The sequence below is a fragment of the Haliotis asinina genome, chromosome 16, assembly GCF_037392515.1.
Source record: "Haliotis asinina isolate JCU_RB_2024 chromosome 16, JCU_Hal_asi_v2, whole genome shotgun sequence".
Taxonomy (NCBI): domain Eukaryota; kingdom Metazoa; phylum Mollusca; class Gastropoda; order Lepetellida; family Haliotidae; genus Haliotis; species Haliotis asinina.
Window position 1 is genome coordinate 26,329,994 of NC_090295.1, and position 72,089 is coordinate 26,402,082.

A 72,089-nucleotide genomic window follows, 5' to 3' on the forward strand; every position below is an offset into this window, starting at 1 on the left:
CATCCTCGTGCTTTAACTATAATAGTTCAGGGCGAAAGTGTGCTTTATTACACTATACATGGTGGTAGAACTGTATTTCTTAAATCGAACAAAGAGAAAGGCACAAAGATTCACAAGATAGGTTTCTCCCACAATGCAACTGGGTCAAACCTAAAGTAATGGGTCACAAAAACATCATCAACTCACCAGTCTTGGTTTTCAGTGAGAAACTGTTCTACTTGAATCTTTATGCAACTAGCGGCGTTGAATATGGGTTGAAAGTTGTCGAAGGGGCAGACAGATGGATGCAGGCCGAGGAAGGGAAGGATTATTATTTTCCTTTGATACCAAATAAAGCATCCTGTTTTGTGAAATGCACTGAACATTCAACTCAGTTTAGAGCCATGATTAGAGGTTTTTGCAAAAATACAAATGGGAGAGTCTATATATTTGATCCTAAACAATTTTGTTTCGTATGTAGAATATTATACATAATTATGTATTGTACCCATCATAGATCAGTACCATAGGTGCACTTCATGGGATATCATTAAATACTTCGCACTTAAAGCTACCCCAGTTGTTGTTTATTACATTCATGTCAATGTTCTGTTATGAATTTGGTGCTTAGGAGTGTTTCATAGAATATTTGCTGCCTTTTTCACTGAATTTAGTCTTGAGGGTGTGTCGGTTTAATGCGCAGAGTTGTAAAATCTGAAATATTTACCTTTAATAATAATTGTTTGTTTGATTCCTTCAAAGGTCAGGAAAATAGTTCTGTGTTTACAGAGATCTAAAAAGTCAACAAATAACAGAAATGTCCCTTCTGCTTGTCAACACGTCAGACAAACAAACAAAACTCCCTTGTTATATCAATATATATACAATTTAGGTTTATTATCAACCATTAAAACTTGATTGATTATGCCTATAATCGGAACATTTTAGTCAGAGAAGCGTGGTTAGGTATGTACATCAAAAGTACCGCTTGGTGACGTCATAAATACCCACGAGACTTAACTTACGAGATACAATGTAGCATGAAACTTACCGCGATCCACGAATCAAGGTTATCCTTATTTAGGTTACGGTTCTGTGTATATAGATGAACTTGTTTTTTTACTTAAAAATATACATTTGCAAAATTCAAATCGGGTGATGGGCACTTGCACTTCGTGAAAGGAACTCGTATTCGGTTATACGGTTGTATATTAAAATGTCAAATACATATGCAAGCAAGTACCCTGAAAAATAACCAAGCAAGTTTATGGAAAACATGACATACAGGTGGAGTCAGTTTCAGTCAGAAACGGGCCGATGAATTGCAAATTTTATCATTGTACAAAATTGGCACTTAAATATAAATAGTACACATGTTTATCATATACTGATACCCAACACCTTTCTTTTATTTGAACATTTTCCGAACTCCACCAAAAAGGTTGTATAAGAAACTATCATCACTGAAAACGCACAGGTTGTTATCTGTCGCGGCGGGGCGAAACCGTAGAAACGCAACAGCCAGTCATGGCGGGGGATATCTCAAAATCTATTCCGGGAGACCTGTCGTTTCCTCGTCTGTCGCAGTGTCATAGTCACGACTTAAACGGATTACAAGTGATGCCACAGTTGCCTGTCGTAAGCCATACCAAGACAATTCAATGACGTTAGCTACCTTGTTAACACAGTTTTGCCAAGTTTCAGTCGCGATCATGATAAGGGATTCCTTAAACAAAACCTCTACGTCACGTAACCTAAAAGTTGCGATTGATCTGGCAACATCTCCTTTGACAATACGCCATGTCATTTCAATGGGGTAAGGTCACAGTGACAGGGTGGAACTCGCAGAATATTTTATGTAACTGTAAACTTTGTAGAAAGGTTCACCTTTGCTGGGTTTTATGATCTCATATAGCTGAGGCTTCGTTGCCTTTGAAGGCCGTGCGATCTTAAATTTGTCGAGCCATGATATCATATCACCTTTTCGACTGTTCGATATGGAGGCTTTAATGTCGGATCCTGCACGCTGTGATATGGTCCACTGTCCATTACGACAAAACACCGTCTCTGGTAGAGCTGGTACCAACATGTTTATAACCCAATCGAGGAAAACCGCATCATTCATCTCGGAATGGTAGTCTCTGTCATCTGTGAACTTTGCCCTGAATACCAATTCTCAGCCTGGGAGAATGCCAGAGTAACAGAGAGTGTTGATATAATTGATATCAGTAGACACGCGAGCGAGATTCTATTTATCATCCAAAATCATTCTTCATTAGTTTTCAATGAAAAATGTAAATCTCTAAACACAACACAGCCACTAGATATGCAGTGCAGCGATGCCATAGCATTGTGATGTCATCAAGTTCTTGACGTCAGGGCATAGCATTGTCAGGGCAATGTGCAGAATCTACTGTGCACACAATATCTCCTATGGAACACAGTTTGGGATGATAATTAGCTATTAGTTAGATCATTTCAAACCGAGATCTGTGCTCGTGTACACCACAGTTTTGCCGGATTTGATTGACAGGTGGGAGACGCGAGAGCTTTGCTGAACTGAAGGATTTCACTGTTGTCAACATAAACAACTTCAGTTTCAGCTTGTAAATTCATCTGAAATCATTAAAACGGTAGAAGTTACATTTCCTTGTTGCAAACCTGGACTAACACAAATTGGATACAATGTTGAACTATGTTGAGTTCAGTCCCCTTGCCGCGGGGCGGGGCTTTTAGGAGCCAATGGCAGGCGAAATCTGCCTTCGAAACTGCTGTCTTCCAGCACATACACCGCGGGCAAGATCAAAGGAACCGACACTCAGGCATGGTACAATAATACATACCTAGCATTGCTTTATTACTCACGATTTATTATGGATGTTACAATACAGTATCAGCTTTAACATTCACTGCTAGTCGTGTAATGTTTTAGAGTTCAGTTTAATAGACTATGAATTTATGGCACACCTGAGACTGAAATGGCACATCTAAATAATAATTTTTCATAACAATGCCCATATACTTTTATTCAAAGACATATCTGAATAAATCATGAAAATGTACACTTCAAGATCATGCCATGATTGTGACTTAAATTGTGACCAAATAAATGTTTGTGTGTGTGTGTGTGTGCGTGTGTGTGAGCGTGCGTACGTGCGTGCTTGTGTGTGTGTTTGTCATACCAATGTGCACATTAGCTAGACCTAGACTGATACAATAAACACAGCTGAAGTTGCGCTGGGAACGAGCCAAGTCACTGTGTGCGTTGGAGCATGATGGGGCACACGTTAATTAGTACAAATGGTAAAGAAAGCAAGGGAGTGACCTATCCCTGTTGTAGATTATCCCTGATCTCAATATCTCCTCTTCCACAGTATATTGTAATACGTATCGCAATACGAAATTTGGGGCATTCTACACAGCCCAAATAATAATAGTTGTCCAGCCTTGGCCCGCCCCGCGCCGAGTTTTAGGCCACTTCACCGACCTATCCTGCTATCTCTCAAAATTCATGGTGTACGCAGCACTCATGGTCCGTTTTCACTCCATTTTGTACACTGGTTTTGATTGCCACTGCGGGCGCTAATGGACCAAGTAAAGACGTTTTGATCTAAAGTTTTTGTCCGTTTTGGCTCATGTCTGGTTTGACATCGTCGAATCGCGGGTCTGTGTTAACATGGCTTCTTCACACACAAGGTCGGAGGACGAACTCGGACATAAATGGGACCGCTGTCTTTCAGATACAGGCATTAAGATAGGTATGGAAACACTCGGGCGTCTCGGTGCCACAGCGTCACCATATATCGTCCCTGCCTATTCACAGTAGTATGACTCTTCCCAAAATATAACAAAATTTTCCCTTAGTCGGTTTGGGAAGAGTTCCCACCGTTCCCCTATATTCTTTCGTCCGTAGAATAACAGGTAACACTTAGTGGTTCCACCGACCAAGTTATTGGCAATATTGCTACGTATCAACACCTGTGCCATAGAGTAACGTGTTTTCGGGGTAGTAACGTTAAAGGTAGTCATGTAAATTATCGCGTATCAGAAAATGATCGAAACTGCAATTTCGTAATTAAACACCATATCAACTTTCATTAATTTATTGTCAGAATGTTCTGTTGTACGCTGGTTTCCAGTGCAGCGACCATTTTGTGTCTGTCCGCCAGCACGAGCGGGAGAAGTACCATGTTTTCGGGTTACTCGTCATGGTGCGGGATCACTACCAAACATGGAAACCCAGGTGGTAAATTCACAAACACTTCATAGAGATCAGCATCTACCACTTGTCATTTTAATAAAAAGTCAAGTAAAAAGGTAATTTTTCTTGATGTATCTGAATGTTTATTGTGAAAATTGTTAAAAGTAAACATATTTACAGGTTAGTTAATCAATATTACAGCTAAAATGTATAGAATTATCATGAAAGCGCCGGCATGTTATCAGAAATGAGCGGGCCACTGTAGCTTGATAATGCCTGCAAAAGGCTTGAGGACAGGCCATTATCAAGCCCGTTGTTAGGTGACGTCATAAGTAGCTCTGCTGTTGAAGTTCAACCACCTATGGCTTGTTTGAACTTGGGTTCATTATTGAAGATACGTCAGGCTCACATTCGTCACATGTACCTGTGCTATTATGCTCTGTCTTGCCTGTGCCAGTTATACCAACTGTACCATAAATTACCTCATACAGCAATGAAAACACCAACTCTAAATCTAACATTGTTGAGTATAGAAAACAATGGTCCATGGTAGTATGGGCAAAGGTCAGATTGAAATGTCATCACTCTCAATAATGACGTGTGTTGTTCTGTGATGTGTCTATATTTGTAAAAAGTGTGTCAGTGGCCTCCGTCGTTTCTTGTTAGCAGTAAATCAGTCCCTCCTGGATTCCGTGGTTGCAGAAAAATTTGTGGAATTTATCTTTCCATGCAGAATAAAGTCTGGTCCGCGGAAAATGCACTTTCGTGCAGAATTTGCCACTTTTCTGCCGTGGAAATTGCTTATCTTAAAAATTGAGTGAAAACTGACTGACAGTTTAAACAAAAAGTAGAGTTAATGTCAGAAGTAGGATCGGTTACACATGAAACGAACTGATGTATGGTATTTATTGTGACAACATTTAATAATTACGATTAAAGATACTTTATTAATAAAGCAAGTTTTAGGCATGTTTCAAATAAAATTCGATTTGACACTGCAATTATGTTCTCAAAATCATTTTGAAAATAGATATTATTTCAGATTTCGTTTAAATATGAAATTGGTATTTGCATGAAACCGGAACTTGTTCGTCTGCATCGAAGTTACGAGTTAGAGGAGAGAAATAGCTTCCAGCGAGTTCAAATGCAGAAAAAGGTGTTGCTGCTTTGTCATCAAACTTACTCAAGATGTGACGTGTACTGTCAACTTAACTTAATATCTGTGTTGGAGAATTAAACTATGAAGGTCTGTATACAGTTTTTGTTGTTTTTTCTAAATGTTTTAACTGCAGAATGTTTTGCAGAATATTGAAAAATGTGGTGCAGAATTTGCTTAATTTTGCCTTGGAATTCTTAAAAATTTGCTGCAGAATCCAGGAGGGACTGGTAAATACTTCTAAAGCAATGCCATTGTTTTTATTCTTATTTTAGTAAAACTTCTATCCAGTTTAGTTATGGTAACGGTAACTATTTTTCATGGGATTATCATTTGCAGAAGCCCGAGGTCTTCGCCGGGCAGTTAATGAAAGACCTCAGTCTTTGATGTTGCCCTGAAATAAATAACCCTTACTATATACAGATGCACATTCATTCTTCTTGTTAGCATGGCTTGCCATGGCATTGACAATAAAACAGGTCATGTCTACGCAGTACAGTGACATTGCAGCAGTATCTAAATGAATCCAGTGGTCACTGCCCAGGTGTGAGTTATGCAACAGGAGAAAAATAGTATGTACAGTCCGTTTGATTCCATTTGAGACCAATGAATCGCTCACTAACACGAAATCTAATAATTGCAGCTAAACCAAATTTTGCACAGCCACATGAAATCGACAGACCAACTCGGATGATGTCTGTCATAATTTGGGACACCTGAATAAAAAAGTTTTTTAACAAACGATCATCATTTTCTTGTCACCTTTCGCTATTTTGTACAAGGTAGAACAGCCCTGTAATCAACAAGCGTGTGTTGTGAAGATGGGGTCATCTCAAAAGCTGATATCTGGTTACCACTTGAGATGTTCAGTGGGAGTCAGTGTTGCCACTTTCAGAAGACGCTGTTGTCCGAATCAGTGTCGTTGTCGTCAGAGTCTACCCTGATGACAACTGGCTTGATGGTGGCATGGTCCAGTCGACTTTGTTCCCAATAGTGTCTTTCTATTTCATTCTCAACTTTCTCAACACACTTTTGTCATGTTTCCTGCGTGATGGTGTCTATTGACTGATGAAAAATCGTCTGTACATCCCAAATTTGAATGTTACATTTTGCCTGCCATCATCCGATTTCATAATACCCCAAATGAGTTCTATTGGGTTTAAATCGCAATGATAGGGTGGCAATCGCAAAACTGAATGACCATGTTCTATAAGGTACTCATCAACCTTAAAGACAGGTGTGGTTTTATTTGACCTTATGATGTCATACAGATCAGGTTTGGTTGCTTTTTCTGGATACGATATTGCTTTGTTTTGCAACCATTCTATCATGTTCCCCTTCTTACTGATAGATGTTGGGGCCTTTGTATTAGGTACTTGAACCCATGATATGAAGCGTTATCCATGACAATCAGAATTTTGGGGGGCAGTGCTGGTACCAATTGATTTTGAACATATTCTAAGAAACCATCCCGTGTGATGGTCTCGGTTGTCTTTAGATTTTGCCTTGAAGACTAGGGAGCAGCCAGGTAGGAATCCCCGACCGTTGCAACCGGCATGGAGCACAGTCAGTCGCTCTGCTTTGCCAAGTGGTAATTTTCTGGCACAGGGGTCGGAAGAGGCGCTAGCAAACCATTGTGTCCCTGTGGTATGTGAAGCATTTACCCATGTTTCGTCCAAATATACAGGTTCGTAACCCTATGTACGTTTCTTTCGAATTGTGCGTAAGTACTGGTTTCTTAGTCGAACAATATGAGACCTCTCACACAGTGCACGTCTATTTTCTGAGCCTACTTTTTTGTAACGGAAACCAAATTTATGAAGCAACTTTCATAAGTGATATTTTGAAATGACCAAAGAATGATTTGTCTCCATATGCTTTTTCAGAATATGCAGAGAGACAAAAGTATTTTGTTTATATGGAGACTTAATGGCGTTTCTAACCAGCTGTTATTGAAATGAATCGACTTTCTCACATCGCGTTGCTTTTCAGGCGGTCCCCTCAGTTGTGTCCGTGCAGGTTGAATCAGTACAGTTTTACAAGTTTTTAACTTCCCTCCCATCATCCCAACAGTGTGTGCATTTCGTAAACGATACTTAGCCAAAGCATATTGAGGCCTACTCCTTTGACCTTCGTTTTAAGAAAAGTTAAATACTTTGCAAGTAATTGACTTAGCGCCATGTGATAATCTCGTTGTTTCAGGTACTGCAATCACGAATGTCTGGTTTGCCGAGCAAATCACACATGTCAATTTGACACGTGCACCTTGCCCTCCTGGCTGTTCTACCAGCAAGAGGCCCCCCTCGTACAAAATAGTGAAAGGTGACAAGAAAATGATGGTCGTTCGTTGAACAACTTTTTTTATTCGGGTGTCCCAAATTATGAGACACATTATCAGAGTTGGTCTGTCGATTATATGAGGCTGTGCAAAATTTGGTTTAGCTGCAATTATTAGATTTTGTGTTAGTGAGCAATTCATCGGTCTCAAATGGAATCAAACGGACAGTAAGAGATGACCAATTTGGTTTTCCATAGTCTTTTTATCCCATAGGCATGTAATGCTTGGGGATATAGATTGTGCTTTGTCTGTCTGTAATCATTTTGTTTCTGGAGCAGAACACAAAAACCTTTCAATAATTTTAGACCAAAATTGATAGATTTAATAATAATCTGAACCTATGGAATGTTGGTGTTAGTCTAATAGTGGGGTGGGCTTCGTTTCCGGAGTAGAACTCAAAAAACGTTCAATATTTTTCTGCAAAACGTGGTAGATACATATCGATCAGAACCTAAAGTGGTGCCTTTTGCTATTTACAAGTTTTTATGATTTACTATTTTCTCGGTTTACATGGAAATGTTTCGGGCATAGTCTCATAAGTGAGAGGTGTGTTTCGTTTCCGGAGCATATATCAAAAACTTTGTAATATCTGTCAGCAAAAGTTGTTAGATATATGTGGCAGATCCCAAAGTGGTGCCTTTTGGTATTTACAGGTTTTTGTGATTTATAGTTTTCTGGGTTTCCATGGAAACATTTCGGCCTCGTTCACATGACAGAAATTTGCCCACGTGTGTAAATTTGCACATGTGTATATTTACTCAGGTGTGCAAATGCAAATTTGCTAAGCGTTCACATGGACTATTAATAAACCATGGTAAAATGACATTTGTCAGCTGTACATGAAGGAGAACAGTCAAGGAAAGACTACTTCTTTCAGGGCGAAAGCATCGTTTTGTAATGAGTATATGTATGGGGCTGACCCTTGGAATGTCACGAGAGAAATAGATGTGGAAGTTGGACAGAAGTCAACATTGGTAGGAAAGAATTGTGCTTGAAACGTTCGATGATCAGTGGTTGGATAATTTCAGGATGAAGAAGAAAACTTTTGACTTCATTCATTCCATGCTGGAAGATCGCCTTTAAACTGGATCCATACCCCATTCGAGAGCCATTGTCTACACCGAAAAAAACTGCTATTGCAGTATATTGGTTGACGTCAACCTATGAATATCAGACACTAGGAAATCTATTTGGTGTTGCAAAATCAACGGCAACACTATGTGTTCACGTTGTTTGCAGTATCCTTTTGGAAGAACTCATTGATAAAATTTGTGAAATTTCCAAAAGGTGAAGAGCTGAGAGATGTTAATGAAGGATATGACCAGAATGACGATCGAGAATGCGTTTAGGAGATTAAAGGGGCGATGGAGGCGGATCCAGAAACGTCTTGACGTAGGTCTTGAGTTTGCACCTATAGTTGTAGCTTCCTGTGTTATATTGCACAACATTTGTGAGTTGCGTCAGGATGATTACGAAGAACGTTGGCCAATTTATCGCGATGACAGACAAGAAGACGACATCGGTCATAACAATGATGGTGATGATGTTGATGCTGTGACGAAAAATGCTGAATACACACGTGAGCAAATACATCTATCCGTTCACATGACCAAAATACACACGTGAGCATTTTTGTACATGTGTAAATATACATTTGCATGGGGTCTGACCCAGGAGTAAATTTACACATGAGCAATTTAGCACACCTGTGCATTTGCGTTCACATGACAGCATATGCACACCTGAGCAAATTTGCACATGTGTAAAAAAATACACATGTGAGCAAAACAGTGCATAATATATATAGTCTCAAAATGGAGAGATGGGCTTTGTTTCCAGAGCACAACTCAAAAACTTCTAAATATCTTTCTGCAAAACTTGGCAGATATGTAGGTGCCTTTTGCTATTTACAAATTTTTGTGATATATCATTTTCCCAGTTTCCATGGAAGCGATTCTGACTTGGTCTCAAAATGGAGGGATGTTCTTCATTTCTGGAGCACAACTCTAAAACTTTTCAATATCTTACAAGCAAAACTTGGCAGATATTTGAAGCAGACCACAAAGTGGTGCCTTTTCAATTTACAGTGTTTTGGCATTTTGATTTTTCTTGGTTTCCATGGAAACAATTCTGACTTAGTCTCAAAATGGAGGGATAGCCCTCGTTTCCAGAGAAGAACTCAAAAAACCATTTGATATCTTTCAACAGATCTTGGCAGATATGTGAGACAGATCTTGAAGTGGTGCCTTTTGCTGTTTACAGATATATGGCGTTTATATTTTTCATGACTTGCATGGAAACGATTCAAACTTACTCTAAGAACACATCAAGAAACTGTCAGATGACTCTTGTTACAATGAGCCTGTCAAATTTATTCTCGTGTAAAACTCTCCTGATTGTCATCTGTGAGGCACAGGAAGTGAAAGTGTTGGTAATTTCATGTAAAGATGTGATGTGATAGTCTTTCACAATCCGAAACAATTGCCTGCTACCTCTCTGTGACATCTTGGCTACATAGTAGGTGAACAACTTTGGCCATCTTGATATCTTTGTGGATTAATAGTTTTGATGGCGGAGATCAAGTCTTGGGATTTTCCCAGAAATAGAAACATCATATGGAAGCAAGTAGATGGCTTTTTTTCAGTCATGTTATGACAGTTTCCATTTTGCTAAGTTTGGTTATGTTTAGCATGGTGGTTTTCAAACCATGATACTACCATCACGGTCATCCGTCATGGGCTTCTCAGGAGAAGGTCACTCATTCAGTATGGCCTGCCTCAAATAAATATACTATCAACTTGCTAAATGTCACCAATCCATTGCATATAGAAACATTTCACCTTTAAAAACCTATAAAAGTCATTGTTACATCTGTCATATTTTTGGAGAAATAGGCAGTTTGTGAAACCACATGGTGAGATCAATTCCGGATCACCAGAATATAGGGTGTACACACGATTTTGTTTCTTTGATTAATATGACAGGTATATAAGGATACACTCACAAGAAAAGTTCAGACCACTCTGAATTAGTATATATTACTATTAACTGGAGTTGCAAATGAGACTTAATTTCTTCTGCTCCTTATTTGCTTTGAATTTTTTCATTAGCTTTTGGCTACATAACAGTTATTGCCATATTTTAGCATTGTTTATAATATCATTCAGCTGTTTGTTAAATTATTGAAACAGAATTAATGATGATACTCAATTAGCTATACACCATTGTCTCCAGCCTATTCACTGCTGCTGATCTAATCCTGATACTTAATTAGCTATACACCAGTGTCTCCAGCCTGTTCACTGCTGCAGAAGGAAATCATGGCAGTATCAATAGATGTTTTCTCACAGCTAACTCTAATGGTTATTGCAATTTAGAATTGTCAATTAAGAAATAATATATATTTATATCAAGCAGTAACCTTGAAAAATTAATTGTGGGTGTTTCAATTTGGGTGTTTCTTTTACCATAGATTGATAGGGAATGAAACAGTTAATGACTTGTGAACTGAACTTTCTATGATATAGGTCATTGGACATAGTACATTAGATTCACAACAGATCATCATATAATAAATTTCACCTAATTTCACCTAAAAAGGCAACATGTACATGTATGTGCAGATCACAAGAGAATATTTTTCAGCTGATGTTCGTGCCTGGGATCCTGATACTGGAATTTCTATGTATTGTAATAAAAAGCAAGTGTTAAACTATCAACCCAGAAGATGCAACCTGTGATTCTTACGTACCGGGGTAGAATAGGCCTTCAGCAACCCATGCTTGCCATAAAAGGCGACTATGCTTGTCATAAGAGGCGCCTTGGTTGACACATGTCATAGGTTCCCAATTGCGCAGATCGATGCTCATGTTGTTGATCACTGGATTGTCTGGTCCAGACTCGATTATTTACCAACCGCTTCCATGTAGCTGGAATATTGTTGTGGGCGGCATTAAACTAAACTCACTCACTCACCAGAAATGCTGTTATAAACTGTAATGTTTGTCGTTCAACAGTAGATTGATAGGGACTGAAAGAATGACTACTGTGAACTTACTTCTCTCTGTCTCTTGCATACTGTGTACACACACACACACTCACTTATCAAATTTAGCCATTTACATTTGTTGTAAACAGTTGGGTGATATAATGAGGTATTATTGTTATTATTATCTGTTTGCATTTTTTACATGCTGGGGGGATATAGTTGACGCCTCGTCTGTCCATCTGTCCGTCCGTCTGTCCGTCTGTCCGTAATCATTTTGCTTCCGGAGCATAACTCAGAAACCGTTCAATAGTTTTAGACCAAACTTGATAGATATAGTAATCTCAGCCTATGGTTGTGCCTTTTGCTATTTACAGATTTTTGGCATTTATATTTTTTTTGTTTTTCCGTGGAACATTTTGGTGATAGTCTTATGGCGGGGTGGGCTTTGTTTCCGGAGCAGAACTCAAAAACCGTTCAATATTTTTCTGCAAAACTTGGTAGATATATCAATCAGAACCTAAAGTGGTGCCTTTTGCTATATACAGGTATTTGTGATTTATTATTTTCTCGGTTTCCATGGAAACGTTTCGGACATAGTCTCAAAAGTGAGAGTTGTGTTTCATTTCCGGAGCAGAACTCAAAATCTTCTTAATATCTGTCAGTGTTACTTGGTGGATATGTGTGGCAGACCCCAAAGTGGTGCCTATTTACATGTATTTGTGATTTATTATTTTCTCTGTTTCTATGGAAACGTTTCAGACTTATTCACAAAATGGAGGGATGGGCATTGTTTCTGGAGCAGAACTCAAACACCGTTCAATATTTTTTTGCAAAACATGGTAGATATATCAATCAGAACCTATAGTGGTGCCTTTTGGTATTTACAGGTTTTTGTGATTTATTATTTTCTTGGTTTCCATGGAAATGTTTCAGACATAGTCTCAGACGTGAGATGAGTGTTTCGTTTCCGGAGCAGAACTCAAAATCTTCTTAATATCTGTCAGTGTTATTTGGAAGATATGTGTGGCAGATACCAAAGTGGTGCCTTATGCTATGTACATGTGTTTCTGATATATTTTTTTCTCTGTTTCTATGGAAATGTTTCGGACTCAAAATGGAGGGATGGACTTTGTTTCCGGAGCAGAACTCACAAACCCGTTCAATATTTTTCTGCTAAACTTGGTAGATATATCAATCAGAACAAAAAGTGGTGCCTTTTGATACTTACAGGTTTTTATCCCCCGGCATGTAATGCGGGGGGATAGAGTAGACGCCTCGTCTGTCCGTCCGTCCGCCTGTCCCCGTCCGTCCGCCCGTAATCATTTTGCTTCCGGAGCATAACTCAGAAACCGTTCAATATTTTTAGACCAAACTTGATAGATATAGTAATCGCAGCCTATGGTTGTGCCTTTTGCTATTTACAGATTTTTGGCATTTATATTTTTTTTGTTTTTCCGTGGAACATTTTGGTGTTAGCCATATGGTAGGGTAGGCTTTGTTTCCGGAGCAGAACTAAAAAACCGTTCAATATTTTTCATTTTTCGTTTTTCGTTTCTCTGCAAAACTTGGTAGATATATCAATCAGAACATAAAGTGGTGCCTTTTGATACTTACAGGTTTTGATCCCACCGGCATGTAATGCGGGGGGATATAGTTGACGCCTTGTCTGTCCGTCTGTCCCCCATCCGTCCGTTAGGTGCTGATATATCAATCAGCACCTAAAGTGGTGCCTTTTGCTATGTACAAGTTTTTGTGATTTATTATTTTCTTGCTTTGCATGGAAACGTTCGGACAGAGAGGTGTGTTTCGTTTCTCTGCAAAACTTGGTAGATATATCAATCGGAACATAAAGTGGTGCCTTTTGATACTTACAGGTTTTGATCCCTGACACTGTTTGTCTCAAAATCCAATTATTGACAACTGCAGTTTTGATTGGCACCTTCAAGAGTTATGGTGGTGAATGTTTCGAGCTCACTGTGAGCACATAAGTTTTTAACTTTTTAACATAAGTTTTATTTACAAAGGGAGATCAATTGCTAGCAATAATGTCTGAAAATGCAAACCACAAAGCAAATATACAAACTTCATAAGTTTCTAGACAAGTACATAGTTGTTATCCCTTGCCACACGTTTACTGATACAGTATTAGGCTCCATCCATTCGTACCTACGTATGTACACACTGGAACACATTAAAGATTCTTTTCATATTTGGTACATAGGTTCGTCATAGTAAAAGACAGACCCCAATTTCTCGAAACAAACTTAAGTGTGAGTTTTAACTGAAGTTAGAGTTATTACTCAAATTTGAGAAAATGCATTTCCCAGAATGTACTGAAATTGATCTTATACTTAAACATAGTAGACAGTTTGATGGATAGATTACATAACTTGTTTGGGCTTCTTTTATTTTAAGAATGCAGTTGTTGCATATTGTCAAACTCAGTTTGATATTTGAGTAACAACATAAGTTTGTTTTGAGAAATCGGGGCCAGGTCTCAGTCAGGTTTGGTGATCTTCACCCTCATTTCAAGGTCACAGGGAGACATTAGCCTTTTACCTTTTTGTTATGGTCAAAAATTTGCCTCAGAACCAGTAAAATATAACACTGACAAGTCTAAAATATTCAATAAAATGTGTGGGGCTGACAATAGCAAGCCACAAAGATTCACAATAGAGGTTTCATGTACAATGCAACTGAGTCAAATCTGAAGTAATGGGTCACAAATATAATATCAACTCAACAAAATCTTGTTTTTAGAGTGAGAAACAGTCGATTTTGGTGACTTTCACATAATTTTCAAGGTCACGGTGACACTTTAATAATTTCAGCATGTTCACCAGCATGTTAAGCTTGTCAACACGATATCTCAAGAACTGAAAGTTGCAGGAAACAAATCTGCACAGGATCCTGCCTCTGGCATCTAAACCTTAGTCTGTCTCACAGTCCCTTAACGGCATTATTTTGCCCACTTGTCAAGTCCTGCCTGCAGTGCTAAAAAGCCTAGTCTAGATTTCATCATGTTGAGGAATCTCTGGTCACCCTGGGGATCCTTTTTAATTAAAATGTGTTTACTTGTTACTATCAAAATTATATATTCTAGTACTCTGAAGTATTAGTCTCTCTAAACCTATAAACACTGTAAGTAACAGTGAATACAATATAAGCCCCATACACATTCAGGTTTCTGAATGTTTCATCAGGATTTTCTATTGAATTGCTGATTTATGATGTCTCATGACACAACCTATCTTTTCTGAACATCATGGAATCTGCAGCAGAAATAGACTTTTAGCAGATGACGATGACAAAAAGGCACATGGCACTCACAGGATTACTGGGAGCAGTGGGGTGGCCTAGTGGTTAAAGCGTTCGCTCGTCACGCCGAAGACAGGGTTTGATTCCCCACATGGGTACAATGTGTGAAGCCTATTTTCTGGTGTCCCCTGCCGTGATATTGCTGGAATATTGCTAAAAGCGGCATAAAACTTAACTCACTCACTCACAGGATTACTAGTGGAGGATCACTCTACAGCTGACACAAAATTTTGCAAATATTTGCATTATGTCTTTCTCAGTTCAACTGATTCACATTGAACAGTTTGAAGCTGTGAAAACATGAATTATGAATAGTTTTTTCAGTGTGACCATGTCTATGTGTTATTTATGAACATGCATGTTAGCAAGAGTGTTTGCATACATTTATATTCACATTCTGTTTAATTATTTGCTTTTATCCACATCTTTGGAATGCAGTTAGTTCGGGATGGACTGATTTCTTGCTGTCGTACTATTGCCCTAATGGTTGCATCCAACTTACCACAATGATACTTTTACATTGACCAAGAAGCAACGTTAATCAGTAGGAATTTTCAAAATAAGTACAAATCCTCCATCTACACCATTTATTGGTAATGCTAGTGAGTTATCAATAGGTAGCCCTGGTTGAGACTGTTTGCAGCTAAGACAGCCAGCTCATCACATATCAAATCTTATGGAGCCAGGTGTGTTTGTCAACCATTCAACCACCATGGCCACTAAGTAATGTAAGTCTGACGAATGGTAGTCTGGATCACAAAACCTTGTGATCTCCTCTGGCAATTTTGTATTCATAGCTTCAGCAATTTGAGCAGTGCCAATTTATACTTGGGACACTGGTGCACAAGGTATGTTATCTGGACAATGAGTTGTCAGATTTCCTTTTTCATGAAAGAGGAAGGTATGTGTATGTTAAATGTACAGCAATTACTTTGAAAGTTACTGTGGCCGATATTTTAGCCTTGTGAGCTACAGTGACAAGGCAGTATTTTAAGTTTTTGCAATCATTTGATCCAGTATGTTTTAAACTTTGTTCTTTTTTTCAGCAAGTGGTCTTGGCCTTGGAATTGTGTTTTCGGTTGTGTTCTTTCGGCGTAAGTATATGCACTCAAAATAGTTTTGATTACAAGTTTTAAGTGTAATAAGTGTAAACAGATGACTGACCTGATAAGATTTTGCAGCTTGCTGAAGTTATTTGTGGTAACTGCTTATTATTTTAGAGAACTTACTTTTTATCGTCCTAACTCGTACTGATAGATACTGATCTCTCCCATAACCCAAGATATAGTGGAAACCTGTTGTGTCATGCTCCCAACGACAAAACATCTCACATGATCTGTGTACTCGCACATATATGCACACACATGCACACTATCCTTCCTTTCCTCCTTCGTGAGGGCACCCCGTGAACGGATGATGATGATGAACTATGACCGTCTATTCCGACCATTCAATACTGGCCACGATTTCTAGTATATGAGTTTGACATCGTATCAGAAATGAAAGATCAAGGGGTGACTTTTGTTAAAAGATTTACAACTCGGATAAACTCAGAAACAAAACCTATTAACACATATCTCTTCCAAGTATTCCAAAATCAGTAAGAGCAGGATATTGTAAAATATCAGTGTTGATACTTACATCCCCAACCCGCTCAGGTGTTTTAAATGTCAGAAATATGGACACGGTGTAAATACTTGCACATTGTCTGTTGTGTATGCTCACTGTGATGAGAAAACACACACAACAGAAGATTGTGACAGTGATTTCAAAAAATGCACCAACTGCTCAGGCGATCATTCGTCATTTTCTAAACAGTGTCCTATTTGGAAAGAGCAAATGGAGATAAACAGAATAAAGTTTACTCAAAATATCTCCTTTTCTGAGGCAAAAGACATGGTAAAGAGATCTGATCTTTGAGAAAGTTATGCTACAGTAGCAAAAACATCATCTGAGTCTAGCTCTAAAAGAACAAAATCATCCACAGGCTGCCAAACTATCTTGACGTGGGTAAATTGCGATTCTCCACAGCTTTTGTACCCTGCTAGATCATCTCAGACTGAGGAATCACTTCCTAGTACATCGAAGTCTTCTTCTGATCATAAATCATCATCATCTCAGTCAGACACGAAGTCTCAATCGACAGCTGATAGTCAGCAAACTGTTAAAAGTAAACCTAAGCCTTAGCCGGATGCTTCAAAACAACAAAGTGGCAGAGCTCCTAAAGGGTCACAAAATAGAATTCAATTGTTCAACAAATATGGGTCTCTTGAAGACATGGACGTTTCTGAAAACGTCCATTCTAGGGCACATAGATTGTCGCCCTCCAAAAGAGTGCGGGTAGATCCCCAATAAATCCCCACAAAAGATAGTTTATTCCAATAATATTGTACAGTGGAACTGCAGAGGATTTACATGAATTACAGCTATTAGTCCAAGATTTTACACCTTCAGCGTTATGTCTCAAAGAGAATATTTAAAACAAACAGATATATTTTACCTTCGTCATTTTAATGCATATCATTGTTATTCACCTCCGGGTGATAAAACCCCTGGCGGATCATCCATTCTAGTTAGACAAACGTTATTCAAAGCCCTGTTCCACTTATTACTAATATGCAGGCTGTTGCAGTGAGAATTACTTTACATGTAGCGCTATGCTCTCTATATTTCACCGTCTTCGACGTTTGCCAAAACTGATCTTCAAGGTCTATATGACCAATACCCGAAGCCCTGTGTTGTAATGGGAGATTTAAATGGGCACAACCCACTCTGGGGTGGTGTAAATACAAACACTAAAGGTAAATGGAGAACTTTTGTTCTGACAATGATTTATGTATTTATGATGATGGCTCCAGCACATATTTACACCCTGGTACAGGGACTTATTCTGCTCTCGACTTGTCACTCACAAATTCAGAACTACTAAATGAATTCGAATGGTCAGTCCATGATGACCTCTGTGGAAGTGACCATTTTCCTACTATATTAAAAGCTGTAACTCCATCTGATGTTCCTCCATCATCAAGGCGAAATTTCCCTCTTCATGGCGTAATGCTATAGTAGTACCAATACCTAAACCTGGACATGATCATACGGATGATACGATTTCATTAACTAGCTGTGTTTGCAATACCATGGAACGCAATTGATAAATAATTGACTTGTTTGGTACTTGGAAACTAATAATCTTAAAACAGATATACAATGTGGTTTCCGTAAAAACAGAAGTACTGTCGATCACTTAGTGCATTTAGAATCATTTGTGAAAAACAAGCTGATTAATAAACAACATGCTGTGTCTATCTTTTTTGATCTTAAGAAGGCATATGACACAACCTGGAAATATGGCATTCCGAGAGATTTACATGATTTCGGTTTGCGAGGTCGATTGCCTGAATTCATTGCCAAATTTTTAAATAAGAGACAATTTCAAGTCTGCGTGGGTTCTATCCTATCTGATCATTACAATCAGGATCAGGGTGTTACACAAGGCAGTATTTTATCAGTATAAAGATAAATAGTTTATCAAAAGTTTTAAGCGATTCAATTGATGGATCGTTTTTTGTGAATGATTTTAATATTTCTTGTTGTGGTAAAAATATGCCTACCATTGAACGGCAACTGCAGTTGTGTCTAAACAAGATTAATAGATGGTGTCTTGAAAACGGCTTTAAATTTTCTAAATCTAAAACTAACTGCGTACATTTTTGTCGTAAATATAAACCACATAAAAACCCTGAACTATCTCTAGATGGCACGCTAATTGAAGTTGTTAAGGAAGCTAAGTTCTTGGGTCTAATCTTTGATTCACACATAATGTTTTAACCGCATATTATATCACTGAAAAATAAATGCCTGAAAGCACTTGACTTGTTGAAAGTGGTTTCAAATTCTAAATGGGGAGGGGATCAAGCTACCCTTCTCCATCTCTGTCGATCACTTGTGTGTTCTAAACTTGATTATGGCTCCATCATATATGGTGGAGCTTGCAAAAGCAACTTAAAACTATTAGATGGTGTCCATCATCAAGGTCTAAGACTTTGTCTTCAGTCTTTTAGAACTTCACCTATTGACAGTCTCTATGTTGAGGCTGATGAACCATCTCTTGAGCAGCGCCGTATAAAGTTAGCTTTACAGTACATTACTAAATTATACTCTAATGAATCTAACCCTGCCTATAACTGTGTTTTCAATCCCCTTTATGAGGATTTATACAACAAAAAGTCTTCTCTTGTTCCGCCTCTAGGACATAGAATTAAACCCTTTCTTTCTGCTTATTTCTTCTCCTCCTTGGCAGTGGGACAGGCCCCAAGTAGACCTAACATTGACCACATTTAAGAAATCAGAAACAAATGAATTACAATATAAACAAGAATATAATCAACTAAAACATAAATATAGCAATTATAAATCCTTATTTACAGATGGGTCCAAGGACGGTGGTGCAGTGGCTTGTGCCACTGTCATTGGATCCAGAACAATATCTTCTAGATTACCAGACAACAGTTCTATTTTCACGGCTGAAGCTAACGCCATACCAACAGCTCTTAAATATATTCAAAGACACCCTAAACATAAACAGTATATAATCTATTCAGACTCTCTTTCTTGCCTTCAGGCTATTAAAAATATTTCTTGTAAACATCCACTTTTAATTGAAAGTATTGAATTTTATAATAATCTTGCTACTGACATCGTCTTCTGTTGGTTACCCAGCCACGTAGGCAGTTCCGGTAACGCAATGGCCGATCTTGCTGCAAAGGTAGCACTCAACAAATCTGTGACACCACTTCTTATTCCATACACTGATTATAAAGCTAACATTAGATCTTATATCCGTGATCTGATGCAGAAGAAGTGGGACACCCAGGTAGGCATCAATAACTTACATGAAATAAACCCTACATTGGTTAATCCTACTTGGGTTGTCAGTCCAGATATGAAGAGGTCATTATTAGATGATGTCATATTGGTCACACCAGATATACGCATAAATACCTATTGAAAGGTGAGGATCCTCTATTTTGTATCCCTTGTGATGAAAGAATCACAGTCAAGCATGTCTTGCTTGATTGCGTTGAGTATTCCATCACAAGGGATACCTATTTTAAATCACGTAATATGACGGACCTTTTTACTAATATCAGTTCTCATTTAATTATTGCATTTTTAAAAGAATTGGATTTGTTGAATAAATGTAAATAGATAATTTTTATTATTATTGGTAGTTTAGATTAGTAGCTGATTTTGATAGTGGCTGTACCCTCAAGTGGGGTTGAAGTATTATAAAATTATTGTCCTCCTGAGAGGGTACATAAGTCCCAAAACATTCGATGTAAATTTAAGTCTACCAGGTTTTTAATCGTAGTATTCTTGTCATTTTAAATTTGGCTAGCATTTTGTACACTCGCCACCAGCTAGGGTCCATGCAGGTAGCAAAGGTACTGTAGTCCCCATGGTCCCTAGTATGGTGATCTACCTTCTGTTGTTGGCGATCTATAGCCCGTGTTTTATAATGTATTGTCTTCTTTAATTACAATGATTTAGTTTTTCATGCTGGTTTTATATAATATCTGTGTCAACAGGTATTTTATACTACACATATATTCCATTTCAGTGTTATGTTCCCGTCATGATATGGCTGAAATATTGCCGATGTGATGTTAAATATTAACTCACTCACTTACTCCCTCGTGAGCCAAAGTACTTCCAAGCCAGTTCTCTCAGGTAGGATTTTCACAAGCTCCTGCTGATCATTAACATGAGATGCTTCAACACCACTTATCTTCAACCACCCTCTGATTCAGTATGATACCCATTCATCTTCTCAGTTCGATCATCAGCTCAAGGACTTAAGAATCAGGTTATACTCCAACCATTTCATGTTTCCTTGTTTTGTATTCCAAGGCATCCATTACCAGTGAAGAGTGCACCCGTTAGGCATATCCACAGGCTTTTGGCTATTTACTCATAGTTCAACTGGGATCGATTTCAGCACCTTCAGTTCGAAAGAAGTTACCTGATTTAGGTTGAATGGTCAACCTAAAGAAGAATGAACTAATCCCAACTCAGCAACTACAGTTTGTAGAGGTTTGACACCAGAATGGGGAAGATGTTTTTTATAGGGGCTCTGTTTGACATCAGAATGGGGAAGATGTATGTTTATAAATGGCTTTGTTGGGGATGATGTTTGTTCCTCCAGATCGATGGTCCAATGGGCAGGATCTCACCCTCAGAGGCCAACTCCCAACTTCAGCCATTGTTGCTTCTCGTAACTGTCTGTTTCTTGTAACTGATGATCTCAAAACACTGATGACTCTGCTGTTGTCATTCCATGATCATGTATGTTTGACTTGAAGAGTCAACCGTTTGTGACTATTCATGTCATCCCAGCAAGCTGGATGGCCAGTCAAAATGAGCATGGAGATGAAAATAGTTTAGTACTATTACCAAGGAAAGATAAATCTGAGTTTCTAAACATGGGTCTTAGAATATGCTACATCCCATGGGCAAAACAGATTATGGTAACATTCCCTTTGTTACAGTGTTGAAAGTTGTTGATCCTTTAGCTCAAAGTATATGCTTAAACCTTGCCTTGCACAGTTTAGCGAAGTTTCAAAGTTCAACGGTACCACCATTTTCATGTTTCAAAGTGCTTTTACTATGCGCGATTTGATTTTTTGCCACGATTCTTGGCAATAATGGCGTACGAGAGGGGTACGAGTCTTTTTGTAGGTCATGGAAAGAGTTCAGTAGTTACGAAAGGGGAGCTAATCTTCTCAACAAACAGTTTGCAGGGCTATGGTCTGCTGTAAAAACACCTGTCACATCAATCAATGACTTAAGAGTTCAGCGTGGTCATTCTGGCCATTACAAATTGGGGTCAGATTCTTGTGTGATCAGACAATTGATATGTCAGTCACCACGGATCTACAGGGTTCTTGCACCTGTTAGATTGAACTTTCAGGTTCATTCATCTGAGCATCAAAGCAAAAGAAGTTCACATTCAAGGGTGAAGAATGTCATCGCCAACTCCTTGTCATCCATCCCCGACAGAATGGAGACTTCACCTCCAGAGTTCAACCAGGTTCAACAATCTAGCTTTAGGATCATCATGCACTAGTGATTTCATTGGGCAACATAAATCCTTACATACTAACACCTCCACTCTATTCACTTGAAACGCTCTGGTTAACCAAGAAAATGATACTGCTTTTAGTCGCGTGCTGTAGGCCAGCTAGAAGTTGGTTCATCACCCTGCTAAACCTTGCCAATAAATACCTCTTCTCAGCCTCTTCTGTTGGTCCACCCCCACCGAGTATGTCTTCATTGGTCTCTGCAAACATTCCATTTACAGGTTAGGCGCGTTTGCAGAGATCTTTGGTCATCAGGGGTTATTCAAAGAGTGTGACTTCTGTTGTCAGTGTGGCACATCATACTTTGACTTGCTCCTGGTACGATGATAAATGGAAGAAGTTCAAAAAATATTGCGAAGTGCTATTCCCTACTACTGCTTCAGCTCAGGTTGTCACCATTTACCTCGAGTATCTGTGTTCTTCTAGAAATCTCAAGGGGTCAACTCATGCTCTCAACACAGTGATGTCAACCTCTACTGACATCAAGATTTCCACAGTGCCTAACTTCAATCTCTTTTGTGCTCATACTAGTTCGCTGATCAGACCAAGAAATTCCAGCCTCCACCTTGGATTTATCGATCATCCTTCATCTCAGATGACTTCGAGTCATTAGCTGAGATGAGTTTGGGGCGACCTTGTAGCCTTGGCAATCTCAGCATGCATTTCGGAGGTAGCTGTTTTCGGTGAGTCGTGCATTGTAACTTTTGGAATAATGATCCGATTTTGACCAACTATAGGTACTTTCTTGGGAAATCTTCTAGCTTTCAATTCACTGGCCTCAATAGGGCCTTACAATTATTTTTCATGGTGAAATCCAACGTTTTGGGAGGAGGGGAGGCTTTCAGTGGTGGCTAAACCACCCCACACCATTAGAATTACACCTCTCGGCAGTCGGCCTCCACAGCACAACAGTTGGCATGATGATCATATGTGTTCAAAGGTGCAATCGGCCATTTGCATGGGACAAGTTTTATCTGGACTCATCAGAAGACAACACTTGTTGCCATTATTGACATTGTCAATGCTGGTGTTGTCTAGCGCACTGTAAACAGTATTGGCGGTGACATAAGGACAGCGACATCTGATCCCTGTAGCCCCCAGACAATGACAAACAGTGTCTGCAGATGCGATGTTGATCTGGTCTGCAACATTCCAATGCTGTTAGATGTGGCATGTTTTCTCATTGTTGTAACACTTAATTTGTTTTTCTGTGGTTTTTTTTTTTTAATTACCTGCCTTATAAGAGATCAAACTGCAGTGAATTGCACTCATTTTTGTGTGAAACATGAAAATGTCACGCAAAAGCACAAAATAGAAACACATGAAAATGATCGTGTTTGGACAAGAATAACCAGCAACAAGGTCAAAACCATCTTCAGTTGCTTGGGTCAGTATTGGTATACTTTGTTGTCCTAAGTAATGCATTTGAAATGCATGTTTTGAAAATAGTATCTTACGTTTCATTTGCAGTTTGGTATGTAAATTATATATATAAAAAAAAAGAATACTATACCACTAGGTATTTGTGTAACGTTGATATCCAGTTGGTTCAACTGCTCAAGGGCGCTTTGTTTTTCCTGCGACCATTGGATGTCCATCACAATGGCACATAGTATTTTCAGTCTCAATTCCCTAGGGATCATACAGCTCTTGCAGTCTACCAAATGCACCAAGTTAATGTGGCTTTCCCATCCTTGTGAGGTACCCATTCACGGCTGGGTGGACTGGAATCCCTACTATTCAACCTAACTTTCCTATTAACCTATCTATTTTTGCTTATCCTTACTCATGGTTATAATGCTTGTCTCCTCCTATGCAGAAACAGTGGAACACTTGAATTCCTTGTGGTTCCCAGAAGAGGACTTAAAATTTCACTCATCCACAAGTTGCCTCCCTTTTCCCGTGCACACAATCACCTGACCTGACCAGTCACCCTCTCTTGAGTCCCGTACAAGGCACTATAGCCTTTTGACATCATATCTTTTTAAATAATTTACACTATGTATGGGGCTTAGGCTACAATTCACCTAATTCGTATGTGAATTTTGGAATGAGTTTGATGCTATTTTATGACATCATTTCATCATTAAATGGTTTGTTTACATTGTTGCAATCTTGCAGTCTTTGAAGGTACTGGTTATCAGGACCTGATCCTCTTCGCCAATGCCAGTCATGCATTAAATCCATGTCCATCCGTGTCTTCATTGCAGACATTGGACCCGTGAAGGTCTGGGGGTAGAATAGGCGTTCATCAACCCATGCTTGTCATAAGAGGTGACTAAAGGGATCAGGTGGTCAGGCTCGCAGACTTGGTTGACACATCTTCTTTTCCCATTTATGCTGTTGGATTGTCTGGTCTGATCCCTGGATTGTCTGGTCCAGACTTGATTATTTACAGACCACCGGAATATTGCTGAGTGTGGTGTTAAACTAAACCCTTTTCACTCACTCACTCACTCACTCACTCACTCACTCACTCACTCACTCACTGCAGACATTGTATTAATTAAGATCATGGAAATGTTTCAGACTTTGTCTCAAAATGGAGGGAAGGGCTTCATTTCTGGAGCACCACTCAAAAACCTTTCCGTATTTTTCAGCAGATCTTGGCAGATATATAACACAGATCTTGAAATGATGCCTTTTACTGTTTACATATATATATGGCATTTACATTTTTCATGATTCATCTTCTAATGACTCTTATTCCGGATTTCCATGGAAACGATTCAAACTGAAAAAACGTCAAATATCTGTCAGATGATTTGTCCTTTTCAAAAATGTTGGATATGTCATCTTATGATGACTCTTGTTACCTATTGCTGAAATTCATCATACTAGTGAATAGCCGATTATGCAGCAGGCATCCAGAACCTCGTCAAGGTCACTCACTTCAACTAGACAAAGTATTCACTAAATTTCACCCAGCAATGGTGCTGCCCTGCGCCCATAACACATGTGCAGTGAACAGCTTCGCGGAGCTTGAAATAGTATGCATGCCTGCAGTATGAGGTCGTGAGCAGTAGTCTAATCTTGGTTGTGCACACAAACAAGTAAATAATCAACTCATTACATAAAAAAACTTGTTGATAGTGGTAAGCACTCTCTGTCACAGAGAAAGATCAATGGATTATTGACACCTATATGTCTGCCAGTCTCTCTGATAAAGACAATATGCAATACACAGCTTCAATCATTGACCACATGCAGTTTGAACTTAAAGGTCACATATACTCTAATAGGGTACAAATGCAAAATCACTTGCTGCCATCGTTATAAATGAAACCCCGTCATTAAAACTGTTTATTTCGATCTTTAATTACCTTAAATCGACCTTTTTGTCAACAGTGCACAATTTTCAGCCACAAACGAAATTTCAACCAATCTGTGACGTAATAGTGGGTATAGAAATGAGGGTCTGTGCAGTATTCATCTACATTTCAGGGGTGAAACTATTTCGTTTACAGATTTGTACAAACCTGAAACTGTGAAATCTGTTGAGAAAAATGAAAGCTATATGTTCTCACAATCTACCATCATTTAGTTCTGTCTCCTGCTTTGCCTAGTTTTCGAGTTACAACCCTCCTTTTCATGGACGATTCTGTCAAAATCACTTGGTGTCGCTAGGTTGTAATCCGTGTTAGGTGGTATAAACCTACACGTTATTTGTCATCATTCACTTGATGCTCAGTTAATGAATTTATAACAGGTATAATTAGTGGTAACACCACTTAGATTCCCCGACAAAGGCCCCATTTGGCATTTCTTTTGTGTGGATCGATCAAAGGATTAACCGATAACAGGCTGATTGATTAATTGGTTTTATGGGGATTTAAATGGGGGATTTGTCAAAAGGTAGGGTTTATGTATGTACATTTACTAATCTATACTGAATACACTCTGTCATGTCTGTGTCTATGTAAAACAACACCTTTCATTCAAAGGATTAACCGCCAACACATTGATTGATTGCTCATTATAGGCTAACTAAATAACTTTTTAAAAAGAATGACGCACATTATCAAAGTAGTTGCCAGGTGTGCTATCTTGGGTAACCAGTGAAACTATACAGCAATGTGAAAAACCTGAAACGATACATCAGGTTTTCGTATATTAGACTGTTAAAAGACACATCACTTGTGAAATCTGCAGATGAATTATATATCACTTGTGTTTGTGGATATTGATGGATACATTCCTCAAAGAAGGTAATAGCCTGACATTCCTCCTATAACTTTAATTTTAATATTTGGATTTTTGTTTTTAATAAGTTGTCTTAGCTGTCAACAGAATCATTGTTTTCGTCTTTAAGTGTAATGATGCAGACGACATACACTAGGGTGTGCGTGCGAATTATGATTCATGTAGGAAAACTATGAAATGTCTACATATTACATTCCTGTTATACGTTCCCAGATCGCTTCTTTTTATTAAGTTTCAAAATGCATACAAGTATGATTATAAAGTAATTAGGATTATGAGACCAAGTATAAAGACGTATATTGACAAGTGTCTACATACTGGTGAGTGAACGTTACAAACCAAGTAAATTTAGCAAAGAAGAAATTTATCGTGCAGTATTTTGACTTCGACCCCGACCTCGCTTAGGTTATGTTACAGGTTGTGTCATGCAAACTCCTTTTGGTAATGATTCAAATACATATTTATGTAGTTTTGATTTTCTAACTTGATGAGAACAAACCATACATAATCTCATTAATTCAAATGGATTTGACTTCACGATTTTCAAAAATGGCGGCGCCCTGTCTTTGGATGAATGCTATTTAAGTTTGTTTTCACCGACTTACAAAAGGACAATTTCTTTGTACTGGTACTAAAATATGTATTTTACTGATGGACATTTGGTTTTTGCATGACATTGCTTATAACATAACAATTTCACTCTTGGAAGTGAGGTGGAGGTCAGTATAACGTTGCTTGCAATATAAATGTCACTTCGACCCCCACCATGCTTCCTTGGAAGAAGTCCTTATGTTAATAGTCGTTTCATGCAAAATCCTTTTGGCCATGATTCAAATGCATGTTTAACTACCAGTAAAAAGTAGTTTTGATTTTCTAACTTGATGAGAACAAATCATAATCTCAATAATTCTAACGGATCTTAGCCTGTGACTTCACGATTTTCAAAAATGGCGGCGCCCTGTCTGAGGATGATTGCTATTTAAGTTTGTTTTCACCGACTTACAAAAGGACAATTACTTTGTACTGGTACTAAAATATGTATTTTCCTGATGGACATTAGGTTTTTACATGACATTGCTTATAACATAACAATATCACTCTTGGAATCGGTCTGTATAAGGGGTCAATATAATGTTACTTACGATAATATTGTCACTTCGACCACAACCTCGTTTCCGAGGAAGAAAGTGTTATATCCATGCAAAATCCTTTTGGTCAGCAATGTGTAGTAAGCAGTCTTGATTTTATAAACTCGATGAAACTTGAACTCCATTTTCTATCCTGGAAACGTGGAAGGGGGCGAACCATCCGATTTAGTATATACCACAGGCTTCCACAAAGCTCACTTCGCACACACTAACAACCAATTTAAGCATAAACTACGGAGTCGGGTGGAAATCTGTGCGTAGTGACACCATCACCCGACCCCAAGGAACAATTGAAAGCAACACAACAATTTAGCATGTCTTTGGTGACGTCGAGAAATCAGCAAAATGACGAGCTTCCTACACATTTTCTATACATTTAACTTGAAACCGTTCCTTCTATGACATCACTGTAGGGCTCTGACGACAGAGGTTTCGTTTGCAGGCGAGAGAGAAGCAGGCGGCTTTTTAGCAACTTTTAAGCGCTTGGTATTAACTAACCACAAGTTTTTTGTTAAAAAAACCGGTGTTTCGTTTATGACTAACCAAAAGTCTTTCATATGCAGTGATAAAAAGAATACCAAAAATTGAGTTTAGTGGTCCTTTAACACCCTTTAGCCTATACGACATAAACAAAATGAATTCATTTATGACTCGTGTACGCGTGTCCCGTCTCTGCCACATGATGTAATTAGTGTGATACTTGTACACATCATTTTTCTCAGGTGACTATATCTGACGGAAACTGGTGCAAACTCTTGTCAGTTTCAAGTCCTGCTTTGTACTTGGACGAATGACAGTTTCCATACATGCAGTAGTACAGTTTTGACTGTATCAAACGCAAATTCCGAGAACATGTATTTACAAAACCCAACATCTTGATATACATTCTTTATGGATAACAGCTTCTTCTTGTGTGTATGATTTTGTTGGACAACGGTGCATGAATCCATACTGAAACAATGCAGCAAGTACAATAAGAAAAGTTGTTACCCATAAAGAACCTTACTTTCTTGTGACTTGCCATACTTCTAAAATGCCTATCAAACGGATCATCTTTCTGTACACACAATGAGCCCTCAGCGTATCAGCAAATGAACCAGTGAATCGGAAGCTGTCATTACACTTGAGTGCACACCCTGCCGGGTTCAGTCTCCCAAGGGCTTCATTTCGAGGGAAGTAAGCCCAAGTACAAAATACTACACTTTTGAATCGCGATTGTACGCTTAAAATGTGGGGGTTTTTTTTGTTGTTTTACAAGCAGCAATGTATATTATATGTCATAGATAAGTGATAATTGTGTTTTAATCATTTTTGATTTTTTGATTGCATGTGACCTTTAATATGAATGAAAATAGGCTACCTTCACAATGCAATAATATGATCTTATTACAGGATGAAAGTGGAAGAACTACTCGGGTTACACTTATCAAATCATTTTATTCAGCCTTGTCTTTGTATTTGCTTGGGTTGCACAAGATGTAGGACACCCCAATACTTTTATTTCAGCATTTAAGGGAAGGCTGTATCAAAAGAGGGTTTCGGAATTAGGTGCTTTATCAAAGACACAATACTATAAACAGTTTAAATCATTATTAAATGTTGAAGTGTATTTGTCATCTGATTTTCCTGTTTGTATAATATCTGCCATTGCATGATTTAGATGTTGTAATTATGGACTAGCAGTAGAAACAGGCCACTATGATGGTGCAGAGTATATAAAGCATCTCTGCCCTTATTGCCTTAAAGATAAATTGTCTTTTGTAGAAGACAGAGCTGAGAAGATCAGGCGTAGAATAGGCCTTCAAGCAACCCATACTTGCCTTGAAAGGCGACTATAGGGATCAGAGGGTAGGGCTAGCTGACTTGGTCAACACATGTCATCGGTTCCCAAATGCACAGATAGATGCTCATGCTGTTGATCTCTAAATAGTCTGGTCCAGACTCAGTTATTTACAAACTGCCTGACCATATAGCTGGAAGACTGCTGACTGTGGCGTAAAACTGAACTCACTCACTCACTCACTCTTGCAGAATCAAACATGCAGGAGTTAATTTCCTGTCTGCAAGGCAGTAAATGTGTTTGGATGGATGTATTTTCATTCAATTGTTTGTACTTTCAGGTCGTCCATGGCCAGTGGCTTTTGGAGCAGGAGTTGGACTTGGAATGGGATATGCAAATTGTCAGAATGACTTCCAGAGACCATTCAGAGTTAGCGGCAAACTTATTAAAGTTAGTTCTTGTAATGTTATCCAAAAGTAAGGATATGAGTCCACTGCAAATACTTAACCAGCCACAGAAAGAAACCATGCTTTGGTGGTTTTTTTCTTCATTTTAAATGTATAAACAATGAAAAAGAATCACAAAGACCCTAATGGTTGAATATTGAGATCATAAAAATAGAGCAGAGCAGGATGTTTAATGTACCTGACTTTGGGGGTCTCATTGCAGAGCAGGGGTTCGGCAACAGTATTACAATCTCAACAACAGCTATGCCCATGGTGGGGAATGAGAACAGTATTGTATCATCCATGCCTAGATGTTATCACAATGTCTTCAAAGGCTTATCGAATGGCTTGCTACAATCAAAGGCTTATGGAATGGCTTGCTACAATCTTGGCTTGCCTATCCTATGTAGGATAGGCCTTCAGCAACCCATACTTGCGTTAAAAGGCAACTATGCTTGTCATAAGAGGCGACTAATTGGATCGGTTGGCCAGACTTGCTGACTTGCTTGACATATGTCATCGATACCCAAGTGTGCAGATTGATGCTCATGTTGTTGATCACTGGCTTGCCTGGTCCAGACTTGATTATTTACAGACTGCCGCCATATGGCTGGAATTCTTGATGAGTGCAACGTAAAACTAAACTCACTCTTTGTGACGTGCCCCTTTACCAAGTCATTATGGAACCAAGGCCAAGGAGACTTCTGTACAAACTGTTGCATGCATGAACAGGACCTAGCAATATACCCAGTTTTAGTATGGTTATTTAACTAGTATGGTTATTTAACTAAATCACTGGTAGTTAGGAGAGAAATCAAGTGTACAGCTGACTGCTATTTCCAACCTTTTTCACAAAATATAATGTAGTACTCCATGTCATCTGAACTGAATCAGTAAATTTCCTGAAAGTGATTAAAAACTGGAAAGAATAATACTGGCCCTACTTTTAGAACTGAGTCTAAAGATTGTGTTTCTGTACAACTAGTACTCTGGTATCTTGTGTAAAAGTGATTTCCATAGATTTATCTTTTTTCAGGTTCATGAAGCCAATAGCAGCTGAGGGGAAGAGATATAAAGCTGAGCAAACAATTCACCAGAATGTGTGGACTGAACATATGTTGAGTGTTGAGACCTGAAACATAGGTTTTGTAGCCAGATAAGTCACCATTAGTGGCATGAACTATGTTAAGCACGATAATAAAGGCTTGTCACAATACAATGAAAATGGTCATTTTCATTTCCAGTAACTGACACAAGATTCACATGCACCTGTATTCATAAGTGTGAATGTTTTCATTCATGTCGTGAGTATGCTTGTCATGTGAACACATCTAAATGTATGGGACAGAATCGTGTGATGCAAATGTGAACTGAGTCAATATTTTTATGATAGTTTGTTAAACAATATTTGTATTTTGAGTCAAACGGAGTACTCAAATTAAATAAATGGAATTTGGCTTTCAAGACACATACATTTGTTTTCATAGTCATGTAAGAAAAGAGGGTGGTGCTTTATTAATGCTCATTCATTTGTGTATGTGTATCAAGGACATTTGTACCAAGACATTCCAGAAAAGGTATCATAGTTGTAATCATTTTGTTTCCGGAGCAGAACTCAAAACCGTTCAGTATTTTTAGACCAAAATGGATAGATGTAATAATGTGAACCTATGGTTGTGCCTTTTGCTATTTACAGATTTTGGGCATATAGTTTAGGCCTCGTCTGTCTGTCCGTCCTTCCGTCCGTCCGCCCATCAGTCCGTAATCATTCTATTTTTCCTTATCCTGACTCATGCCTATTGCTTATCTCCTCTTCCCTGGCGAAGATTGTGAAACACCTGGAATCCCTCGAAGTTCCCTTCTAAAAAAAGCGGACGTAAAATACACTCACCCACGTATAGCCTCCCTTGCCATACTCTTCACTCTCTCTTTATCACCCGACAAGGGCAGCTGGAGTTACCTGGAGTCTCCACTACAGCGATAAGTTTTTCAATTATTTTGGTCCTTCAACTATATTTATGTCGTATACGGTATTTGGTTTATGTATATGTATAACGATTTGTTTATTCGTGATTGGATGTTGATATAGCCGATATATAACCAAGACTTCGTCTCAGTTGATCAAACTGTGTTAACAGTGTAAGTTACGGCTGTCAGCGGTTGTCCCGCTTTTAGTTTCACCTGTAAGCCCTTGCGTTCTTCCACTATTTGCTGTGAATTTCATAGAAATGTATCTGTTTCAGAATTTATTGTTTAAATTTGTTTTTTCCACAGACTTGTGAGGGGCAGGCAACATCGACTTCCATTAGTCATGTCGAATTGGGTGACTTAGCTTTTCCTTCTTTTTTTTCATTAACTGCTGAATTTTGTTCCCGTTATCAGTCAGGCGTGTCCCCGGGGTTATACCTTGGGTCCAGCGAGTCGTCCCCTAGACCACAGAAGAATACTTCATCGGAAACGGGGCCATCACAGCCCCACAAGTCTCAATCACCATTGTTGTCGATGATGAAGTTGTCTGCAACGAAGTCATCGCAGAATCAACATTTTTCGACAAAGAAGTCCTGTGGTCACGAGATCGTCCCTCTACAGGAACGACATATCTATGATGAGCCACAGTTGATGCAACATGATCTTGAAAGGTCATGTTGAAGAAGAACGAAGACTACAGTCTTCAACTACGTTGACAGTTAAGCCTAGATCGGCCACGACTTCATCGTCACCACACTAGATCATCAGACAACGTACACTATGTCAGCAGCCTTGGTCATCACATCAGACATCTCTACGAGGCAGCCATCACTGCACTCAACGCAGCTGTTGGACACAGACGCCTGCATCCAACATGAACTTGATAATGTCATGTTGCAGAAGAACGAGGACTACAATCTTCAACTACGTCGACTGTTGCTCCTAGGTAGGCCACGACTGCATCGTCACCCCTCCGGGCCATCAGACAACTCACACTTCGTCAGCAGCCTCATTCATCACAGCAGAGACCTCTACGAGTCTGCCGTGACTGCACTCAACGCATTTGTTCGACGCAGACGCCTTCATGCAACATGATTTTGGAAGTCATGTTGAAGAAGAACGAAGACTACAATCTTCAACTACGTTGACTGCGTGTGAGCACTGAACTAGATCTGCACTCACTCCAGAGGATGAAGAGAAGGCGTATGCACGCACCAGCTCAGGAGGATCGTCACTCTGTCGAGTGAGTGCCCGAGCATGGGTGAGTGTGCTCGCATGAGTGCACGTGCACGGACAAGTGAGCCAGCACGGACGAGTGAACCAGTGTCTATTCTAGAACTGAAAATCTAAGGGGTATTTGTCGCCCCCTCACAAAAAGAGGAGGGGGTGTTCAGAAGGGTTTCTCCAAAATGCACCCATGTGTGAAACTGTCCGTGTACATATCATAAAACGTGACACTCAAACTCACCAAAAAGGCACACATATCACGAAAGGCACGTGCTCTAGATGCGATGGAAGAGAAAAAAAACACATGTGTTCAGTTTTTTAGTTGTTGGGGCTTAGGTTTTGACAGTGAAAACTTGCCTCGTTAGTATTGGGAGAATAATAGTTTCTTGAGCCCAATTGTTAGACATTTAGTACTTAGAAATTTAGTGTTAAGACATTTAGTTGAGGATATTTTCAAACGGGCCTGAAATTTACTGTATTTGTGAATACATTTCTTGTTGAATCAATTTGTGGGTCCCTTCAGTTCGTTTAGTTGGTTTTCACTGTAAATATTATTTAATTTAGTTTTGTCCAAGGTTGAAATATTACCTACAGCCACCCAGTTTATTTTTTACTTGCACATAGTTTCTAGGACCCTTTCAGTTCGCTTAGTTTGGTGTATTTCTTTTCAGACCGATTTTTTTAAACAAAGACTTCCACTGTGCATTCCTCCGCTACAGGGGGGAATACTTGTATTGCCGTCTTTCAAAATAGCGTACTTGTATCCATATGAATAAAGAATACCAACAATTTTTAAAAAAATTTTCAAGCTGAATTCTCTTTCTGTAATGATTGAAATGATTATGAAGCACTTAACCAAGAACTGAACTTGATTCCTTAAGATTCACATCTTGAAAACTCTGTTCATTGCTTACAAATAATCTGAAATTGGTCCACATCATGTCCACTCAAAGTCAAGTTCAGAACTTCTCATTGAAATTGTTACATGTTGAAAGAAAATCTTTGAAAGATCGTCCTTTGCTTTTTGGTCTTGAATTCCTCAAAAGCCTTGCTGGCATCAAAGGTTGAAACAGGTGGGCCCTCAATACTTATTGTCATCAACTCTCTGATTGCCTTCTCACTCAGTTTGTTTCTATGTGATGTTTCTATAATGTTCTGACTTGAAGAACATGTTCATAAATTGCAGTCTGAACTGGCAATCCAGTGCCGGCAAGCTTCAGTAGGCTTGGAAAGAGGTCCTGTTGACAGCTATCAGTAATTTTCCATAACTCATGGAATTTGTCTCTTTGATACTTCTGTTGAATCAGGAGGCGTTTTAACAAATCAAATTCTTGTCTTGCTGACCCTGCATCGATGAAGGCAGGGACGTCACCCTTATGGCTGCCATGAGTGATGAACACATCTAGTTTCTCTTTACCACGACTCTGAAGATTTGTTTCAGGAACAAATGACAAGTCCCTGAATGCCAGCACATCAAAAGATGAAATGACCTTAACGCTTTCAGGGGGCAATTTTGTGTTGAGATTTTCTATCAGCTTCCAAATAAAGGTTGTCATGGTTGCCTTCACAGCTGCCTCCTGTAGTTTCTTGCGTTTCAGTTCATGCCTATGGAGGTGATTGTTATCTGTCAACAGAGACTGGAACTCTTGTGTGTAATGTGCATCATTTTCCTTCAGATACTGAAATTTATGAACTGTACTTGCAACCACTGGCTTCAGTGATGCAACATCCATCTTTTTGCATCACTAAATCAAGTTCAGTTGTCACTGGTATTTCATCCACTAGACTCCAGGTTAGAGTAGTAAACTTGAAGTTAGTGATTGACTTCAAAAGAGACGTAGCTCTTGGATGCTTTGATAGTTCAGTTGATTGAAAATATACAACCAGGCTTTTCCAGGATTTGTAGATGGCTTCCAATACATTATAGAAGCTGAACCATCTTATATCATTCATTTCTCTTACTTTGAGGTGAGGCTGATTGAGCAATTCCTGTAGCCTAGCTAGTCCGCTGCTTCTAACTGATGACCCTTGTGAGAGTAGATTTGTACTGTTGCATAATGTCAATCTTGGCAGCAGATTGGCTTGTACATAATGCAAGTCTATGTGCAACGCAATGGATATTGATAATAAATGGGGATGATCTTCTGAGCTCTGCTTCTACACCATTAACAGATCCCGTCATAGCACCATCATATCCAAAACACATAATTTGTTTCACATCAACGCCAAGATCATTGAAGATTGCAAGGAGTTTCTGGGTTTTAGCATCTGCGCCCTTTTCACGTAAGTCAAAATTTCCCAGAAAGTGGGATCTGGAATTAAAGCCATTGTCAACGAATTTGACATAAACAGTGAACCTTCCTGTCACTGAGATGTCCGTGCTTTCATCTATCAAAATTACTACACAATAAGCATCCTTTAAATCTCCAATTATTTGAGCCATGATTGTATTCGCAATTGCTTCCTGAATGTCCTCAGCAAGAGACCGACCTGTATGTGGCATTACCCCCAACATTAAAGGTCACATGCAACCAAAAAATCAAACATAATTAAAACACAATTATCACTTATTCATGACATATAATATACATTGCTGCTTTTAAAAAAACAAATAAACAAAATTATAAGCGTACAATCGCGATTCAAAAGTGCAATATTTTGTACTTGGGCTTACTTCCCCCGAAACGAAGCCCTCGGGAGACCGAACCCAGTCATAGCGGGTGGATATGCACTCAAGTGTAACGACGGCTTCCGATTGGCTGTTTCCTTTGCGGATATGCTGAGGGTTCATTGTGTGTACAGAAAGATGATCTGTTTGATGGGCATTTTAGAAGTATAGCCAGTCACAAGAAAGTAAGAACCTTTGCAGATAACAACTTCTTTTTGTGTACTTGATGCGTCGTTTCAGTATGGATTCATATACTGTTGTCAAACAAAATCATATACACGAAAAGAAGTCGTTATCCATGAAGAATGTATATAGAGATGTTGGGTTTGGAAAATACATGTTCTCTGAATTTGCGCTCGATCCAGTAAAAAACATGTCAGTAGAAATGGTAAACTACTGCATGGCTGGAATCTGTCATTCGTCAAGTACAAAGCAGGACTTGAAACTGACAAGAGTTTGCACCAGTTTCCGTCAGATCCAGTCATCCGAAAAAAATGAATGTACATGTAGTTTGTTTGCAACCCACAGATATAAAAACCTGTCATGTGTATCACACGTGCCTAATTACATAATGTGGCAGACACGGGACTCGGGTGCACGAGTCATAAATCAACTCATTTTCTTTATGTCGTATAGTCTGATAGGTGTTAAGTTCAAATTGCACGTGGTCAATGATTGAAGCTGTGTATTGCATGTTGTCTTTAGCAGACAGGCAGATAGACATATAGGTGTAAATAAACCAGACACTGAGCTTTCTCTGTGACAGAGGCTGCTTACTACAATCAGCAAGTTTGTTTATGTAACGAGTAGATTATTTACTTGTTTGTGTACACAACCAAGATTAGACTACTGCTCACGGCCTTAGACCCTGGGCATGCATACTGTTCCAAGCTCCGCGAAACTATTCACTGCGCATGCGTTATGGACGCAGCGCAGCACAGCTGTTGAAACCAGTTTTTCCCCCAGCGCTGGGGGGAATTTAGTGAAACGTTTGAACTCCGATTTCGCGGGCTTTTTTTCATCGCGTTTTTTTCAACTTTATAGATGGATTGGCATTTTTTATGATTTGTTGCGGTAAGTGCACACCGAAAGGTACCAGAATCTGCAAAGTTGTGTTTTACGTTGCATGTGACCTTTAAGGTTTTGAACATTGGTGCAGCCTTCCTTCTCCAACAATTATAACAGAGAACCATACTTTTCAATAGCTATGTTTTCCGTGCAAAGCCAGTATACTATGTCAATAGCTGACTTAGCAGACAATTCCTCATTGGATACTAACTAAATTAGACACAGATGCCTCTATTCTGGTTTGTGACTTCGTCTTTGCTATAAAGGAAACTGGTGGTCACTGGTTTGTGCATGATAGGTAGTGTAGATGTACGAAAGTACAACTACCACCACTGAAAAGTATTGCTCATTTTATTTTGACTACAATAATCACATATCATAGCACCAAGCTCATTTTGAGAGAGCAATGGCCATTCTTTCAACAATTTTTTCTGAAAAACACTTTTTTTTTTTTTTTAGAGCCTTAGGGACTGGGGTCGGTCTTGGGGTTTTGCTCGCATTTCAATTCACATGTCTCTTTAACAGACGTATCAGTCATGGGAGACGTGGCTAACACTGTTGCTTTCTCGGTCTTCTCGTCAATGAAGTAGATCTTAATAAGCCTCCCCAGCTCGAGCATCCTTGAGGTAAAGAATGAAGATCAGGGTCAGAACAACTGGAGTTTTCCACCCTTAGCCGTTCCCATACATCTCCATCTCCAGTGGGTGAATGTCTTCAAATCGACTGGAAGAAGCAGGAAATTCCCAACGGTGAATACGTCATGAAGATTCTTCGAGATGACTGCAACGTACCACTGCAAACTACACCTCCGATCACAAGAGATGAGCTACACCTCCGATCACAAGAGATGACGAAATTATCTTTGACACATATTCCGACACTGCTACCTGGAAGACAATTTGTCTACATCAGCTTCAAGCGGTGGAAGTTTTTTCGCGTGCTTTATTCATCTAGACACACCAAACAGCATTGTTACGGACAAGCCTAAATGCTAGCAAGGCTATCGCCGTTTGAACAAGATGATCAGTTATCTACTACACCGATGACATCACGTCTACAATATAATTGGTCCCCGGGATACAACGCCCAGTAGAGAAAGCCAGTGACGTAACATCTACAATCTGATTCGTCCTCGAGAGACAACGCCTTGTGCAGAATGTGATGTTATTTTTCCAGTGTTCGGAAGTCGTCTACATTTTACCTACAGTTATTCAATGATGGAAAGATCGTTTACACGCGTTTACACGCTAGATTAGCAATCTACAGCGTCATTTGATTGTTCAGACAGCATAGAGATCTTCTACAGCAGACTCAACGTTTTTCAAAGTCAAGAACTGTGAAATGAAAGGCGAGCAAGGTTGACCCAGAGGTATGGGGACACTTACGCGCACAGACCAGGTCAAATGACATCAGGATGCAGAAGCTAGCCTAGTCACAGTTTCGGTGCCTATTTTACAGCTGGCTGACACGTTGCTAAAAGTGAAGAACAAGGATCTCCCTCAGGACAAGCTGAATGTCACTAGTCTCGCCAAGCTGGCTACGGATGCAATTTCCCCCATAAGCCATGCTAATACTAAGCTCAACCTCAGCAGGCGCAAAATGGTAAAGCCCTGTTTGAACAAGCAGTTTCAACAGCTCTGCTCTCCACAGACACCAATGTCTTCTCTTTTGTTTGGCGATAACCTGGCGGAAACCATCAAAGACATGAGTGCCAATAACAGGGTTTAGCGGTCAGCTAACCAACAGTAATGTGTTTTCCAGCCCACGACCCAGCAGAGCACCATTGTCACGGGATCGGCCTCCAACTTCTAAATGCCTTTGAAACAACTTATACGACATCATCATGGAGATGAGGCAGTCTCAGTGCTCAACCGATTCACCAACTTGTTAACCAAGAAGACACGAAATGACAACCAACTTACATTCCTTCGGAGATGCCGGGATATCTGTCTACTGTTATGTGTATATATACTACATCCCTTTAGTTGCAACGGTCAGACGACAGGAGGGCATTTGTCACGTGAGGATGCAGTGCTTCACATCAACTACTTATGTGTTATGAGTTATTAGAGGCTTTCCTCACTCTTCGAACTTATTGTTCAAACATGTCTATGTGCCACATTAAACTTTTGATTGACAATACCACTGCTGTTGCAGTGTGAGCTTTATGACAAGAACCTTGGATATAGTGCTTTGAATTCAGCTAGATCAGCATTGTCTTCTGTGATTATTCTAGTGCCCACCCAAGGTGCAGTAGCTGTCACCCACCCTATATGGGTTTCAAACACTTTAAAGTCTCACTCTTATCTCGCTGCCGCTGTCTCACATGGGCCCTATACTTGTGATTAGTTTCATATAATCTTAATCAAACTTCAACTTACATGTAAGTCTCGTTTAATTTCCAATTCTGGATGCCCACTGTGGTCACACTAGGTATTGACTTAGCGCCACCACGCGTCTCCATGTGACACTCAAACTGACTTTCCTCGACTGCATTCCCAGTGTGCAATTTCGCAACTGGGGTGGGGTGGGCGGGGAGGTATTTGTGTGGATGAGGGGGAGAGTATATTATATTTTTGGAAGAACAGTCAGAGCTCTGTTTTACATAGAAATTTCCGTGTCTCGTGAAAGTTACAGAGTGTCCTTCAACAATATGTTGACCTTTGTCACATTTATTTCTGTTACATTTGGTAACAATTCAATGTTAATTTCTTAATGTGCACTTTGCTTTGCTTGGGATCTTAAAGATTCTGATTTTGTCTTTTGCTTCTTATTATTTTTCTTTGTCTTATTTTTCTAGATTTCCAAAACAATGTTGAAATCTAGAAATGTACATTACACAATGTCATTTTAGAAAATGGTCAAATGTAACATGTGGCATATTTGGGGTTAAGCGGCTCACCTTGTGTACTGGCGATTAGGTGCCTGACTCGAAGGGTGCGGATTCGAATACCGGAAGGGCCTCAACCAAACATGTGCTAGAATTTGTACTTTAGTTAGAAGGAAGTCTCTATCACAGACAAAACTCTATATCTGATTTATTGACGTCTATGTGTTTGCCTGTCTGTCTGCTAATGACAATATGCAGTTCAGAACTTCACTCATTGACCCCACGCAATTTGAACTTAACACCCATCAGGCTATACACCATAAACAAAACACACTGCTTTCTGTCACACTATGCAGTTACACAGACAGGCAGGTGTGATACTTGTACACATGATATGTTATGATGTTTGTTGTTGCAAACGAACTGCATCGATTTTTCTCGGATGGCTGGATCTCGGATCAAGTGAAAAACGGTGCGAACTCTGATTGTCCGTTTCAAGTCCTGCTTTTTACCTGGACGAGCGACAGTTTCCAGCCACGCAGTAGTTCACCATCTTGGTATTTGTTAACCGGTTTGAACGCAGATGAAAAGTGCATGTATTTACAAATCCTAACATAACTCGTGCTTGACAACGGTACAAGGTTCCACATCGAGACGTCGCATCGTATACAATAAAAGAATTTGTCACCCATAAAGAATCATACTATCTTATAACTCACCATACTTCTAAAGTGCCAAACAAACAGATGATCTCTATATACACACGCAATGAAAAGACTTCGATACACTAGTGTACACACCCACCCGCTCTGACTGGGTTCGATCTCGCAGATGTTTCGTTTCGAGGGAAGTAAACCCAGTTGCAAAATATTGCACATTTGATTCGTGATTGTACACTTATTATTTTGTTATTTGTGTTTTTGTTCACAATCGGCAATGTCATGAACAAGTGATAATTGTTTCTTAACTATGTGTCAGTTTTTGGTTGCACGTGACCTTTAAAAGACATAGCAGTACTAGATAATTTTGATAAATGGTTTGTAAAAAGATAAATATTTTATCATTGGTAGTTAGATGAATAACTGAAATGGTTAGAGGTTAGTGTACCATCAAAGCGTGCTGAAGTATTGTGAAAGTATTGTCCTCCTGAGAGGGTACGTAAGCCCCAAAGCATTCAAGGTAAATTTAAACCTACTACTAGTTTTAATCGTGGCATATATGTTCTTTAAATTTGTTGCTAGATTATCGAAACTGCTAATAGCTGAAGGGATGGTTTAAATCCAGCTAGGTTCCATGCATGAAGCAAAAGTACTCTTAGCCCCCATGGTCCCAAGCGTGGTGATCTACCTTCAGCTGCTGGCAATATATAGCCTGCCTTCATATTCAATTCTTATTCATAGTTAAATATTTTAGAGTTCAGTACTAGTTTTAAATTAAATTAGATCTTTTAGTGACCTTTGTTCAGGGAGTTTCATAATTTACCTTAATCTATTATAAAAATATAATCTGTCATCAGTCACCATAAGCCTGAAATAATGCAGGAGTGACTTAAAAGTTACACGCACGCACGCACGCACGCACGCACGCACGCACGCACGCACGCACGCACGCACGCACGCACGCACGCACGCACTTCAGTGCCAAAAATGAGTCCCGAATCTGGAAAAAAGTAATTCAGATTCGGGATTTGAATGAGGTTCAAAAATGGAAAACTACATTGGTTGTTTATGTTTTCAAGATACCCTGGCTCAAAGGAGCACCTAGTACATTTGAAGGGGTAAGGTAATGTATAGTGACACTGTTGGTCATAATTGCGAATCCGAAAAAAATGTTCAGATTCTTGAAAAATATTCAAAACCAAACATGAAGAAAAGTCTAACTTGAGGTTGAAATGGAAAAACGTAGGTTTTTGTCTTAATGTTTTTTAGATTTGAATCCCGAAGCTGAAAAGAAATATTCATCGATACATAGATACATACATAGATCCATTGATACATACATAGATGCATACATAGAAAGGTATACACACACACACACACACACACACACACACACACACGTACGTACGTACGTACGTACATAGATAGGTTTGGATGTTCATGTTTACTAGCGGACCCTAGTACCTTAGAAGGGTTGAGATAGTGTATATTGAGGCTGTTGGTCATAACTCCGAATCTGAAAAATATATTCAGATTCGGGATTCAAATGCCGAAACGCGAATATGAAAAAAGTCTAACTTGAGGCTGAAATATGGAAAAATGTAGGATTGGGTGTACATGATTTTAAGATTTGAATCCCGAAAAAAAAATTCATACATACATACATACATACATACATACATACATACATACATACATACATACATACATACATACATGCAGAATGCAATGGTGAATCTAGAAAAGCAAAATCTGGGATGTGAAGAGAAATTCAAATTCGATTCGAATTCTGAATCCCCAATCCGTTTCTTACTTCATGTTCCCGCTTCGTTCAGAACCTGAAGTGGTGCCTTTTGCTATTTATAGGTATTTGTGATTTATTATTTTCTTATTTTCTCGGTTTCCATAAAAACGTTTCGGACTTTTTCTCAAAAGTGAGAGGTGTGTTTCGTTTCCGGAAGGAAGTATCTCCGAAACTTGTTAATATCTTTCAGTATAACTGAGATCTGTGTGGCAGATCCCAAAGTGGTGCATTTTGCTCTTTACAGGTTTTTGTGATTATAATTTTCTCAGTTTCAATGGACTTAGTCTCAAAATGAAGGGAAGGGCTATACCTCAAAAACCGTTAAACATTTTTGTGCAAAACTTGGTAGATATGTGTGGCAGAACCCAAAGTGGTGCCTTTTGCTATTTACAGATATATGGCATTTATAGTTTTCATGACTTCCGTGGCTATGATTCAAACTTACTCTACGAAAACATCAAGTAAGTGTCAGATGATTTTTCCTTTCAAATATGTGGGGTCTAGGGGGATATGTGATCTTCTGATAACTCTTGTTCTTTTGCGTCCAGGTTCCAAGAAGTAGAAATACATTTGTATCGCTAATATTTGTGTTCCTGTGATAAAGTGAGTTCCAGTGTACTATTGACGACAGACTATGGGTTACGAGTGAGATACGTGTGTATTTCCATATGTATCGTGGAAGAATAAAATTAATATACACGATATATATAACATTGAATCACATATGCTAAACATGTCATCATTAAAGATACAGTGCTTAAATGCGTCTGTCAACAATCATATACAGATATTACGCCATGCAATATAACACAGGTCACTTACGTGATGAGAAAATGTACCCTGTGGGTGACACGAGAGTGTGTCGACAAATAAGCAGCCGGACAGTCAGGTCATGAAATAACCCCGTATAAGTACCACACACTGACGAAATATATTCTTTGTCAAGGAGATAGGATAACGTAAGGATAAAAGCAAACATGCATTATTCATGACACATATCATTCTTACATGATACAGAAAATAGGTACCAAACAAGAACTACTAGCCGTCATATTGGCAAGACATATAGAAAACAAACCACAAGCATATTCATGCAAGTTAATTGGTAGACTGGCTTGTATTGGCTTGTGTTTGGTTTATGCTGAGAATTTATACCTGTTTTGTGCAATGATTAATGTTATGGTTTAATTAAATACGTATGTTACAGTTGAAATGTATACTACCTAACGACCAAACTATAACTTCCATCCAATACTGGAAGTGAAGTTCAGTTAGTTAGTAAGATGGCGGATGACGTGTATCTTTTAAATAACTGACCAAATAACTGTGAAGCTAATGGAACTAAGATACCAAAGACGTTGATTTTAAAAAATAGACTAATCCAAATACCCTTAAATACAAAATAAAACAACCCTCTGACACAGAAAAGCTCATTATAAGCAAACACCATAGGCAGAACTGACAACTAACTGCCACTTAAATACACAAAAAATCGTCGTCTGCGATACCACTATTTCCTGAAATAAGATAATCACTATTAGTTATGTACACAATCTACAAACACTTAAGTCATCCCTGTTACATTTCTGCTTATTCTACTTGATGAAATACTCCATAAGCGTAGCCCCTGCTGTCAGTGCAACATATATGTGAATCGAACCCTGCCGCCTCCCCTGTTTTTGAGAAATCAGTCAAACGCTCTCTATCAATTTATTGCGGTCACACGTACCTTTACAAACTCGACATATTAATACTTGAAATGAACTCCCATTCATAGTGGGGGGAGAGATTGTTAAAGCGCCAGGCTAGTGATCCAGCAAGGTTGAGGTGCCTGGATCGTGGCCACCTGTGACTGGGTGTAAAAAACCTTGGAGTCAACTTTGTGTGTAGACTCTTTCCATGTTGCAACAACATCTAGTGTGCAGTACATACCCCTGTGCACTTAAAAGAACCCACGAAGCCGTTGGCATATGACCAAATGGTGGCCACGTGAACACGTACATACACCTAGTTGCTGGTACAGCAACGTGCAGTAAACTTGGACAAAGTATTGTGACCATGCGTCCCAGTCCACCCAGCTGCGAACTGGGTACCTCGTTAGGATGAGAGAGCCACAATAAACTCGGTGCGGCTAGTGGCAGCAAGAGATGTATACTCCCCAGGGAGTTGAGGTTGATAATTCGATGTGACGCTGAGACTGACATCCAAGGATCGAGGGAAACAAATACCAGCGCCTTGAGCAAGCAATAGTTACATGGATATGTGCGCTATTTAAATATCCTTAATAATAATAACCCGGTGCACGTGCAGTGCTCTGAATAAGTGAATTTGGCTCAACACCGCTTTCAGCAGTATTCATCTTTCACTTTTATAACGGCTTCACACGGCATATAGGATGAACCTCACCATCATATGTTTTGGGTCGCACTAGGGGCGCAACTCCATTGCGAGGCCTCAATTGATCCCGGCGCCAAGTATACTGGTTGACAAGTATTAGATGAGCCATGACCTGACAAATGGCCCCAGAACATTCCATTTGAAACAAGAGGGAAACAGGTTGTCGTCTAAATATTAAAATGTTCAATTTCCTCGTGCGAATCGTGTCTTGCTTAACGAAATTTCTCTACGAGACACTTGATAAACAGTAGCGGTATTGATTTCACGCCACCGTCAGCGTGTATTGCACGTGCTTAGTCCACGACCTACCTCATGTACCAGTAGCAGCCGAGTGTATTCGTCTTCATTCCTTGTCCAGCCTACTTGTCACAAACGCGTTTACTGCGCAGGCTCATCTAATGCGTGTCAAGCACTAGGTAATAGACAGAAAAAGGAACGCGAGATTGTGACACTTGACCAATCACGCGATCTCGCTATGTCGCGTTCTCATGTTTTTAAAGATAGTTACACATAAGTGTATGGACAACTGGTACAAAAGCATGACATCGTGAGAATGCCCCTTACAGCATTTCGTACTTTATACGCAAGGATGTACGAAAGACAATTAAAACGCCTGAACTGTTATCGCACAAGAATAAACAGTGTGTGTGCGGTGTGAGGGTTTGTCTGCGAAGGGAGTGCACATATTTATAACGCAATACATGTCATGAATTAACAGCATGCACCTTCGAAGAATGAAGCGTGTTATACATCTGCATTACTTAACAGGCCATGATCTTGGTATCTTGCAGTATTCAGGAACCCGGACCTAGAGTGAGTAAAACGGGAAACATGAAATACACTCAGTGATGTTAGTACTTCGCACAGATGAGTGTAACATCAATTCCCGCCTCGTTTCGAGGCAGGTCCAGTGTAGGTTTTGTCTGATTAACGTTTTATTTTTGTTTACTGTTTAACGCCTACTCATCTTTAGATAACAGCTATATGATTGCCACTTGTAAACTACACGCCATGAACAAAGTCGAGAGTTTGGGTAAGTTTAGTTTTACACCGCTTTTAGCAATATTCTAGCAATATCACGAAGGAGGTCACCAGAAATGATCCTCTCATATTGTACCCATGTGGTAATCGAACAGGGGTCTTCAGTGTGACGACCGAACACTTTAACAATAGGTTACTGACTCGGCTACCCCACCGTCGTGACGAGTCTGGCCATTCCTCTGTCTGGTAGCCTCTTACGGCCACTGAAAACTGGTAGAGAGGATTCTTCTGTCGCCAAATCACCACAAGCGATCCCATCTGCAAGAGACGATAAAATCAGGAATCATTAATGACTTGGTTGAGGAGGCCCAGCGGCTATATCGTTCGTTCGTCACACCGAATACACGGTTTCTATTCACCATATGGATACAATCTATATGAAGTCCATTTCTGCTGACATTGGTAGAATATTGCTAAAAGCGGTATAACAGTAATCTCACTCATTCGCTGGCAGTTTGGTTAGGTCTACAGGCTGCACCATTCAGTCCCGACTACGTGGAGTCTGATGTGGCCTGTCTGTCGTGTACTGAGAGGTTTGTCTGGGCCTGCCTGTTTTACACAGGCTGTCCTGAAATGTGCTTGCGTCAACGTATTTAAATGACATCCAACTCCTTAAGAAAGAGGTTTCACTTGCTTTACATTTTAATGTCCTAATTGACTTATGGGCATCACACACTAGAACTACCGACGTATAGAATTGACCCTGGACACCCTGGTCGATCTTGAAGCGTTAGTCAGTGAGTTTCTTTTTACGTCGCACTTGGCATTATTCCAGGTGACAGCGGTCTGTAAATAATCGAGTCGGGACCAGACCAGATAAAACAGTGATCAACAACATGGGCATCGATTTACGCAGTTAGGATCATAATAATGTGTCAGTTTATAAAGCCATACCAGGTATGCTCACAGCGTTAACAATAATAAGGCATTATTGAAGTCCATATATGTAGAATGTTTTTAAGAGAAATACTTTGAGATGATGCTTGGAGTTTTCAAGGGATGAAGACAACTTAAGTTCATCAGGGAGGGCATTCAGTTTGATAGATGCCATGTTCTGGTCGGACTTGTAGCCAAAATGATGTTCCAATTTGGAACACAGAGCAGATTAACCGAGGATGAACGGAGAGTTCTTGGTAGCATGTGAGGAGAGAGGAGTTCTTGAAGATACACTGGTGCAATACCATGAATAGACTGATAAGTAAGTGTAAGGATCTTACAGTCAATGCGAGCTTCAATGGGCAACCAGTGAAGAGACATCAGGACGGGATTAATGAGGCAGTGTTTTGGCTGGAAAGAAACTATGCGGGCAGCTGTGTTCTGGGTTCGTTGCAGCATTTGGTGAAGCTGCAACCTGTTAACAAGCTGTTGCTGTAGTCAAATCGTGAAAGAATCAGTGTCCACACCAAGGCAGCCGCAGCATCCCGTGTCATCTGATCTATCTAATGTTACGGAGATGGACGTAACATTTTCTGGATAGATCAAAAATGTGATTCTTCATGGAGAGGTCAGACTGGAGTAGAACACCAAGCTTTTGAATGACCTTGTTTCCAACTTTCAACTGATCATGCTGATTTTGCTAACATGCTACTTGTGCCAACAATCATGACTTCTGTCTTGTATTCGATTAGTTTCAGTTTGTTATTGAACATTCACGAACCAATCTGATCAATCGCATCAATTGTGGTAAAATCAGAAATGTTCTCAAAGCCCCTGGTAAAACTATCAAACAGCTGACTATCGCGGGCATAAAGATGATGGTTAGTAGCCTTCTCACAAATCAAGTCACCAATTTCTTTGGTATACAAAGAGAACAAAACAGGACCGAACAGCAACAGATTCAGTCTCGTTAGGATACGATGCGATACAATGACATGTGTCAATCGAGGCAGCTAGCCTGACCTCCCGTTAGTCGCTTCTTTAGACAAGCATGGGTTACTGAAGATCAATATCAACCCGAAACTCCAAGAGTCATTAAATTACAACTTCATGTTAGGTGATGTTACATAGATGACGAAAAATAAAACGTTTCGTTCTGAGTAAAATCAAATTAACTTTCAGGCTGCCATATTTAAGAAAAACAGTAAAGTTATTACTGTGGCCTAACCTACATACCCGTTAGTCCCAAAGACGACTCCGCGATCAATATCACTTTAAATGCACGTAGGGCCAAAGATACTTATGTTTACCCTAATGGGTGAAAGTACTTGTAAATACGACATGGTTTAAATCGCTGAGTCAAACTCATCTTGTCTTTCACCATGGTCACGATGACCCATCAGGTCATTGCTCCAAGGGCAAGTGCACTGACAGCTAGCTGTAAGTAGTGACGATATAGTGTTCTACCACATAAGGATATGTCGGCCCCAATATATCCGGGTGGGATTGTGTTTCTTGGGTAAGTGGTGCAGTGTGCGAAATATAGTTTCAAAATTTTGCAACCAGTCGGGCTAGGTGTGTCTGACTGTTGCTAGCCCACAAAATAATTCACCAGCCCAAAGTATGAATGCAGACACGGGTTTCAAAATCACGCTTCTGCTATGATGAACATTTATATCAGGCCATAATCTTGCACGATTTAAAAGTGTGTAATAACTTAAGAAGTCGGAGAGAGGGATATATTTACAAAATGACCTTTAGAAAATTCGTAAGACAGTCGGACCAGTGACTGTCGAGATGTACTCACCTGGCTGGATTTGTACTAGCCACTGGCTAGTGGGCCAGTGACTATTCCGCACACTGAAAGGGTGGTGAGTAAAGGGTGGTGAGTAAAGGGGTGGTGAGTAAAGGGTGGTGAGTAAAGGGGTGGTGAGTAAAGGGTGGTGAGTAAAGGGGTGGTGAGTGTTGCCATTGTGAAATGTATTCGTAATACATGTTTGACGCTTCTTTTGGAGATACGGATATGCAGTAAACTACGGTTTATAACGAACTCTTATGAGCGTTAAGTTCAGCTCGTTATCGCCATCTTTCATTATACCCTTTTCCATTCACAGCAAGTGATCGGGACAGCAACAATTCTCAAGACGCACGCACGTACATACACACATATCCTCGCGCGCGCACATACACACGCACGCGCACGCGCACGCGCACGCACACTAGCGACGTGAGACAGACACAACAACAAATAATAAAGTAATAAGATAAATATTATAATTAACTCCTATACTCTCGACAAAGGAATTACATCACAAATTCAAAGCCATTGCAATATAAGAACAGTGTTCGTAGTAATAAATGACAAGGGAGAGTGATGTTAAAGGTCACATGCAACCAAAAAGGTAAACACAATTAAAACACATTTATCACTTATTCATGACACGTAAAATGCATTGCTGATTAAGAAAAACAAATAAACAGAATTATAAGCGTATAATCGCAAATCAAAAGTGCAATGTTATGCACTTGGACTTGGATTAACCTCCCTCGAAACGAAGCAGCCGCGATGCCGAATCCAATCAGAGCTGGTGGGTGTGCACTCAAGTGTAACGACGCTTTTTCACTGGTCACTGGTTCATTTGCCGATACGCTTTGCCAGCTCTTTGTATATGAAGTGTAAGCCCCATAGGTATTAATTTCAAATTGGATGTAACCAATGATTACAGTTGTTCATTGCATATTGTCATTAGCAGACAGGCAGGCAGACATTTAGGTGTCAATAAACCAGACACTGAGTTTTCTCTATAACTGTCTGCGTATCACAATCAACATGTTTTTTTTATAATTTCTTTCTCTTTTTTGTGTTATTTTATGCAACGAGTAGATTGTTTACTTGTATGTTGTGTACACAACCTGGATTAGACTAATGCTCACGACCTCATACACCGGGCAGCCTTACTGGTTCAAGCTCTGCGACCCTGCTCACTGCGCATGCGTTACGAGCGCAGCGCAGCATAATTGTTAAAACCGCGCTTTTTCCCCAAACGCTGAGGAAACATTAGTGAATCGTTTCACCTCCTATTTCGCTAGCTTTTTTAATCGTGTTTGTTTAACTTGATTGAATTGGCATCTTTTGTTTGTTTTTTTATTTGTTTCTGTATGTACATACCGGAAGGTATCAGAATCTGCAAAGCTGTGTTTTACACTGCATGTGACCTTTAGCTTCTATCATCTTATAGTGTGGAATGTAAGATTAGATCCTAAAAGTACGCACTTATATATAGTGAAACGGTTCAAGAACTGTACAAGGTGTAGTTTCTGATACGAGAGCTTGGTCCAAATACCCAAAGGCATGGTCGCTGATGATTGATCATGGATTGTCGAGAATGTACCCCTAGACGGAAAGTCGTCGACCAGTCAGCAGCGACAAAGCCGGGGGTATTGATTGGGTGAAGCATCTGCTTTGCACCCCGCCCACATTCTGCATTCAAATTTCGAGATCAGTGCGGAATATTGTAATTTAAATCATTCGGTTTGAAACTGCCGTCATATCTAGTCGCAAGTGAGATAAAACTATAGACGACATTACACTGTCACAAATAGTTCACAAAATTGAAGGCGCTCTGACATGATATAATATAATCTCAAGCTGCCGATATAATGGAAACAATTCTCTTCTGCAGCCCAAGAACTGTACCATCAAATAGAACAATGTCATCTGCGAACAACAGAATAAACAGCTCTTTGAAGTCTAGATTAAAACAAATATAGACAAATAGACCACAACGTGTTGTGACACAGATTGACACATCCACATTCATTCACTAGAGTATATCATCATCAATCTGCCAACGCCTGAAACTGCTGTCAGACCGACCGCCGTGTTACATTCTGCACTGTTTCTCTCTCACACTAAGACTTTGGTGAGTTTGCTATACTACATATTTTGTGACCCATTGCCTTAGATTTTGAGGCATTTGTATTGTATTAGAAATCTGTATTGTGAAATTGACTTGTGACTTTGTATACCTTGCTCTCATTGCCTTAATACAGTATCTGAATATTTTATAAACTTGTTTTTGGTCTGTTTTGCTGGTTCACATTGCTTACATTGCTTGTCAGAGTAAATTCTTAACCGTAACAAAATTGGGGACTCGTCCGGGATAGAATTCATTTGACATTTGAGACCATTTGTGAAATTTATTTCATTTTTTTTTTGCAATTTTGCAACAAGTTAATAGGCCATTTTCCAGTTTTGCCGTTTAGAGTTATCTGCCCTTTGTGACACGTGACCGCTCGCATGACGACACGTAACCAACAGCTGTCAGGTTGACGTTCCGTTTGTTTTGTCGACAGACGATATTGTTTATCTTTGGCCTGCAATCATTATTTGAAGAAAATATCAAGTATATTCTCGTCAAAAACTGTACCACAGTTGAAAATGTATTTCAAAGATCGTGGTGTGACATTTACAGGCTACATTCGTCGCGAATTGATTACTTTGTGCGAGTGTGTTGCCAACTTGAATTTGTCCATTCTGCATGATGTTTCCGATGTAAGCTGCACATCACAAACACTATGATACGATTAAGAATTTACCGTGACAAACGATGTAAGGAATCCCCTTATGAACCAGCAAAACAGAACAAAGACAAGTAAAAAAAAACAAATCACGTTACAAAATGTATTATTATGCAATGAGAGCAAGGTATACAAAGTCACAAGTCAATTTCACAATGCTGATTACAAATACAATTCAAAAGGGACAATATCTAAGTCCATGGGTCACAAGATACATATAGTAGCAAACTCACCAAAGTCTTGGTGTGTGAGAGAACAACTATGCAGAATGTAAACACAGCGATCGGTGTGACAGGAGATAATGTAGGTCTTGCGTTGACGGGTTTTGATGATCAAGCGTTGGCAGTGATGTAACGCCAGCAAATATGAATGAGTGGAATATCTGACGTATTTAATTACTTGGTGTCGTTCAGGCCCAATTACGACAACAGGAAGATCCGTGCTTACAAATCATTTCAAGACTATCGCTTGTAATCGATGGGCATGTCAACAGTGTAGAGTATGTTGATGCTACTGACACCATCGGATTTTTTAAAGCATCTGTGAAGCCAACACAACGGGACAAGACCTACTTAAAGGGGCACTGATGCGGAGCAGTAGTATAGGGAATGACAGTTCTGGACCACTTTCAAGAAATGTCTCTACAAAGCCTTATTTAGTAAATAAGGCTTTGGTTGGGGCCTTAGATCTTGCTACTATTACCCCTACTACAAAAAGGTTGGGTGTCTATGAAACAGTTTACCGTGTATTGGTTGGAGGTAACACTGTGCCGTACGGTACGATCAATAATTCTTCTCTTACAAACCCCCTACCCGGCCCACCCCTCAAGTAGTACAAGTTAGGTTCGTCGGCTTTCATATCCACTTTATCTATGTTGTAAGTTTTGACTGACCATATAGGATCGGTGGCCCGCTTACGGCTATCGCCCTCGTGTTCCCCCGGCTGGTATAGATACCTCACTAGGGCCCTATCTGGTATCTGTTTCTCCTTCCCACGCAATGGAGCGGCCGACTCTGCAACTATTGATTTTAGTTTGATAGCGTCTGCCGGTTTCTTACCGGTGAGACGGGTGACTTCATGGTTGATTGCCGACACCACCTTGGGTAACCTAGTGACCCATTCAGTCGATCGTTTTCCAGGGGTGACCATCTCCCTAGCATACTGATGGCCGAACAAGCGCTCAGCCAAAGTCCTATTAAATCTCTCAACTATGGCTTGGCTGCGATGGGCTCCGGCCATGCCACGCCTGACCTTTGTATCGTGTTTGGCTAGCAGTTGTGACACGGCACCCATGAACTCCCGTCCGGGGTCAACTTGCAGCTCTGTTGGCCACGTCAGCAGACTGCGTTTGTATATGCGTTCGAATCCTCTGGCTACCTGGGCCGAATCTTTCGTGGTCAAGGGTTCGGCTTCCTTGTAACGACTGGCTACGTCCACTACGGTTAAGGCATACTTGTACCTCTTGTCGTGGGGTAGGAACAGTAGGTCTGCCTGGTGAACGCTATTAGGTATGTTAATACCGAACCTCCTTCTAGGCACGTAGCGTGGTGCCGGCAAATAGATCTGCCACAGGGCTTGTTTTTCAAGCCACGCTTTGGCTTCCTCCGGGGGTACTCGCGCTATTTTAGCTAGCTTATCTACTGCGCTAGCTCCTTTCCAGTACCCACGCGGGCTGTAGTAAATAGCCTCAATTTTTTTCATGTCCATACGCGTATGTGTTTATCCCATCAATAGCTATCCAACGTTTGGTGTCCATAGGCGACAGGGACGTCTTGTTTATAGTCAGTCCGTATATCTTATGTCCATCACTTCTAAGTGTGTTCATTTTATGTCTAAAGGTACGGGTCTTGAACAGGGCTTCCTTGAATCTGGCGTGTTTGATGTGTTGTTTCACCACATACTTCTTAACCCCCTTAGCCTTCCGGATCTCACTATTGTCGGCTTTCAGTATGGAGTACATCTTAGGTCTCAAACCTATGTACTCGGCTATGGGCGTGCCAGCACACTCGTCCTTCATCTTACCTAGGACCTTTTTATTTACTGTACTGTGTATGGCATGGGTCTTAGGGTAGTCGCTGGTGTCGTATAAATCAAGGTGTTTTTTCATGTCCTCGTACACGTCCTCGGTTCGAATCTCCATCAGCAGGGAATCCGTGTCAGTGTACAGCACTTCACACCTGTCGCCGTACTGTTTCTTGAGCTCGTTGTAGTAAAAGTCGTACATCAGGTGTTTGGATAAATCGAGGATGCTCATCCCCACGTAAACAGGCCGGTTGAATTTTATGTGACTTTTCTTCATGTGTAGGGCAACCAGGTTGTCTGTGAATATCTTACTACGGTTGAATGCCGGACTGGCTATCAATCTCCTGAGCTTGTCTTCCTCACTCGACCGAACCAGCTTCACGGTCACGCGTTTCCTCAGGTTCTCCATAGTCTTACCAAACACCGAGTTGTTCATGAGCTTGTAGAGATTTTTCTCAAAATCACTGGTGGCTTTTTTTCGTAGGTCTGTGTTCATTCTGATGTAGGGCTCCATCCATGGGCTCTGGTCGAACATGAGCACCCTATGTATTTTGGTCAGCCTCATACCCAACGACAGGTACAGCTGTAGGTTGCGATAGTGAACGATGTACTTGGTCTTATTCATTAAGTTAGGCACGAGTTTTTCAACGTCTGTCACACGACCACCTGACAAGTTATGTTGGTACTCAGACATCCAGTCTGGGTTAACCCTCATACGTTCAGGGGCCAGGGGGTAGCTGTTGTGCGATGTGTGTAATTCCTTGGGATACTCTAAGTCAACCTCGAGGATATACCCTTTGTTCGAATCTGGTGCAACCCCCATAACATCAACGTGGGGTACCCATTCGAATCCCCCTGTAGGTAGATACTGACTCATGGCCCAGCCGTACAGGTTGTTTGCGTCGAGGTAGAGAATGTGATTGGTTGGCTTGTTAGGATCGTAACCTTTCACGTATTGATTATTTGCTTTCGCGTATCGTTTGGATGCCATGGAAATCCCACCTCGCAAGCCTTTCTCAATGAATAGGTGCATGTCGTAATCTGTGAGCAATTCCAAATTAACTCCGGTCTTTTTAAGCAAGGCGTCCCACGACAGACCTGGGCTGGTGTAATACCATGCGGGGTCGAGTTTATACTGCTTGAAACATGTCCGCCTAAACGTCTCAAACACGTCGGCTAACAGCAGTACATCTGTCCTCAAGTACAGGTCGTGATAATCACTCAGGTTCTTACAACCCAGTTTATTCCATACGTTAGTCGCGTGCGAGTAATCATCTCGTGAGACGGACGCCTCATTCAGCTTGCTATAAAAGCAGTCAATAGGGGGTAGTCTGGTCTCGGTGAACTTGGCCCAACTATCCATGTACTCATAGGGGTACACACCCTTCCTCATAAGCAGGGGTCTAGTCTCGGCGTCTGTGTATCGATCGGTGATAGGGAAGGTATTGTTGGCCTTGACCAGACTGTCGAGTGACGACAGGAGGAACTGAAACGAGTCAATGAACCTAAGTCCGTTAAGCTGAAGGAGATGTATCTCTCCATGTTGTTGGGGATGCACGTTATATTACCATCGATTTTCGCGATGGCCTGCATGATCAAGTGTGAGTCGTACCCTCTCAAGTTGTGAAAGACAACGGGGATGTTTATTGTCTTAGGGTTGATTTTAAGCTTGAGGTTGCACGCGTTGTGAGCGGCGCCTCTATACTTACCAGTTATGTGGCAGTGATCTCTCACCGAATCACCGTTAAGTGGTGAGTCACACACGTGACAGTTAGTGCTACTAGCGTGGGCTAGCCTGTCGACTCGGGTCAGACACATGGGAGCGATTCTATACAATGCATTCCTAATAATTTTTTCTTCCTCCTGCAAACACTTTAGAAACCTTTCAGCCGCGTCAGGCCCCCTATATACTACCGGAGCTTTCGTTTCCCCGTCACAACGGACGACAATGTATCCAAACGAACAGGCTTTATGCTCTTGTGTTTTGTGGGTGAAGGGAGCCTCGACGGCGGCATCACTGGTGGAATCCCCACCCACAACTAAGGCTTCGAAGTCGGCGTATATGATATAAGGCACAGACATTTGGTTCTTGTGGTTACTGAATTTTAGGATATTATCACCTTCCTTAGGCATGTCGACTCGTATGGCCGTCTGCCCCACACCTTGGCAATCCTCCCGGTGGGATTCTAATAAATCAGCTCGACTGAAACCGTGTAGGCATCGTACACAAAAGTGTTTTTCCCCATCGTGTTTCGACTGGTCGTGCAACAACCGGCTGAGATGTTTTATCCACGTGTAGTGATACTTTTCACCTCGTTGGATCATGAATATATTGATAACTTGGCGATCCTTCACCGGGCTGACCCTGTGTACTATTGTTTTGTTACCTTCGTGCCCAAAGACATTTATAGCCATATTATTCTGTTTTTCTACTTTAGTGATCTGGGATATGGGGGTGGGTTCATCTATACCATCCCAGTTGAGCCCATCGTCTTGGGGATAGCTAGAAAGCCTATCTGAATGAGTGCCAGCTGGAAATAAGGCTGACCTGATAGCTAACCTCAGGCAATCGTTTCCTCTATTCTTAACGTTTACTATGGCATGTTTGTTCCTATAGTAGGGAGGCAAGGCTAGGTATGACCCGCCTCTGAACGGCACGTAGTTAGCTATGTCTAGATAGACATTATCGATTTTATCTACAGCCCACCCGGACCCCAAGTGTGTGTAGCGTTCTAGGTATTCTCGTATCTGCTGAAAACTGGTATCGATTGATGTGTCAATGGTCTCTGTATGTGTGGCGACCTCTTGTTGGCCTCGGAAGTAAGGCTGAACATACTCAGTGGTACTCCCAACCTGCTTATCGAGCGACATTTTCACTGTGATCTGAAACTTGATACTTCCTAGATTATTTAGTTCCTGGTTGACCTTATCAGCTATCAGAGGCTTGATATCTGTAATGTCTATGTTTCTATCAACGTGCATGCGCCAACCTCTCAAATAGTTGCCTACAGCGCGCTCAGTGCGCACGAACTGTAGGTCAATAGCTCTATTCTGTCGTAATAATTCTACAAGCTGTGGTTTTCTCATACGGGAATACCCGCCTAAACCCAAATCGTGTGCCTCGGCTTTCAGTTGTTTTACAGTGGGAGGTTTTGCTACGGGGGCATGTGATAACAATGCGGTTAACCCGGCTCTCCCCAGGTTTGAATAACCCGTGTATCCAAGCTGTTTTGCTTGAGCTTTTAATTGTTTTACCGTAGGGGCTTCTAAACCTAGTAATCTCAACAATGCTGACTTCCGCATTCGAGAATACCCGATCACACCTCTCTGTTTTGCGACCCGCTTGAGCTCGCGTACAGTAGACATTGTGTTTACACCTAAGAGAACCAATGTCTAATTGCTTCACAGTAAAGGGAGGTAACCCTTAAGTGGCTATCTTGAGCAGTCGCCTACGTTCTTTTATGTAGCCTTTTTTATTCTCGTAGATGAGTTGATGTCTGACTACGTTCGCTCCGTGAGCTTTACATAGACAGTAGTGTCCTTTAACCCCGATACCACACACAGTATGTATTCGCATCGGTATGGAGCGGGTCTCATGTTTACTTATATAGGTATTTTAATTTAATTGCTTCGCAACCAACGCAGTAGCTGCTATACCCAACACTATGAAGCCCAGTTCACGATTCATTTGTCCCTTGGATGGTGTGTAGTACTGAGCGAGTGTGGGTTTACTGAGCGGTTCCAATTGTTTACCAGTTAGTAGGTAGTATTCTTTCATTGCTTCATCGACATCGTAGAATGTTTTAATGGCATGGTTTTCACGCTTGAGTTGTTCGTTAATAAAATCGATCCTCTGGAGGCGTTTTTTAGCGTAATCGGCCTGTGCTCTTTGTAATTTCTCAGTAGCGAGATCGTGTCGCTTCCTTTCTTCCTGTATTTCAGCCGCGTGATCATCTCGTAGTTTCGAGAAGAGGAAATTACTCCCGGAAAATGCCAGGGCATTCACTAACGCCCCACCGACCATCATAGCTATCGTGGCCATCCCTGTATTTATTTCATTATATTATCAGGTATTATTCCTTGTTTTACTAGGATGTCTTTTGTGGCCATCGCCATACCAAGGTTCATTATGAGCATACCCATATCCTGCAGGTTGAAATCTAGCTTGATAGTTGGTTGTTTAAGCACCATTTTAGTCAACCGAGCGTACCCTACTGCTAGACTGGCTACCACTGTGGCGTGGTATGCGTCGTTGACGAACGTTTTCCCCTCAGACATTATGTATATATAAAAATATTTTAAATTATAACATGATATGCGGGTCTACCGTGGGGGTGGGGGGCTCACTATTGGGTGGGGGCTCACTGTGGGAGGGTACCCCCACGTATAACCATGTTATAACCACGGCAGCAGTTACGCCTACAACCAACAACAGTCGGGTTGGGTTGGCCACTTTATGTTGGTTACACCACCGTTTTTTACCGGCAGCTACTCTCTTAGGATTCTTCTGTCTGGTTACTGTTGGGGGTACCCCCACTGGGGTCACTGGTTCCTGTGAAGGGGTCTCCTCCACTGTTGGGGGTACCTCCACTGGTTCCTGTGCAGCATCCATCTATACTATTATTATTATTCTTTCTCTCAAATTGACAATGTTTTGCCGTGATAATCGCCACCGTCACTGGAGCCAACAACATACCATATTTGTGGTACAGCCCGCAGCTGATAGAGCTCACGGCGTGTTCGATAAAAGGGTCTTTCTCGAGGTCCTCCCACAGGTAAAGTCGGCGCTCTGGTGGAATGGGAAGGAAGTGTGATACAATACCGGTGTATATCTGGGTCATAGCCGATCCTATTGTCTTTGTCATTTCTGCTCCGAGCCGGGACTCGTATCTAGCGTACAGCTTATCGATTTCTTCGGCTGACATTTTGTGAATTTTATCCGGAGTGTAGTCTCCAAAGTAATGTTTGGCTTTGCCGCCAACAGCCAACGCCACCAGTTTCTCTCGCTTGGGGGAATCCCCCACAGTGGGGGTACCCCCCAACTGTTCGAGCAATTCCTCACACTCCATCTTATAATATAACAAGTAAGATTTAGTTTTAACTATATAATACCCGATACAGACAAAACACAGAGAAATGAAGGTTAAGTTGCACACGACAAATACTTCAAATATCATAGCTATATGCTTAGCTTTAGCTTAGCTTTGCTTAGCATTTGCTTAGCTTTGCTTAGCTTTGCTTAGCTTTGCTTAGCATACTATATATGCTACTGGTTGGTCGGTCTTTAGCACGAGCTTAGCGTGTTTAGTTTCAGCGAGCTGTTTCTTCACCCGTTCCCGTTCTAATTTGCTCATCACATCGTTCTCTCTCAAACACTCCTCGAACGAATCCCTGTCCTTGCAGTGAAATAAGGCCACCCATCGCGTCTGCTCCCTGAGGTCTTTCAACACCGAGTTGAACTTCTGCGTTAGCACCCAGACGCTGTGATTTGCATGCCGGCCGGAGAAGGCCAGGTACGATAGCATGTCTCTCTTTTTTGTTATCTCGCGATTAGCGCTGCAGTCGTCCAGTATGAACAGCGTCGGTTCTCCTTTAAATTTCTCGTGAAGAGCTTTCAACCAGTCCTGCAGGCGTGTTCCAGGGTCGATTTTGTGTACGTCCGGGTCCGTCATCACCCAAGGTCGCGCGTACGTTTTATTCATGCTCAGAGTAGGGCACATGATAACGATGTTATCGAACACATCCTTGTAGTAACCCTCCAACATATCCAACACGAAAACGGTCTTCCCACAGCCAGTCTGCCCGCACACTATGGCGCAGTGTGGGTCAGTGGGTAGTTGTGGCAGTGGGGGGTACCCCCCATCAGTAGATGGCTTGCACGAATCTCCCATTGTCTATATTAAGTTGCGCGTCCATAATAACGTACAGATATAATTTCAACTTACCAGCGGTTTGAGCCTTCTTAGTAATCTGGATAGTTATCCCTTCGCTGCCGTTATCTATACGGCGCCCGCTACCGTGCAGTTTATCATCATCCGTGGATCGCATGTCCAACCATAGGGCGTACTTGGTGGTCAGGTATTCACCGATCTGCACGGAGCCGAGGTCCAGGTCCTTTGTTATATAATCCCCAACTGGTAGCTTTTTTATCTCATCCCACTGCTGGTGTGGTCTCATACCATGACTGAACAGCTGGTTGGGCACACCCTCGATGGTCACTTCCACCTTTTCAATCTCGGGGTTGAAAAACTTCTCGCTGTCCCTCCGGAATGGATCGTAATACTCCACGGGGACGACCAGGATACCTTTCATCGATCGCGCCGGCACGTTCAGGTTGATATTCCACACAGTGTCGCTCTTATCTCGCACGACTGATCTATGCCTCAGTACGCGATCGTACAGGATAGCCATCTTCCCAGAGTACTGGCTTCGAACCTGCCTTGCCAGCTCCGGGCTAGTGACCATGTCGAACTCCAGAGAGATGTTGTCTATGGCATAACTGGCCTCATCACCGTTCGGCGTACGCACTACTTTGCTATAGTCGTTAAACGTGAGCTCGTATTCGAGCCTATCACCCAGCGCGGCCTGGTAAAACGGTGCGTGTCCCGTGAGCAACTCGAAGTCGAGCGGCACGCAGAATCGATTCCCGTATGCTCGAGCGATGGCCTTTTCACCGTCCGATAGCTTGTCTTGCTGGTCTTGCGTGAAGACATACCCTATGCGTGCCCGGGTTGATTTGCTGATACCCTGGTACACATCATTGACTCGTTCTCCCTCGCTTTTCCAGAGATCCCTGTAGCAGTGAAACACGTCGCTGTCGTCGATGCTCAGCACCTCGTTACCGCTGATCTTGACGGTCGTTTTCTTGATGATGGCTCGACCCACGTTACGCACTAGCTCGCGTTTGTCGTTGTCGGAGGTCAACGTGATATTGAACGCCAGTCGAACAGTGCCTGGTACAATGAGGTCATTCTCACCAAGGTTTGGAAATCTAACCAGCAGAGTTTGATTCTGGTCTATCTTGCTGGGATTGTTGGTGATGGTCACCGACTGTCGCACGGCTCTGGCGCCTAATGGCTCTCTCAATCTTCTGAAAGGATCTAATTTTCTGCCGTACATTGTTATATAAAAGAAATATATTTTTAATACTAATGGATGAAGACATAGATATGACGGAGATACCGGGCGCTAGTGCCCAGGCATTCGATGATGAGCAGGAGACCTCATTTACTAGTTCACCATTGAACCAAGAACTCTTGGAAACAACGGTAAATGATTATTACGAAAGTTTAAGAAGAGATAAAAACTACGTTGAACCACAGGGTCGATACCATAAGAATTTTTTTATTGATACAAAGGGTGTTCTACGCCTTAAGTCTGACCCAGGGGTTGACCTCTTTAACAAGAGCAATAAAAAACCACTGGCCTTGTCAACTCTAGCCAGCCGCCATGGTGTCGAATTTATCCGTAAAAATCTAAACATGAATGATTACGGTGGTGCAATACCTAAGGCCGTTAAAGAAGATCTGCAAGCTACCAGATCCCACCTCACCACTAGAGATGAAATAACACCACAGCGTGCTACAGAAGCCTCGGACAGCATAGAAAAACTGTTGAGCACCTACTGGGACAAACCGTTACCGGGGTTTGACTTTCCGGTAAGGGAACTGCGCGGCTTAGACGAAGCCGTGAAACGCGTGCGTGGAGAACTCGTGAACAACATGGGGAAACTGAATGAAATCGACGAGCACATCGCTAGGGAAAAAACCAAACTCAACGAAACTGAAAACGATGATATGAAGCGCCGTATCAATGAACGACTACGCGATTTAGAAGACGAGAGACGTACACGATTGGAATCCGCTTCCTCGAATCGTGAACAGCTTCGATCCCAGATCAGTCGCATTCGGGAAACAATCGATAGAATACTGAATGAGGATACAACTTTAGCCAACAGGATTTGGATATTGTTCCGGGAGCAAGGGATCACCATCGCCAGCATTCTGACTGCATTGGGTTTCATCATATCAACCCTGGTGGTGTCACTGACAGGGGGTACCCCTGTGGGGCCTGCCGGCGGCGGGGGAACTCCAAGTGGCGGTGGGGGTGTTAAAGACTGGATAAAAAAACTCGGGGAAGGCCTAGCTAAACTGGCTGGTAAAGCCGCCGAAGCCCTTCCCGGCATCCTGGGTAGCATCGTCTCTTGGTTGTTGGGCGCTCTGTCTAAAACTGCCATGTGGCTCAGTCAAAACCTGTGGGCAGCCATCGTCGCCGTGACGGGTCTGGTGTACGTAGCGGCTAAGAAATCTTTAACCAAATAAGTCCCAAAGTTACCCCACCAACCACTAGGGCTGTTTTATTATCAATATGCTGCTGATAGGGGGGTACCCCCACATGAATATGGGGGTGTGGTGTTGGTTGAATTTTAGGCTCCGGAGGTGGCGCCACTATACCCTTTTCACGTGGTGGGATGTGTGGGATATAGGGGGTGTTAATATCGGGGTTGATACCCAACTTTTGGTCCGCCGTGGCTATGACTATTTTGTTGTTATAACCCACCACTTTTTTTATTCTCAGTTGCATATCACTCGCAGCCATGTACAACCCCACGCCGAACACGTAATTGACTTTCGATCTGGCGTATTCTAACACGTTTTGGTAACGGTCGATGGCCCTCGGGAGATCAACTGGAGAATTGATAGCATCATCAACGTTGGAAACGAACTGTTTCTGAGCGTCGTAAGCAGTTCCCTTACCGAGGATGTTGGAACGCGTCATCGACTGCGCACCCAACAGCGCCCACACGTACGTTCGAATCGAGTCGTTCAAGCGTATTGTACCAGCACGAGTGAATCCTTTCGATGTTTTTGAGATCATTTTAGTCCAGGCTGTGGCTGCATCAGGATTGGTTTGCTTTATACAGCTGACATGGATCTTTTCATTCGTTGTGGGGCCTGTAAATGTATGACGGTTTGGGTTGTATGAACCATCTTTAGAACCGGCATAATATGTTCCGGACCTGTAGAAGTACACGAGAACTATACCGAGACCATGGTTCACACCAGGAAGGCGAAAGTCTTTATTCGTTGGAATCTCAAACTCCCCACAAACACGTTCATAAGCGCGTCTATCATAGGGGTTATTCGTCATACTCCACGCTTTATCTTGGGGAAGAGGAGCACTTATTTCCTTCAATATTCGTCTCGTTTGATAATAAATATGAAACAAAATAACCGCCTTACTCAGTTCGTCTATACCGTAGTCTGGTGCCACACCCGACCCTGTCATCGCACACCACACAGCAAAGTTGAGTTGGTTCTGCCAAAACTGCATTGGGTTTTGATTCCAGTTTACCACCGCCTGCGCGTTATTAACGGACACGATATAGTTTTCAAAGATATCAATAAAGGTTGTTTTAAACCCCGTACCATCTGCATTCACCACGATTTTCAAGTGTGCTAAATCCATATTATAATATATAATTCATATGTTATAATATGTACATAACACTTCCAGGAATAACGAGCGGTGAGGCCGTTCAGCTGACGCACGCGATCGATAACACGTCAGGTCAACTCGAAGTCGCACTCTGCGATATCACCTACCTACCGCAATGGACTAACATCAACGCCAGCAACAATAAGCTGTTCGTCAGTGGAACTCGCAGCCAGATAACTGACGGCTACTACAGCATGTGCTCTCTAAACGACGAGGTCTTCAAACCCCTTGGAGCCGAACTCAAGATGAACGACTCAAACGGCACAGTGGTGTTAATCAACAACGGAAGAAACCCCTTGAGGCTCGGCCGACCATTAGCGAGGATACTCGGTATGTCTCCTGACGAGATAAAACCAACAACAACCGTCACAGGTACGAAGTTACCCGATCTAGTACCGTACCGAGAGCTGTACATTCATCTCGGTCAGGTGAGCACAACGTACAACATTCAAGGAGGTCACCCTTCCACTATACTGAGAGCAGTGCCGGTGAAAACTGAGAAATACAACGACGGTAGAACCGAGTCGTTTTCACCACGGCAGTATAAGAGATTAACCCAGGGCAACATACCTGAGCTGACAATATCGGTGTTAGATATAAATCATAATCCTGTAAATATAGGATACCTCAGCTTAACGCTTCATGTAAAATGACCAGCGCCCAAGGTCCCGGAGTGAAAAAATGCGTCAATATCGGGATCTCCGACCTCGGAGACACGCGCGGTTTCGACGCTCCCGGAGTAGATGGTAAATCGTACGCCTTGCAACTGAAAAACAACATTTACAAACGCGTTGAAATCCCCTCCGGTGGAACCCTAAGTGATATGATAGATACCACAAGAGCAACAGTCAACACTAAGTACGCCCTTGTCAACACCGGTGATAATAATTGGATAATATACCCATCGTTCGGGGGTAAACTGTTCGACTTAGACGATGTTGAGAGCACTACCGTCGTCCAAAACAAACCATATATGCTCGTCTTCACCGAAGATAACAAGTGGGTGTTGTTACCCGATAACGACGACTGGTTTCTCAATATTAGACTCGTCTCCCCTTACGTGTTCACGGATAACAAAGACAACCACCTAAACAAAGTCGTGAACAATGGAACCCTGCTCGTGGCTTATGTCCCAACTCAGAGACGTAGCGTAGTCGTCAGCCCAGTCAACACTATAGCAGCCCACATGCTATCGAGTAAACCAGCCATACAAAACGTGAAATTGCAGTTGGTGTCTGAATTCGAAGGTGTGGTCACTATACTAGAGAGTCTACCGGCAAACTCAACACTGATCATCAAAGTCTACCTAGGGGAACCATCGGGGAATGATGTCGAGATCGTGAAGGGGATCAAACTCGGGTGGGTGAAACGACACCAGTATCAAGTTTGCAACGTTTACGTGCGGGTGGGTGTTGGAGCCGACACCAGTCTGCAGGGGGTCAACGTGATCGTGGAAAACAAGATATCACTAACCAATATCTTCCTGCCTGACAACATACACTTCATGGGTATGAAGTTCACCCCTGAATTATTATCAGAAAACCAGTTGGAAATTATATCGTAATAGTATAATAATGACCAGTCATCGTCCCAACACTACGCTTAACGACCTGGGAGATACGGAGGGATTCGATCAGCCTGGTGAGGAAGATGAATTATATATCCTGCACTTCAAAGACAACGTGTACAGACGGGTGTCGTTATCAGATTTTAAAGAGCCCAAATGGCTGATCAACTTAACACTCACCTCACCTTATATCACAATAGACGAATTGGGGCGTATCTCTAAGATTAGGAACAACGGTATCTGGCCCGGGGATTTCATTCCGGAGAGGGGATTAGTACACATGATATCAGGAGATATCGAAAAAAATGGGTTAAGGACTATAGTAAAAAATAAATTAACATTTAGCAATAATCCTTATATCGAAAATCTTGTTAATAGAAGATTCTCCCCTTTCACACTCATCATAGAAGTCTTCTTTTGGGTTTTAGGTAATGAAAACCCCCCAAGAGTATGCCAAATTTTACCCGGGGTGTCAATCCACTGGTATGACGAACACATACACCAATATTGTCGTATTATTATACAACAGGATACCCCCACTGGTCCTATAACCAGCTTAATAAGCCTCCGTGGGGTTTTTATTACAACAGGAAAGCCTGTTAGATTCTCACCTATTACCCTGACTAGTTGTCTAGAACTTGTAGACTTCAAATTCATTGATAGACTTTTAACTGAACCCCAATTAAAATATCTTCCAAAATATATATTATAGGATGGGTCTGTACCCAGTCGTAGAGGAAGTAGCGAAGACGTTGGAAACCGTAGATGGGTTCCGCTTGAGGCAGTTATGTGATGTGAAACGCCAACTAGAACAAGACCGTGACACGCGGAAAGCTCTATGTAAAAAGTACAATAGAGCTTTCAATATCGTGGACGGGGCTGACACTACCCTTATGGCAACCAGCATGGGACTAGGGGTGGCAGGCGTTGGGTTGTTAGCTACCATCGTGGCTGCACCTATAGTGCTAGGTTTTGAAATAACAGCTGGGGTGGCAGGGGTGTTAGGGTTGGCGCTTAAGCTGGTATCACGCAGACTGCATCGTAAGGCATTGAAACACGACGAGATCAGGGTTCTGGCCGAAGCAAAGCTGAACACAGTGAGTGAGCGTATTTCCACGGCACTCTCTGACAGTAAGATCTCAGAAGAGGAGTTTCGTTCAATCCTCTCTGAACTCAAAAAATATAACGGAATGAAACAAGATATTCGATCCAAGTCTCGTAAGTCTGCTATCAGCGAGGACGAGAAAAAAAAGTACATAGAACAGGGGATACAAAAAGCCCAGCAAGCCTTTATTATGAACACCAAAGAGATCGTAGACGGTTCACGTTAAACTGTTTCATCGATATAAACGTGACATAGGCACAGTGTTACCTCCAACACACGTTAAGTAGTAGGGGTAATGTATCTATACCAGCCAGGGGAGCACGAGGGCGATAGCCGTAAGCGGGCCACCGATCCTATATGGTCAGTCAAAACTTACAACATAGATAAAGTGGATATGAAAGCCGACGAACCTAACTTGTACTACTTGAGGGATGGGCCGGGTAGGGGGTTTGTAAGAGAAGAATTATTGATCGTACCGTACGGCAAAGTGTTACCTCCAACACACGTTAAGTAGTAGGGGTAATAGTAGCAAGAGCTAATGACCCAACCAAAGCCTTATTTACTAAATAAGGCTTTGTAGAGACATTTCTTGAAAGTGGTCCAGAACTGTCATTGTATATACTACTGGAGCGAATAATGTTTCTCGCCAACGGTCTAATTACGAAACCAAACTGCAAATTGGTCAACGCCCGCTCCCTCGACCGTGACGGACAAAGGGACTGGGCTCCTGTCCATATTAGCAGAATTTCTTCGCCTAAACAGTCAGGAGGCCGGATGCTTATCATATGCCATTATTTAAAAATATCCATGGTATTCCTTGTCTGATCGTAACAAAATATCCCAGCAGTGTAGGTTTTTTCGGATGCTTGGATGGTATAGTGACTGATCCAATTTGATCCTATTTCTGTGTTTGTAACCTCGATATTTAATCATGGTATGTGAAAATATGATGTCTACAGCCACGTAGCAAGCCATTTGTTTCACTTCGAAAGATTGCCAAGCTTTATATTTAGATAGTTTTGAGTGCTGGTTCAGCTGTGATAGCAAATATCATACGTAAATTTTGGTAGCTATGGTAGCTACCCTGGTTTATTATTTATGATAATGAAAAACACAGTTGATTTATTTGAATTCGTAAACTAAAAACGATGACTTTGCCTTTGGTAGAGAAATCTGAAAATCTTCTTACGTTAAAAAAACGTATTACACCTATTTACCCAAGTACACAGCAAATGCCTGTATGTATTCCTTATGTAACGAAGTTCCGTTGGTATCCTCAAAACAGTTTCGGCCCATAAGTTTTCATGTTGCTTATGAAGATTACAAATACCATATTTGTTGAAGTAACCCTTATCCTGAAAAAAAAACCATTTATGAATATTCTTTTCACATATTTCAGTTTTGATGGAGCCTGCAGACATATAGCAGCAACACGTTTTGATATTGAAGCTTCTGAGAAAAAGAACGTCACTGCTGGCCCTTCCCTTTGGACCAAAAGACCAAGGCCTCGTGATGAGCCTGTGCCACTGGGTCACCTAAAAGTCAGGAAAGTCAGGTACAAAAAGAAAAACAAGAGGATATGTGGGGCTTTTCAATACATTAGCCTGTAAGTGGTCAATAATCTACATTCTAAGATGCTTCGGTGAAAGATCAAAGGCGCCGACAATACTTTATCAGACGACAATGTCACTTTTTGCATTACGTCACAATGTGTTGACGCCTTTCCAGTTTTCCAGTTTTCGAACTTTTTTGCATTACGTGTAATTTAAGCGACGTCACGACGGATGTCAGTTGCCATCGCCTCGTACAGCCTCCCACAGTAAACTGCTTCGTCGCATCCCGTTTCTTGGTTTGCAGTTGCATCAAACAGCTAACATAACTGGTGGAAACATTATGTTTATGCTTTCCGAAGAATAAAATGCCTCATAGTTCGACTCAAAACTTTACAGCGACACGGTAATGTTTGCAAGGTATACATTCCCTCAATGCAATCGTGGAATGTCGCATGACTTGTCAGCTTCAGCTGAATCCACTGATCTAAACTTTTGTTGGTAGTAGAAATGAGACGCTCATTTGTATGGTGTCCTAAAATTGCCATCGCGTGGCGCGTAAGAAAAGAACGACGTCGCATAAAAAGACGACGTCTTGCGCGACGTCGCGTTGTCAAATATTTTCGGGCTACACAAAAAAAACATTAAAAAAACGGGCGACGTCGTAGGCGACGTCTTAGGCGACGTCGTGTGCGATGTCGTAAGCGACGTCGCGGGCGATGTATGTCTATATTGCAACGTTATCGGCCTTTGAACGTGGCTGAACAAGGTTACGTCTAAAAGGTCTAAAAGAAAAATCGTTAAACGAAACAGGATTTAAAAAGGGTTAATACTTTAGTAACTGTCCATAAACATTTCTGTGCACCCGAAAATGTGTTTTATTTCTATATATAAACAAATACCACCCAAGAAAGTGACTGTTTCTTGAATGTAAACCATGCCCATCTGCAAGTGAAACGATCTCTTCCATACACCGACACTATTGTTCGGCCCGGCTCTTAAAGGCAGGTTAAACCTCACACATGTGTCTTGAATTGTGTTTTAATTCACAAATTATTATTATATCTACCTATATACCACTTTACTAGCCATTTTCATACTCCATTTTCAATACAGTCTCAATCAAAAGTGTTAAGTCTCAAAAGCAACTTAAACTTTACACAGGTATCATGAAAAGTATCCAGATTCATACATCATACCTACATGTCACTGTATAAAGTTGCTAAATGTAGTATTTGAAGCAAACATTTTGTGCAAAGTGTAGGCCGCTTTTTTAATAATGTGTGCAGATCATTGCTAGTGAGTGATTCATATCCTCATAGTACTATACTGATTCCTTGTGGATAAAAAGAGGAGGTTTTTTTATATAATTCCGTGCATTTATTGCATGTGAAGAAATATTTCACAACATTTTCTACTGGATGACCACAAAAACACGGGGAGCTGTCTATGATGTTTGTCAAAATCTTATGTGCATCCAGATGAATAGAACGGAGCTTGAAGCGAGAATGAATGGTTTAATCTTCCATGGTTTAGGTCAAAGATAATACATGTAGTTTTGTTATCAGGTCTGCATAACTCAAAAAGGCCACCCAAGGTGGTACAGGGGAAAAGTGTCCGATCAGAACTATAATTTGTACTTTTCAAAATGACGGTTATACTGTGGAAATAATTGGCGACATAAAGACTTTTCGACTGAAAACAATTATGAATATTTAAAATCCGCCTTAGAAATGCGGCACATATGTATACAATCACACTCGAAGGTACTTGTCTATTACACAGGTGAATTGTGCAAGGTTCTTGATTTCTTTTACATTTCTACTACTCAACAACTGTTTGTACTTATTATACTAGGGAACAGTTTGTATTTATTTCGGATAAATTTGGATCTGCATTCACAAAAAATATTCACATTTAAACAGGCAGTGGACTTCATCGCCTATAGTGACATACACAGTTTACATGTCCTAAATTCTCTCTCTCTGGTAAGGCAACGGCCAACCTCGACAGGCAGATTATGGTTACAAGTTCTGTATTTCCAGATAATATATATTTTTAGGCAGAAGAAGATAGCTATCAAGTGAAGAAATATCTTTTAAGAAGTTGTACAGAAGTGTTCATGGCTTATCTCGACCACAGATCTCCAGTTTTGACAAAACCGATTGTTTAAAGCCTGTTAGCCATTGGATTGAAACACTTAGTTGGTCACCAAATACACAGGCCAGGTCACAGAGGTTAAGTATTTGCCATACATAGCTCTTTCAGACATTGTATTCATTACTAGATACAGGTTGCATGTAAGGTTTGTTGACTGGAACACAAGGCCTGATGGAATACAATTAACCACTGAGGCGATTACGCACGCTTTTTCTTTTATTAGCCTGGCCAAGGTCAGACTGACCACTGGGCATCACTTGAGCGAAGTGTCTGTTGCAGACACCATGCTTTAAGACTCTTTTGTGGCATTTATAGTGATATAACTATATTCATTTTATGTAAACAGAATCTAGGATTCATCTGTGAGGCTTCGGGATACTACATGTGTGAGCTTTACGTAGTTTTAGACAGTCCGGCCAAGTCGGACCGATCAGTGACTAAACAATTTTGATTGAGGCTATGCTGGGAATAGAGAGGGACAGGGGCTTCACTCTAACTACTCAGTTTTCTTTGTAACATCACAATGTGGCGTTTATATAGATATAATCTGTTCTATGGATTTAAACACATTTCAAGATACATGTATGATGTTTAAAGGGGCACTGATGCGGAGCGAATAATGTTTCTCGCCAACAGTCTAATTACGAAACCAAACCGCAATTTGGTCAGCGCCCGCTCCTTCGACCGTGACGGACAAAGGAACTGGGCTCCTGTCCATATTAGCAGAATTTTTTCACCTAAACAGTCAGGAGGCCGGATGCCCATCATATGCCATTTGTTTAAAAATATCCATGGTATTCCTTGTCCGATCGTAACCAAATATCCCAGCAGTGTAGTACTTTTCGGATGCTTGGATGGTATAGTTACTGATCCAATTTGATCCTATTTCTGCGTTTTTAACCTCGATATTTAATCATGTTACATGAAAATATGATGTCTACAGGCACGTAGCAACCCATTTGTTTCAGTACGGAAGATTGCAAAGCTTTATATTTAGGTAGTTTTGAGTGTTGGTTGAGCTGTGATAGCAAATATCATACGTAAATTTTGGTGGCTATGGTAGCTACAATGGTTTCTTATTTATGATAATAAAAACACACAGTTGATTTATTTGAATTCGTAAACAAAAAACGATCACCTTGCCTTTGGTAGAGAAATCTGAAAATTTTCTTACGTAAAAAACCCCTTATTTCACCTATTTACCAAAGTACACAGCAAATGCCCGTGTGTATTCCTTATGTAACGAAATTCCGTTGGTATCCTCAAAACAGTTTCGGCCCATAAGTGTTTTCAGGCTGCATGCGACACAGAGATTACATCTTCCTTGCTGTAACTCGCGTTTGATGGTGTAAACCTACACGTGTTTTTTGTCATCATTCCCTGGATGGTCAATTCATGAATTTATAACAGGTATAATTAGTAGCAACACCACTTCGGTTACTCAACAAAGGTTCCCATTTGGCATTTCTCCTGTCTGGAGTAAATACTCAACATTATAAATTAAGGTCTGTAATGGCAAATGTATTGTATGTTATGTAATATGTGCATGTAAGTGATGCAAGAGGGTTTATCAGCTGAGTTACAAAAACAAACATCGATCAAAGGATTAACCGATAACACACTGATTGATTAATTACTTTTATCTCCTAGCGGATTTGTCAAAAGGCAGTGTGTGTAGATGACTACACCCTGTCGTAAAGAGTGAGTGCAAAAACAACATCCTCCCTTCAAAGAATTAACCACCCTTGCGCTCATTGATTGATTGTTCATTATTGGTTAACTAAATTACTTAGAATAGTGGACATCATACAATTAGTTGCCAGGTGTGCTATCTTGGGAGACCAATGAGAGGTTTATCTAGTTTTCACCAACGAAAGACGTGAAATGATGCGTTACCTTTTCGCAAATGAGACAGTTGTAAGACACGCGACACAGAGCAGGATTATTTACCAGCTGCAGATGAATGGAATACGATTTCTTTTACGTGGATATTGATGGATACATTCCTGAACAAGGTAGTAGCCTGACATTGTTGCTATAAAATTAGTCTGTTTTACGTTCATTATTTGCATTTTGTTTTAATTTATTTGTTGTAGCATTCAGCAGAATCTGTATGACAGAAAACACACACTAGATCGCGTATGTGTGTGAAATAGGATCCACATTGGCAATCTATACAATGTATAAATGTTGCTGTTATGTTAGAAATTTACTATGAGTATAAGCAAATCGTGTGTTCTTTTATTAATTTTCAGAATCATACAAATATGACAATAAACTAATTAGGGTTATGAGACAAAATATAGAGACGTACATTGGCTTCGTTATTTTTCCGTCCTAATAGTTTTTTACCATTTCTACCACTGGCAGATGATTAACCTTCAAAGTGTTTCATTTGTTTTCATAATACATTTGTAATGAAGTACAATTGACTCCACCTCAGTTTATATGTCTATAATTAAACTATCAATTGCGCTTACGGACTGCGCAGCAGAGGTCACGAACCAGTCACGAATTCTGGGATATCATCCGGGTACTCACGGGAGAAAAACAATAACAAAAGTTTACACCAGTCCACGGAAAATGCTCCGCATCAGTGCCCCTTTAAGTTTCTTTTATTAGCCCGGGGAAGACAGGCCGTACAGACTGAATACTTTGATTGAGGCTATTTTGAGGGTGAACAGACAAGAGCTTCACTTTTATGGATGAGTTATGTGGTATCACAATGTGAAGTGTAGGTAGATATGAAACCACAATTAAAGAATACACCTTTGAGGTGTTAGGTGTTTTTCATGACCCGAGCCACCTGTAACCGAACGCTTGTGACTGAGTACGTTTGTTGAGAATATACGAGGGATGTAAAAAATAGTGAGCTTCGCCAGGACAATTTTATAAATGCAGCTTTTTTATGTTTTATTTTTCGACATAATATCTGTCAACCTCAAGTAAATTGGTTTGCTATGTTCCAGCCTTACGATCCCCATTTCGTTTTGACTTTTTATCTTGGTACCCCCTAAAAACGCCAAATCTGCATAAAATGCAGCACAAACTTCAGGAAACAAAATATGCAAGATGCAAATATGTTTGAGGTCGGTAGAAGTCCGCTAAAATCAAACAAATATATATGAGTGCATAAACAAGCCACTTGATCGCAATCGCTTGTTAAATTGACTTCCTCCCTCACGTTTACTGAAAGAGCTGATTTTGCAGACACTACCCTATCCAGATGACGTAATCTTAAGGACAACTGATTCTTATGTTTTCACTGATCATAGATGATGCCAACCGTTTAAGCTAAATTGTGAATGGTCACACAAGCATCAGCTCCCACTATATTATAAACAACGACGGTTTGAATATCTGGACACAATG

At 40.8% G+C, this 72,089-nt stretch overlaps 1 protein-coding gene and 1 pseudogene across 1 annotated transcript; one reads left to right on the plus strand and one right to left on the minus strand.

Annotated features, from left to right (window-relative positions):
• The first annotated feature begins 3,622 nt into the window (after positions 1 to 3,622).
• On the plus strand, positions 3,623 to 30,915 carry LOC137267945 (MICOS complex subunit Mic10-like). Its single transcript, XM_067802401.1, has 4 exons — positions 3,623 to 3,737; positions 16,027 to 16,074; positions 29,591 to 29,700; positions 30,733 to 30,915. The coding sequence occupies exons 1-4, from the start codon at positions 3,656 to 3,658 to the stop codon at positions 30,754 to 30,756; spliced, it is 264 nt and encodes an 87-aa protein (XP_067658502.1). The 5' UTR covers positions 3,623 to 3,655; the 3' UTR covers positions 30,757 to 30,915.
• Positions 30,916 to 33,872: 2,957 nt separating this feature from the next.
• LOC137267726 (uncharacterized) lies at positions 33,873 to 34,624 on the minus strand (annotated as a pseudogene).
• Between the last annotated feature and the right edge of the window lie 37,465 nt (positions 34,625 to 72,089).

Excerpts from the sequence above, each read along its gene's own strand:
- LOC137267945 (XM_067802401.1), top strand. The coding sequence starts at position 3,656 with ATGGCTTCTTCACACACAAGGTCGGAGGACGAACTCGGACATAAATGG. Across the intron at positions 3,738-16,026 it reads AGATACAGGCATTAAGATAG|CAAGTGGTCTTGGCCTTGGA; the intron begins GTATGGAAACAC and ends TCTTTTTTTCAG. Across the intron at positions 16,075-29,590 it reads TTCGGTTGTGTTCTTTCGGC|GTCGTCCATGGCCAGTGGCT; the intron begins GTAAGTATATGC and ends TTGTACTTTCAG.